Source organism: Trichoplusia ni, chromosome 7, assembly GCF_003590095.1.
Source record: "Trichoplusia ni isolate ovarian cell line Hi5 chromosome 7, tn1, whole genome shotgun sequence".
Lineage (NCBI taxonomy): Eukaryota > Metazoa > Arthropoda > Insecta > Lepidoptera > Noctuidae > Trichoplusia > Trichoplusia ni.
Window position 1 is genome coordinate 1124882 of NC_039484.1, and position 71254 is coordinate 1196135.

General features: G+C 36.8%; 7 protein-coding genes across 9 annotated transcripts; 5 read left to right on the forward strand and 2 right to left on the reverse strand.

Moving 5' to 3' along the window:
- Positions 1–787: 787 nt before the first annotated feature.
- Positions 788–13844, forward strand: LOC113496068 (diphthine--ammonia ligase). 2 transcript variants are annotated; one of them, XM_026875163.1, is made up of 14 exons: positions 788–1226; positions 1577–1761; positions 2817–2890; positions 4194–4299; positions 6208–6377; positions 7333–7856; positions 8172–8356; positions 10104–10238; positions 10648–10809; positions 11272–11437; positions 11719–11820; positions 12108–12289; positions 12731–12901; positions 13694–13844. In XM_026875163.1, the coding sequence occupies exons 1-13, from the start codon at positions 1112–1114 to the stop codon at positions 12884–12886; spliced, it is 2262 nt and encodes a 753-aa protein (XP_026730964.1). In that variant the 5' UTR covers positions 788–1111; the 3' UTR covers positions 12887–12901; positions 13694–13844. The 2 variants fall into 2 exon arrangements, with proteins under 2 accessions (XP_026730964.1, XP_026730965.1); XM_026875164.1 differs by lacking the exon at positions 13694–13844 and adding an exon at positions 13091–13662.
- Positions 13845–13899: 55 nt separating this feature from the next.
- LOC113496067 (serine-rich adhesin for platelets) lies at positions 13900–31908 on the reverse strand. Of its 2 annotated transcripts, none has more exons than XM_026875160.1 (15): positions 31563–31908; positions 25136–31411; positions 24429–24876; positions 24212–24315; positions 23918–24022; positions 23759–23834; positions 23500–23650; positions 23161–23393; positions 22490–22719; positions 22121–22259; positions 21396–21570; positions 20843–21031; positions 20339–20513; positions 17670–17779; positions 13900–16170 (listed from the first exon to the last, which is right to left on the reverse strand). In XM_026875160.1, the coding sequence occupies exons 2-15, from the start codon at positions 31381–31383 to the stop codon at positions 15857–15859; spliced, it is 8697 nt and encodes a 2898-aa protein (XP_026730961.1). In that variant the 5' UTR covers positions 31384–31411; positions 31563–31908; the 3' UTR covers positions 13900–15856. The 2 variants fall into 2 exon arrangements, with proteins under 2 accessions (XP_026730961.1, XP_026730962.1); XM_026875161.1 differs by having other exon boundaries at positions 31559–31908.
- Positions 31909–33122: 1214 nt separating this feature from the next.
- On the forward strand, positions 33123–35560 carry LOC113496070 (N-alpha-acetyltransferase 20). Its single transcript, XM_026875166.1, has 5 exons — positions 33123–33483; positions 33577–33692; positions 33775–33904; positions 34004–34140; positions 35449–35560. The coding sequence occupies exons 1-5, from the start codon at positions 33431–33433 to the stop codon at positions 35532–35534; spliced, it is 522 nt and encodes a 173-aa protein (XP_026730967.1). The 5' UTR covers positions 33123–33430; the 3' UTR covers positions 35535–35560.
- Positions 35532–38484, reverse strand: LOC113496069 (protein crooked neck). Its single transcript, XM_026875165.1, has 5 exons — positions 38299–38484; positions 38033–38218; positions 37716–37831; positions 37317–37473; positions 35532–37229 (listed from the first exon to the last, which is right to left on the reverse strand). Exons 1-5 carry the CDS (start codon positions 38335–38337, stop codon positions 35601–35603), a joined length of 2127 nt encoding a protein of 708 aa, XP_026730966.1. The 5' UTR covers positions 38338–38484; the 3' UTR covers positions 35532–35600.
- A 1842-nt stretch (positions 38485–40326) lies between these two features.
- LOC113495851 (mitochondrial ribonuclease P catalytic subunit) lies at positions 40327–43028 on the forward strand. Its single transcript, XM_026874845.1, has 5 exons — positions 40327–40922; positions 41070–41871; positions 41971–42357; positions 42592–42784; positions 42869–43028. Exons 1-5 carry the CDS (start codon positions 40808–40810, stop codon positions 43010–43012), a joined length of 1641 nt encoding a protein of 546 aa, XP_026730646.1. The 5' UTR covers positions 40327–40807; the 3' UTR covers positions 43013–43028.
- Positions 43029–43405: 377 nt separating this feature from the next.
- Positions 43406–48891, forward strand: LOC113495852. The gene is made up of 7 exons (XM_026874846.1): positions 43406–43631; positions 44070–44244; positions 44825–44969; positions 45307–45418; positions 45843–46052; positions 48212–48307; positions 48707–48891. Exons 1-5 carry the CDS (start codon positions 43514–43516, stop codon positions 46022–46024), a joined length of 732 nt encoding a protein of 243 aa, XP_026730647.1. The 5' UTR covers positions 43406–43513; the 3' UTR covers positions 46025–46052; positions 48212–48307; positions 48707–48891.
- A 15272-nt stretch (positions 48892–64163) lies between these two features.
- LOC113496141 (keratin, type I cytoskeletal 9-like) lies at positions 64164–67286 on the forward strand. Its single transcript, XM_026875266.1, has 2 exons — positions 64164–64579; positions 65207–67286. Exons 1-2 carry the CDS (start codon positions 64568–64570, stop codon positions 66785–66787), a joined length of 1593 nt encoding a protein of 530 aa, XP_026731067.1. The 5' UTR covers positions 64164–64567; the 3' UTR covers positions 66788–67286.
- Positions 67287–71254: the final 3968 nt, after the last annotated feature.

Here is a 71254-nt window from a genome sequence, read left to right on the forward strand (position 1 = left end):
GTAGGCATCTAAAAAAAAAAGCTCGATAAATTTTTTACTGAATGAAAACACTTGAACTACAACACTTTAACTTGAACCAGGGGGCCCCCACTCCCTTGTTGCCTCGGGGCCCCTGGGCCCCTAGATCCGGCCCTGCTATCAGCGCCTATTCCTCAATTATACAAGAAGGCGAATGCTTAGATGAGGGACCCCAAATAACAATAACAAAAGATAGATCTATCGTGAAAATGATTCATTATTAAATGATGAAACGCGTATTTATCGGGGTAGCCCGACTAGTAGTCTGCTCATGATTAAGGACTCCGGTTGGGTCCAAAACTAGTCGGGCAACCCCGATAATAATAATAGATCTGTCAGAACGGATTGTATTTTAGTGTTTATCTCACTGTACTAATTAATGGTTTACTCACGCGTATTTATCGGGATTGCCCAACCGGAGTCCTTAATCATGAGCGGAACCCCGACTCGTGACCCCGCCGCTATAAACTGTTATATCTTTTAATAATGACTCATTCTCGCGCTATACTTACACAGCAAGATTTAGAAAAGCTATCAAAGAAAAGAAATGCGATGAGACTACATGAAAATTATTAAAAATATTTTAATAATTCATCTAAGTGATAGTAATTTACTAATTTCATACAATGTATACAGATTTACAAAAAAAATACTTTTTGTTTACTGTGTTATTTATAAATATTTTAGAGGTGATACAAAATGATCCATTGCTGCAAGAAAAGGAAACGTTGACCGCCTCACGCCATTCTATTGTATGTGCGACATCGTGTTTTTGACGTATTTCAGAACGAAACGCAATTTGACAGATGCTGTTGCTGAGGTTTTTGGGAACATTTTAATTTTGCTTTACGTTTCAAGAATGTTATCAAAATAGATAACGTTATGCTGCGTTGTAATTCCTTCGTGAACAGGTGTTAAAGTCGCGTCAGCGTTAGTGAGAAGCACACTATAACGAGGTGTCGATAGATATGCCACTGTCGTGATCGAGACCGCGTTTTGTTCTTTATTTTGCCAAAAAAGGGCGCACAATTATTGTGAACGTTATGTAATGTGAATTGTAGTGTTTTCGAGTGTTTATAATATTGTGGGGACGATGAGGACGGTGGCGTTGATCAGCGGGGGTAAGGACAGCTGCTACAACATGATGCAGTGTGTCGGCGCCGGGCACACGATCGTAGCGCTGGCCAACCTCCAACCAATACATAAAGGTTAATTTCGTCTCAATAACTGATTTAGAGACGTATATTTACTATATGGGACGTTAAACGACGGTCGTTAAATGCCCTGATACTTATTGTTCACAATGCATACAAAGTTAAATGATCATGTATGAAATGTCAATGAAATTTTGAAACATATGTCTTAAAATAAAAACAGATGCTATTTTAAGCCTACCTGTAATTTGGCATCAATTGTTATTGTAATCAACTTACCTGTTCAAAGCTATTAAAAATGCTGTTGTCTTGCAGAAAAAAGTCAAGAATATTATTTGTATGAACATGAACATTTGATTGTTTCCATAAAATATTTTAGCTTATATTTTAATTGTTTATCTCAGATGAAATGGACAGCTACATGTATCAGACTGTTGGGCACCAAGGTATAGACCTGTATGCTGAGGCTATGGGTCTGCCTTTATACAGGGAAACTATAACTGGCAATGCTATAAGCCAGGGCAGGACCTATGACCCCACAGACAATGATGAGGTTGAAGACCTGTACAGACTCCTTTCTAAAATTAAGGTAAGTAATTTTTTTATATGACTTGTGAGTACCAATATATTTCCAAAAAAAATTGGGTATTGAAGACAAAGAATATTATAGTAAAATTATTTTTAAAATTTACCAAAAAACATCATTTTATTTTATTTGTAGGTAGGTATAAATATTAAATAATTAATGCAGAAAATATACACAATCTAACAAGAACCTTAATGCAAACAAATTCATTGTAATAGACACAATGTGACTTTGAAATGGGTTCAATTGACATTGTAAATATGTGTTTATTATATTAATATATTTATGTACTAGCAAGAAAGTTGTGCCAGTAATCTCAATGTAAACAATTTGCTATGATAAGGAATTTCTTGGTGTTGATTTTGTTACTAACTAATATGGGCTTTCCTTGTAGTATTAAAGGCATATTCTTTCTTCTGTTCTACTCATTCGGACTTTTTAATTTGTTTCTGAATTTTCAATTTATCTGGGTTCTTTCAAAATTACACTAAAAAAAAAGTATTTCAATTAGAATTATGTAATTAAAATTTGATAAAATTACATGTAAAGGGTGCTAAAATGAAAATATGAATCTATACTAATATATAAAGCTGAAGAGTTTGTTTGTTTGTTTGTTTGTTTGAAAGTGCTAATCTCAGGAACTACTGGTCCAAATTGAAAAATTATTTTTGTATTGAATAGACCATTCATTGAGGAAGGCTTTAGGCTATAAACCATCACGCTGCGACTAATAGGAGCGAAGATACAATTAAAATGTGAGAAAAAACAGGGCAGGTATAAATCATAATTTATATCTTCTACCCGCGGGGACGAAGTCGCGGGCAACAGCTAGTTTATTATACTTTCATATTGCATTAAGAAAGTTTCTTAATTAGGTGTCTTAATTTTTTTGTAAGATACTCATATTTATCTTAGGAGATGTAGTTCATAAGCAGCATTTTTTCTTTTAGTTATATTTTTGTCATTTTCATAAAGTAGTCTGTTACTATTGTTATTGTAATGAATGGTCCCGGTTTTCTAGTTTTTGAGTGAATAAATATGTCGTCTTATTGTTTCAGAATGAATTAGATATAGAGGCAGTCGCCGTTGGTGCCATATTATCAGATTACCAAAGAATTAGAGTTGAAAATGTGTAAGTATTTAAGATAATCTATTGTAAGTTTTATATTTACTAAACTACAGATTCACAGTGATGTTATTCTGGGGAAGAAAAGAATGTATAATTATTCACAGTTTAGGTGGTACTGAAAAAGCATTGCCTAAATACAAGTGTTTTTTAGACAAACAAAATTTACCCAGGATCAATAAAGTACAATATATGACAAAATATAACTTTTGGATAATAGAGAGTTTACTTAATCGTATTAACTACAAGATTTCTTGTTTGCTGGACTTTGGTTTGGGCCTTTATGCTGTGACCATACTTTCATATCTAATTAACAGAAATGATTTCATAATTATGTTAATAATTTTTCTCAAGACCATATGTTTCATAGGTATTTTAAATTCAGGTTTATTAATTATATTATTTGTTTATAACTGTTACTGGATTTGCTCGTCAATGTGTCAGTGTAAGACTGTTTTGCGATTTTAAGTAGGTTTCACACTAAACATTCAAATTACACATTTCTTGTAAATATTCATTGGATTAAATCTATACATCTGTTTAAAGTCACTATATTCTCATAGTAGTTTTTAAATGAGCACCAGTTCACATAATAATACTGTTTATTAGCATTTTCTCGGTTTGGAACAAAATGTTACACATCTGTTTTATCTGCTAGACTGTCTTTGACATAAGTTATGTATAATCTTATGCCAAAATTCTATTTCTTGATAATAACTAGATGAATAAGCTAGCCATTGCTATTATTCTTTAAAATACTAAGCCCAGCTCTAAACAGTCTTGTTCATTACTGGGCGTGGGCGCCTGTCAAACGAAGCGCAGCGGAATGCGGCAGCGGCCTAGCAATGCACAATAAGCGCGTTTGTTGCGCGTACCGCTGTGACTAAGACCTTAGCAATAAATTCCATTTAGACACTACATACACTTAGACAATCTTAGCGTGTAAATAAACAAGTAGAATTAAAAATAGATTATTGTTTTTGTTAAGGGCTCGTCTAGCGTCTCGTGTGTCTAGCTGTAATCTAGGATTTTGAATCTATGATTTTAAATGACTATATAGCACCTAAGTCATTTGACATAATTTATTGATGCCTAAAACTATTTTTAACATATCTATCTTCATTAATTGATAACCTCATATGCGTGCGTGTGAGTTTTGCTGGGGGTTATTTTTTAGTGACGCTCTGTGTACACTCTACGACATTTATAATCACCAAGAATCTCACTAAAAAGTACAACGCATAGTTCATCAACCTTTCCTAAAATATGAATTAGTAAGTTGTTTATAATTAATCATATTTTCTTTTAGATGTCACCGGTTAGGTCTAGTCTCGCTTGCGTACCTATGGAGGCGGAATCAAAAGGAATTGTTACAGGAGATGATAGCAAGCGGCGTCGAAGCTATTATTATTAAGGTCAGTCAATACTCAATTACTATTTAACGACACGTAATAGAAATCACTTAGTTACGTATCGTCACGGACTTAAATCATTTAATGTAGTGTGCAAACAGTAGATTCTTAGGAGAATGAAAAAGTAAATTGAAGAAAATTGGTATCGCTATCAGTAATTCATTACTCTGCTGCTAATCTCGGGTAACTTGTAGACCTCGTTGCTTTATAGGTATGTAGTTACACACGAATTAAAAAGTGAGATCAATATGTATCGTATGTATGTAGCTACTGATTTCTATCACCGACTATTTATATCTACGGCAGACGCTGGTCTTGCCGGCCTGTAGTCAGATACTTTCAAAAGAAAGTGAAAGGAGTTGTAAAATGTTACTTTTTACGAGCGCAAGTTCGCTTAGATTCCGAATCTTCTGAATCACTGGTAATAAAAGCAAAGAAACAGTTCGCAATGTGCACTCATACACACGAAAACATGAGTATATGTTAGAGGGATTCCTAAATAGGATCATTCTTCAAAACTTAGGAATTAGGCATTTGTACATTCACAGCATAATGAAAAAGAAACTACACCGTCTTCCCTTTTTCTTATGGCTGGTTACCATGCTGTCATGGTGCATCAGACTTGCCTACAAGCAGATCGATTGCTCGTTGATCTTTACCGTGACACAGTTAAATGTCAATGCCCTTAACGATATCAGTCGCAAGGAAATATGATTGCAAAAATGTCGCATCACGACGCCGACATAAATATTGGTACCTAAGTATAAGCTCAATTCTATTAAGCCCAGACAACCTCCAATACTTACAAATAGGGCAATAGTGTAATAAAAATGTTTATTCTTATGTTTTATTAGCCTGTATACCAGCTTCGTCCGCTTAAGTATCTATTAGTCTTCTAAATCTGACAGTTTCCATCGAAAAAACAGAAGGTTCCTGCTTATTGCTGAGTTATAAGGCCGTAGTTTATTTATAAGGCCGGTAGATAACTGTTCCTAGGACCATCAAAATACAGTGATCGTTTTGGATTACTTGAAGTGAGTGACGTCAAATGTGCTTTAAGTAGGTATTATTGCAGATAAAGAAGATAAAAATTATATCGCAATCTTTTACAAGTCATCTTCATCATATTTTGAGATGTTTTGACTTCACCCAGAGGCATTTTATTTCGGATTTCCTAAAATACGAGGAGCTTGTTATTTCTACCTAAATTCTTCCTCTCTCCTCTCTCTCTCTTCCTTTCTCTCTCCGAGAAACTTGTCGAACTGACTGTACAACTGAATATACCAACATCAGCACTGTTATTCAATTCACAGGAGTAGTTTTCCCCATACATATTCGGTCGGCAAAAATAACTCCACAGTTCACATACATGTGGTGCGTCACTTGTCAGTTGTCACAGATTATTAAATGCAATTTATTTGACGTTCATCAATCAGTAAATTCAAGTGTTCAAAAGCGCTCTTCTCATTGTTATTACGTTGTCTAATTGACTTGGGTTATTAAAACTGACAAATTGCTCCTAGATTTATGTCATGCTATGCAAAATTAATTTAGCACTACTAATTAATAATGTGTGCTCATGTTTTTTTGTAATAATAGAATTGAGTCCCTGCTCTAGAGTTCATTCTCGTGAATTAAGTGATCTATAGTGAATAATTTTTGGACTTTCATTGTTCTTGTTATTGAAATGAGGGTTCAAATAAATGTTATCAATACTTTGTATTGTACCGGCTAATTATAACTCCTTTTCCCGGTTTATTTTGGAATTCTGTCCAAAATGACTGAAATAAAAAAAAACTACTTTTCTTTGGCGGAGATAGCCTCTTCTGTAGTTACAAGATCTTACTCGACATAATATAAATCTTTATTTATCCTTTACACAAAATATAGAGTTAAATGTCATTGGTCCAGGTGGCCGCACTAGGGCTGGACCCGCGGGTGCACCTGGGCTTGACGCTGCGCGACATCCAGCCGCACCTGCTGCTCATGCAGGACAAGTATGGGCTCAACGTGTGCGGCGAGGGCGGCGAGTACGAGACCTTCACCTTAGACTGCCCTTTGTTTAAGAAGAAATTAGTTGTGTGAGTATTTGTTTTTAATTCTTAGCCTTAGTCCGGTGAAGATGTCAGGGCTCAGGATATGTTAAAGAAATAAATTAATATAAAGCTAAGGAATAATATAAAAGGAATTTTCGTTAAATTTTCGAGTCTCGTATATAATACCTGTGTTTTCTGTGGTTTATAAATGTAAAGTTTCAGTTATTATAGCCGCTTGATGAAAAGTTATTTTCTCGACTAGAACCTACAAGTTACCTAGATACACAGTAAAAAAATACTTCTTGCAATTAGTGCAATGCATTTACTTTATTTACGTAGATGACCATTGACGTACATGTGCGTAATGTACACATCTTATCGTATCGTTACTCTGTGTGATTAGCTCGGACAGCAATCAACAAGTGGTCGTACGGACATTTATCGATCTAACTTAGCGTGTGTAAATAAAGCTAGAAGCTAACTTATCCTATTTAGAAAACTAATTAAAAACCTTGCAGTAGAATGTAGCTATGCCTTAAGTCTTTTTTGTTATGTTTGAAGTTAAATACAAATAATCATTAAATAAAATAAAAACATTGTGACCCCTGGCAGCAGTCAAGGCCAAGAGTTTGAATTTCTACATTGTTTCATGGCATATCCTATAGCAAACGATTTAGAGACTGATATTTATATTGATCCTGTTTAGATATTTTTGCACATTTACTCTGTATGTTAGACATCGCCACCGGTACTAATGTTGCTAAGGGGTTGATTAAACTTATGGTCGATCATTCACATGAGATCTAAAACTATGAGTAGACTACACGTGTAATCTGTCTTATAAGTCTTCTACATGCTGATTATAGTATGTACGGAATTTATCAGATAAGGCATTTTTAGTAGCTCATATTTTGGAATTTGAAATGTCGAGCAAACAAACAGACACACTTTTTATGAGACTTTTCACTTTAATGAGACAATTATTTCTTTTTTCTCACAGAAATGATAAAGAGCTGGTGATACACTCGGACGACGCTGTCGCCCCTGTCGGATACTTAAACTTAAAACTGCATCTGTCGCCGAAAGAGAACTTCGATGAACCTATCAAACTACCTCCGACTGTCAAAAACCCGTTAGATTTTGTAAACGATTTAAGCGACTCTGTGTTTAGCGATATAAGCGATATTGAATTGAGCGAGACAGAGCTAGAGTCTATAGAGAAGTTGGAGAAGGAGGAGAAGAAGAAGAAGCAGCAAAAAGAACTGAATCCATTGCTCACATATTCTGGTGATAAGGAAACTAGTATAGAATTGGATTATAGGAATGATATCGAGACGGATAGTATACCGGTGGTGGAGGGGGGGTATACGTACGAGCAGGCTCACAGCAAGCACGAGGCTCAGCCGATACAGGACCACAGGAGTATATACGGGAACAAGCACGGCTGGTACTTCATAGGAGGGATCGTCGGCGAGGGGCACGATACCAGGCTCGCTACGGAGGAAGCTATGAAAAAACTCATTAGTAGGTAAACTTGTTCACGAGATTTACTTATGTATTATATTCTAAATTACGTATACTTTGCGAGTACACGTACTAGCAAGTACATTGGTATTGAGAAGACTGCGAAATGTTATTTATTTAATTGGCCAACTTTAATAATTGAAACTGTAGGTAGTCGGATATGAACACTACAAATCCATCAATCAGTCTACCGACAGACAGTCTCATTTCATGTAACGATAAAATGTATTGCAAAACCTAGACCCAACAACTGCCTATTAAGTTATCTATAAATAATCAGTTGACAGTCCATTACACCCAACCCGCCCTTTCCAGATTTATTGGAGTCTGAATCACTACGTCTCCAAGACGTATGCTCTGTGAACATCTACATGCGAGATATGCAGGAGTATGCGGCTTTGAACGAGGTCTATGCTAGCACATTTCACTTCCCTAACCCACCGACGCGCGTCTGCGTGCAAGTCCCACTGCCTGACGACGTCGGCTTAATATTAGATGCTGTAAGTAAAAACAACCTTAACTGCTTAAGTATAAAATTCAAATTTCATCACGCATTTCTAAAAGCTTTGCTGATTTCGACTGGATATAGATGCGAAAAGTACTTAAAATAATCTTTTTAATAAATTTGTTTTTCATTCGCTTGTGATGTTGTTATGTGAGCGCACGTGTGTGAGCAATGCCCACTGACTGATTAAGACGTTTAAACAGTGATAACGCTTTTTAAAAGCGACCGTATCTCAAGTGGCATAAAGCCTATATTTAAGTAGTTTTACTTGTATTAGCCAGCCCGCGTGCTCGCTGCTCAATGATGTCGACGTGATATCTATTGCCAGTTGATTTATTAAACAATAGATACTGCACTGATACTCATAAAGCTGTTTTATTATTTATTCTTGTGATTACACATATTATATTATGAACCTTGAAATGGCCTGTACAATATTATATTGAGTATTTGTACACCGGTTTAGTTTTGTACGGTTAAGAACTTATAAGCACAAGTCGTTTGGGAATTATCTCTGTTATAATTACTAATTTACATCCTATTAAAGATAAAGCCTGGACAATGATGGCCATTACGAAAACGATAACCTCGCCAGGTTATGAAAACAACACAACAACATAGTTTTCTGTTGATTATTTTTTAATCTCTTCGGGAATAAACATGCAACATGAATGGTTTACTTCGTCAGTTAGTATTTTTGAGTTCAAGCTTAATAATTTATAGAAATTTGCTTTCTTTTTCAAGAGAATTAATTCATCAAACTATATGGAGTTTTAGGATTAAATGATGCAACGGTTTAGTCATTATTTTACATCATAATTGTCCGACTAGCTTCGCGCCTAACCGGAGTCCTTAACCATGAGCTGGTTTGCCGGCGGAGTCGCCGAAACTATGAATTATCTTCGCAAGCTGTAAAAATGTTAATGCAATTTTGTTAGTATTCCGGTACCCGTAAATAAGTTCGTTGTTAATAGGTATTTAAAAATAATCTTGCACCCTGATTATAACCAAGTTATGTAACAGATGGCGCTGATAAGTATATGATAATTTAGTGCACGATAAGAAAGTTTGTGCGATAATAACCTTGAGTACATGTGCGATCAAGTTCAAATTGTTTTATCATTTAATTCATTGTTTGTTTACCTTAAAACTTTACGTAACTTACTCTTATACCATTTCCCTGATAATGTGTAAATACTTGAAGGGATCTTGCTCATTGCAGAAAATAGTAGCTTAGCTTTAGTCCTTTCTTGGAAAATATCCCTTCGAACGTAAAAGTTCCCTATCTCCGTCTCTGCCACCTCTCTCTATATTTCTATCTTACTTGTCCAACAAAAGATCAAATTGCGTCTGGAAATCTTTGTGTATTTCTATGGCGTACAATAAAAAATATTCCCCCTAACACTTAAAATTTTTGAGTAATTTGTGCCTTTTTATAGTTATAGTATAGTTATTAGTTGTCAATCTATAAACAGTCGTTTATTAAAGACGGGACTAGAGCTTTTATTGAATCCTTGATGCCAAACATTATGTTAAATAGATTCATATCCATGTAATTAATAATAATGTCAGCCTGGATTACACAAAATACCAAAATTCTAATGCTATTTGGAACTGATATTTAGAAATATTTCATAAACTTCACTTCACATAAATACCTACTGCATAGATAAGTCGATGTTTCAAGGAAGTAGGTACATACATTTATTGTTTATTAATACATGCCTTATTTCTGTTCCCAGGTTGCTCATAAGTCAAACACAAACAATCAGAATGAGAACGACGGCAATTGTTCGAAGGAGCGCGTCACGATGCACGTGCAGGGTATATCGCATTGGGCGCCAGCTAATATTGGACCGTACAGCCAGGCGATTAAGGTGCAGTTTGTAATACTCATGTTTTTGACATATGCAGTTATTGTCGTTGCTGGTGAACCTTTATGACACGTTATTTATCATTTAAACAGAGATATTATAAAACAGTACTTAGCTGAAAAGCCGTACTAGAATAAATGTATTAAATTGGTTTGTGATATTTAAAACATCTAATACAGTCGAGGGATTCAATATTACCGAATAAATAAGTTGTAAAGGAGTGGATAAAGATTGTTGCTCTATGCAAATCTTTGCAGTGCTGGAACACTAAGCCTAAGCAAAAGAAATACATGTTTTGTTAATATTAGACATCTAGTTGAAATTAAGATAGAACCGCACTGGGTAGCTGAATATTATTCCTAGCTTTAATGAAGTAAGTGAAGAAAGAGTATAATGTAAGTGCATGGTGTAGGTGGGCGAGGTGATGGGCACGTGCGGCCAGATCGCGCTGGTGCCGGGCACGCTGCGGCTGGCGGGCGGCGGGCCGCGCGCGCAGTCCACGCTGTCGCTGCGGCACCTCACGCGCGTGCTGCGGGCGCTGCACCCGCGCGCGCACATCCGCAGCGTCGTGCAGGTTCCTATACCACCTCTTTATACCCTATTTTCACCTTTACATACTTCGATAAAAAAAAGACTGCGTGTAACCGCCACACGCGATTGAATTAAAACTTATTTCAACATTTTTTGGTTGATTTGTTTTTAAACTGTATTTAAAAAGCGGATGGTACAAAAACGTGACGCTATATTGCCGTAACGGACGTGTGTTGTATAGTCGTCCAGCTGTTATCTCCTAGTCGCGCTTAAAGCAGTTTTACTCCAAAAACTTACAAAAGTTCTTTGCAACTAGCTTTTGTCCGGGTACAAAAAAAGATAATTTCAAAGTAGGTTTTCTTATGTGATCAAGGTCGATGCAGTGCAAAACCGCAATTAATGGCATTCGTATTTTATTAATTAAATCTTCAACAGTGACTGTTTTTGCACTGTTAATATTTACAAATAAAAAAAACATTACGCGACCATCTACTGCACTGCACAGAGCGTGTGCTACGTGACGGCGGGCAGCGCGGTGGGCGAGGCGCGGCGCCAGCTGGAGCGGCGCACGGCGGGCGCCATCGTGCAGTACGCGGTCGTGCAGGCCCTGCCGCGCGCCGCCAGCGTCGAGTGGCACGCCTGGGCGCACTCCGACAACAACCGCTTCGAGTGTAACTATTACCATCTTACTATCCATCAATAGCTCAATGTTCACTATGATGATATAATTAAATTCAGCCAAGATAAAGAATTTGTTTAATCGCTAGTTATAAAGCAATTTAACCTTTCTGGAGTTCTTACTAAACATCTTCAATTTTTTTTTAGTTTTCAAATTAAATTTGTCCACAAAACTGTCTCATTTGCGTCAAAATATACGCACCTATTTAGGAACGTAGTATTTATAGGCTAGTTGGCAAAATATTGATTGTTTAAAGACTTATATTAATTGCAGATGAGGAAACAGGATGCAACGTAGGTGATTTCAAAGTCGCCATCACGAGGAGGTGGAACTACGAAAACACAGTTGCTGCTTTTGTTTGCTATGTTGCCACAGGTATGTGTCATATTTTCATGAAGTATACCTATCATTTATCTATTTATATGTTGTATTTTTTACACACCTTGAGATGGTAACAGACAAGTTCCCAGTTTATTCCTGTCCACCGATTTAACAATTTATCACAAGTCTTGCAAATTACGGTGGAATATGTACATCATTTCAAAATTATTTTGCGTCTGGTCAGTGGTCACTTTAGTATTTTTATTAATGATGATTTGTTTGAGTTGTTTTACTCTGTGTGCCGAAGACGCAAGGCTAAGACTAATTTCCGTGTGCGTCAGGTTCTTCCCCATCGACGTGCCAGCTGTCGTTCCCGAGCGAGGAGTCGTGCCAGTCGCACGTGTCGCGCGCGCGCAGCATGACGCGCGCGCAGCTCGAGCACGTGCTGGAGTACGCGCTGCGCAAGCTCACGCAGCAGCGGCAGGACACCGGACACGCCGTCAAGATGCGGATACTCTACCAGGTACACTAACGCCTTCTCAATTGTGATGTTTGACATCTTTCTCAAATTCCTTGATGCTTATTGTAAACCAAACTTTATAAGGAATTAGCTGTCCCGGCGAACTACGTACCGCCTAAAAGTCGATGATAAGATGCATACAAAAACTTCTTTCTTTTGCAACTTTTCCATCTTTTACCACTGTTTAAACCTTCCCTGGACTTTCACGAATATTTCAAGACTCTAATTATTGAGTCTTACGAAAAGCAGTTCATTTTTATATATAAGATTATCTTAACGGTGTAAATATAAGCAAGAAGACAAGAGGGTTTTATTTCCTGTTTAGGATAAGTTACACTTTCGTGCAAATTGTGATTACATACATACATATATACTAGATACAGACCACACGACTTATGTACTATGTAAGCGAAATTAGTGTTAACCTAATTCCTCGTCCGCTAGGTGTGGAGTGCGCCGGGCGTGTCCCTGATAACGGAGGCGGTGGAAGCGGTCCGCGCGCGCACGGGGCTGCGCGCCGCCGCCACGGCCGTGCCCGTACTGGCGCTGCACAACGCCTTCACCTTCCTGTCCATCAGCGGACTGCGCCTCGACGAGTGACGGGCCCCGCCACAGGTAATACACCGTGCCTTCACACATAATACTTACCGGCACGGAACTTGAGTGCTGACCTTAAACTGCGCAGAAGTGATTTTTTGGGTCTCTTTTGCGGTATGAAGTGCGGCGCGGGCGGACTTAAACGCAGTGATTGGCCCACAGCGCATCATGTCATAGTCGTCATGAGTGATACGTTCTTTGATGCAGTTGCATGCACCTCAAGACGGCTCAAGATTGGCGTTACATTCGATCATGAGTCCGCGATGCACAAAGCGATCCCCTCTCTTCCTGCCGAGCGCTCAAGATCCTTGCCGGTAACTATAATGCTGCATTGTAATTGTAAATGTAAATATAAACATGGTTCGACACTAATGAGTTACGTCTCTTGTCAAGCCTTTGGTAAGATATGTCGCTCTCGTATCGGTCTGTTCAGTCATGAAAGGCTTTGTATCACAGACATCGCCCCATATATCGTCTGCAATAGACAAAAAGGCCGTTGAAATGTAAATATCTGCCAGCTACAGTATGTGCTTAATGTGCGTTGAATTTCAAAGCAAGTTAAAAAGAACAGAATTTTCTTAACATTTCAATACATTATTATTGCAATACTAACATTATATAATCAAAAAGAAATCATTGCCCATTTATGACGTTAAAACTAAACAGTGCACTGCCTGTAATAAAAGACTCATCACGACTTTGTTACTTACGTATAATGGTGGGAATAAAAAATATAATTATCAAATCTTCATTTAGGATATAATCTCCACTTATTGAAAATAATAACGCAATCTTTTTCATTGTCTTCAGGTTTCATCGAAATATAAGGATACAGATGCTTTATTGCCAGTTTATAAAATATATTTGCTGAATATTTTCAGTGTTTATAAAATTTTGTTAATTATGCTACCGAGTTTACCATACTGTAAGTCAAATTATATATACATTATTTTTTATTGCACATCTGTGTTTTAATTTCCTCATTGCCCTCTGTAAGAAGCAATAAAAAAACAAAGTTCAAATTAAAATTTAATTTATCTTTTTTTACAAAATTGACCGAACAGTGCGAGATTTCTAGAACGTTTACACTTGGCTTAAGTAGACATAAAGTTATCATTATTCTCTTACAAGTAAGTCTTACAAATTCACCTGTGTCGATAAAGCAATGCGAATTACGGTGTCACTCACACCAGGATCAGTTGTGTATATTGTATAAAAGGTTTTATATCATGATTTCGAGGACATCAATTTAATCTTAAAAGTCATCACTAATAAGTAAATTATGATTAATATTAACCAAAGCATAATTATAAACTAAAACATTGATACATTAGTGTCAGTATTCAATGAAGTTACTAAGGTCGTCACCTGCACTTACACAATATAATTCTAATACAAGTTATAATACACAACATTATGGGGATAATTGCACACAGCAGTGGTTAAGAGACGATAGCGCGCAGAGATTATATCGTAAGTACAGCAAATGCATACACTTGTTGAATCGAATGTTACGTATACCGAAAACGAATACGATGCCTGCGTGTAGGCACGTCCAACCAATCATTTCCGGCGTCGCCCTGGAAATGAATACCACCCAATTCAGCTATATTTAATACTATCTTTGTAACACCATAGTAATAAATAAATAATTTTCTCATAATGAAAAATAAACATACTATACTCTGAGTTAAATAATTTATTTGATCTTTGTATAAATCTATATTTATTCATTGGGTTCATATTGCCTTCCAGAACGAGTGCAAGTAAATAAAACATAAAGGTAGCCTATGTGTTTTGTACTTTGAAATTAAGTAAGGAAAACTATCAATTGTCACTTGAAAGAAGAGCTGCTGAATTTCATTCGTACAAATAAAACTACAGAAACGATAAAATCTTATAAAATAATCTAAATAGTGTATTAATCAACAACTTTCATAAAGTGCGTATAGGGGGAAACATTTCTTAAATCATATCCAATCGATTCATAAATAAAATTCATTTAAGGCAACAGTCTATCATAATCTGAACCTAATGAATTAATAATTCCCTTCGTTCATGTAACAATCCTCCTCGAATATTATCTGGGACATAAGATTGTATACAGCTGTATCCATATAAAAGTACGACTAAAATAAATACCTTATAAAGCGAAATTAACGATAATCTAAAAATTATACTATATCCAAAAATAAAACAAAATGCAATCTGTCTTCTTGTCGTATGCACGATTAGTAAACAGTGTGACAAAAATAATAATTTTGAAACAAAACTTTAAAATGCATTAAAAGGCAGATTTCTATTGTATGCATTTATTATTATTTTTATTGTTGAAAACTAATTAATTCGTAAATGACAAAAGATACCATGTCTGCTCAATTCTAATATAGAGTTCACACACAGAAATGAACATGTGTACACACAATAAAAAAAACATCATTCTCTCATAAAGTATAACAGCACAACTACACAATCTCTCATATTCTAATCACTTTTAACATAACCAATTGTGGACGAATACACAATACAATACATGATTTGTCTTGGATACTTTAAATCAAATCTATGATATTAAAAATAGTATGATTGCCCAGCTACCCATATAGTGAAGTTAGTATTAAATTACTGTACAGTTTATATGTTAGTGTCCTGCGATCTACAGCTATCTATCTAACCACTTTTATGATCTTTATCGTCTGTTAAATCAAACCGTCTAACTCCCTCTAGGGATATGATAATAATATACATAATATTTCGTCTGCGCCGATTCTTCTCCGTCGATCATATTCGCAAACATCCCAGCGCACAGAAAACAAAACGCAGCGATAACACAAAGAGACATACACTAGTATCTCTTCACTATCCGACAACTTACACGTACATAGCCTACCGGTTAATCGTTATATTAATCAGATTTATGTAACAGTTTACCTTACAACCGTAGTACCGAAGCGAATAAGAGTAACATATGAACTAAGAACAGCTAGACGTATGTTCGGGCGGGCCGTCGGCGTCGAGCGGGTCGGAGGCGGCGTCGGGGTCGTCGCGCTCGTCGTCCGAGGGCTGCGGCGCCAGCAGCAGCAGCGGCGGCTCGGCCTCGCGCAGGCGCGACTCCATGTACTGGCGGTGCGCGTACTTGTTGAAGCGGCGCTTGGCCATGAACAGCGTGGCGATGGTGCGCGGCGCCAGGCGCACGGCCGCCGCGCGCGACGTGATGCCGCCGCGCCGGCACTCCGCGCACGTGTAGTCCAGCACCGACAGCGAGCGCCCCGACTGCCTAACGCACTCTGCGGGACAAGCGCACTTCACCCACTGCTCCGCTACGGGCGAGCCGCAGCCCACAGGGGCTGCTGCTTGCCCATTTATTACAATCATGACAAATATTCACTAGGAATCTTTATCTTGAAGTTTACTTGCAGTTAGTTTTTTTTTTAACACAACTGCCTTCCTTATTATTATTATACGGCTATTAAAATGATAGTTATTCATGTAATTCAAGTTAATACAAACAATTAATTTGAATGAAATTCTGAAAGAAGTCCTTGATCTTCTTAGCTTTATTGTCATAAATAGGGGCGTAGGGTGCGATTTGGGCACAAAAACATCGTTAACTTAGCAATAGTACTTACACACCTAAGCAACATTATATCTCCCTTATGGCCCCATGCCGCTGACTCGTAACCGAGCGTAACCTACACCTAATACACGACAATGCATGGCACACACAAATTTGAAAGTTCGATAACCTTCGTGTTTTGCGACCCATTATATTTTTAGCTATATTCTAGTTTAGGCAGATCATTGCTTACTGTGTATTATACATCATGCTTTCACCTATATGTTGTCATCTAATCACATCTAACAAAAACAAAAGCTTCCTATCGGTTTACATGTCGTATGTTTATGTCTGGACGGCGAACCGTTTTACGTATATATTTGGATAGTTTGTAGGTATATGTTGTTATGTACGCAATCATAACAGGTTGCACAGATACTGGACTGTTATAGGATGTAGCGATATAAATGGAAAATAAGCATACAATATACATATAAGGCTAAATAATGTCTATGGAAATGTATCTATGTAAGATGACAGTAATGAAGGATCGAGTAAAGCTAAAAAAGAGAATAACATTTCTTATGTAAATACAACAGAACATGCACAGCGCATTCTCAAATAGCATCTAGGAACATGCTCAACACTAAAAGCGGTTTCGGACAATTATTATAAAAAATGTATTCTCAGTTTCGGAAAACCGCAACTGGCTAGACATGATTACCATTTAGATACAGTACATAATATTTTTTAACCTCGGTAGTTTTTCAGCCAGAAATTATATCACTGCACGATGTTTATGGCAGGTTTATACTCTCGTATGGCAAACCGCTAGATTTGAGACGAAACGAAGCTAATTCGCTGGTTTTTATTTATAACACATGACTCTGTTGACACAAACAAAGCAAAGTTTCGTTTTAACCCAAGCCCCTCTAGCAAGGTGAATTTTTTAACGTCAATAGAAAACACTCGAATGGGTGGATATGACAGTTCAAAAGTCACATGACTCATTGAAACAACAATAAATGTCATTTCTATACATTAAAGCATTATTTATTGACGTTAACGATTATAGTAAGACCACTTTTCGCTAGGAAGGATATTATCTGTTTCGCTAAGAGATAAATGTGTTACTAAAACATCATGCATTCTATGTCAGCTAATCATGTCTAACCGGTGTAGCGGGCGGGCAAGCGTATGCGTTCTACACGTTCGGTGGTTATGACGTACCTTGATGCAGTTGCCTATCGCAGAGCTTACATATGACGAGCTGCATGGTCCCCTTCGGACCGATGAAGGAGCGCTCGCAGAGCGGGCAGTAGCGACCGATGCGATACGCCCTACGCACGCACGCACACACACATACGGACCGTACGCGCACAAGCACCGGAACACAGAAACACGCCATTAGTATTAACACCGAAACCCCGCTGCCGAGTGGACGGTATCGCTTCATACATACGTTACGTTTGTTGCTTGTCTTCGACGCGGTATTAATATCCATTTACTTTTTACGCGCAATTGCAAATTAAGAAATATAAACGCGCGGCTGAAACATTACACATAATTAACACAACTGTAAGTTGAATTGACACAAGCTGATAGCTAAAGAAAATAAAATATATAAATGCAATAAGTTAAATCTAGCTAGAGTTACGCAAAAACAAAGCTGCATTTCAGAAAAAGAATGTTTCGGATGTTCGAGCTCGAAGACAAGTAACAAACATAAAGTGGAGTTAGTGAACGCACTGGGGAGACTGATGGTACTACGCCCTTGTTAGTTAACGGGATGGATGTGAGTTAGTCGCAGCCGACTGCAAGATGACTGATGAGATGTCGACACCCATTGTCATTGATGATTCAAGGGTAATTGACGCAGTACAACCATCAAACCAAAAACAATATACAAAAATACAAAAGTTTTTAGCTACCTAATGTGTATTGCATCAATTATCAACAAATGGAAGGATAAAAATTTAATATAAAAAAATAGGAGGAACAGTAAAGTTTCAGTGGCCATAGTACCAAATAATAATACACCCAGAATTTTGTTCAAACTGTCATTATTGTTTGCATTAGAGCATACTTTTGTATAGACAGTGCTTAAAATGTGATCCCCATACCAATAGGCTGTGCTTTGCGACAATGGTCCACTTTGCTGTTCTTTCTGTGAAGACTGTTTGCTCGCAAATCATTAGAGTTTTATACAACAAATATACAAAGTTAAAAAACTGATTAATAGATTATAACAATCAACAAACATTCTTCAAATATGCATAAATAATAAACTTATATCTATGGGAATGGCATGCAACTTATGTATTACTGGGATGTGCTGAGTAAGAACGCTGCATTGGGGCAAAAGTAAACATTCTGCGGGGGCCAAAATGCTACGATACCAGAGACAAAGCGGATGTCGACAGAGTGAAGGCGAACGTTGAGACGACACTATGATCAGCACGTGTTAGTCCACATCAAACACATGAGATGACGTGAGTACACATGAACTACCAAGACCAATTAATACGTAAACAATATACACATAAAAATCATTTAATGACTTTGTATTAAACTTGGTACTTTTTATCTGCATCCTCGACATATAATCTTCTTTGAGAAAGTGATTGCATTCACGTTTTGTTCGGGCCCCTCTTGGCATTACTTGAAAAATAATATTGAATCATTTTAATTTGATTATTCTTGTAGAAATATATCCTAGACGAACCTAGCTGTTTTTAACATGTTGTTTAATGCTGTAATTGTATATTCAACATTAAAAGGAGCAGTCAGACAAAGGCGAATCACAGATTTTGTTTCAATCGATTTAATAGACTCAATTGTTTGATTCACTCCAGTGCGACTAGTCCTTTTCTTTCTTGCGAAAGTTTTAATGGGATTTAAACTATATCATAAGTTAAGGTAGGAATGTATACCATGTTCTACTTGATACAGGAATATTTTATACATTATAACTAAATGAATTAGGGATTATTATAATAGGGGATGATAGCTTGATTAATGATTCATTATACTATTGAGTTTATAATTAAGATTAATGTAAATCAAATATTCTATATGGAAACAGTCATAAACTTTTAAGAACCATAAATAATATGTTACTTGTTGTTTATATACTCTGTTTCATTGATGTATTTACTAAATAAATATGTATTTTAAGCATTGGCAATGTTTATAACGGGATATTTGCAATAAATATTTTCCGTTCTGCAATAAATGCTGCAACTATCCTAAGCGACGTTCTACGAGTTTCACGATCTAGTAAGACCCACCCATTTTCATAAAAGGATACCAAATCATGTTAACATTTGTGATTGCTTTAAAACTTACATAAATTAAAATGTATATTTTGAGAAGTTTCGTTAAAATCACAGACAAGTCTGAGTATGAATAAAAAGCGATAGAGCTGATTGCAGTAATTCTTATTACATAATTAATAAGTCAAATAAATTTCAATTAAAAATGTGTTGTTTATAAAACATGTTTTTGTGATGCTTGTCTGATGAATATAGTTTTGTAGTTTTTTCATTACTTTTTGTATGACTTCTATTCTTTTTATGATCGGATAAGCGCGGAGTCGTATCTAAGCAAGCTAGTTGATGGAGAACCTAATAATGATTATTAATATTTATATCTTTTATGTAGTAATCAGAGGTAAGGTTTTTTATATTAGCGTTTAGTCAGCTCATAAACTTGATTTATTCATACAAGAAAGTCAGCCTGCGTTCAAACGCTAGACGATATATTTCATCTTAGGATATTCGAACAACAAAATGATCTAGGTAGGAGAGTCTATGTTCCGTTTCATATTGTTAGTGGTATGTTTGGCCGCGGTCGCTGTTTAGTGCGTGATGCCGGCGCGCGGCGGAGTGGGTACTGACCTGGCGCAGGGCGTGCAGAGCGAGTGCGAGTAGACCTTGTGTCCGCCCGGGCCGCGCCGCGTCTGGTGGTGCCAGTCGGCGGGCGCGGCGGCGGCGGCGGCGGCGCCCGGCGGCCCGCCCGGCGACCGCGCGCCGCACGACTTGCACACCGCGCACTCCACGCAGTGCCAGCGACCTGCGCGGACAACACCTGGCCTTGTACTTCATACCGAAGGTACTTTCATACACGGAAGCAATTTCTATAAGATGTACTATTAATAAATATCTCCGAAATTGATTTAAAACACACATTCGGACTGGGGATGTTGACTGATGAAGAAGAATATATGATCATTCACATTATATAAAATATTAAAGGTTTAAGAAAGACCTAAAATAATATTCTAAGTTAGCAACACTGAATTAAAAGTGTCAACTATCTAAAATTCTTTCTGTAATTTTTAATACCATACTTAACAGCAACAAAAAACAACATTCCTATTATGCAATATCCACGCTACTTACCGCTGGGCACAGTATCGAGGCCGACGCAGTAGATGTGGAAGCCGCGGTCGCAGAGGTCACAGAACAGCATCTTGTCGTCGTCGGCGGGCTGGCGACACGAGCAGCAGGTCTTGCACTCGGCGCACTGCCACGGGTACTCGCGGCACTTGCGGATCGTGTCCGCGCTCAGCTCCAGGCAGGACGGGTGCACTGATACATACAGAAATTAATATTTAACTTATACACTTTACAGTATGTTTGATTACTGACTTTACATGCCCGTGTAACGAATAACGAATACTGTCGCTTTTTGGCGTCTAAACATAATACTTTATTGTAGTAAATATTTCAGATATGAGTATACGGATGGCATACAAGTTCATCTTAACCTTTTTAGTTCGAAATCACTAATCGGTTTAGCATTGACTTTAAACAGTAAGTAGTCCTTAAACCCACCCAAATAATAAATCACCTCCTTAACTAAAATTGGCACGTCATACACGATCGACGAATTTGCCTAAGTAGGACAGAAACATTCTAGGAAAATAAATAGACATTACAAATGTAGACTCACGCTTAGCGTTGCAGTTCGCGCAGACTAGGAACCTCTCGTGCGTGTAGCGGCGGTTGGCTTCGAGCCGCAGCTTACACACGCGGCACAGGTCCACCTCCTCCACAACTGGCTCTTCCTTCACCCTGACAGACGCTTCCGCTTGACTGCTACGCTTCGTCTTGGTTAGCTTCTTGCGCTGAAATGTTAGTTAGTCACTTATAATTACAAATGTATGCAATTATATTTCTTTATTCTTAAATTTGATAGGGATTTTTATCCACATTTATAATTTTATACTGAAAAGTTATGACGTATTGGGCAAGTGAAAACCGTACAAATAGGTAGTGCAGACTGTTGTTTGTACAGAATTGGATAATACGCGTTTTCTGAAGATTGCGGATGGCAGCATCGCGTCGCACGCGACGTTCGTCACAAAGCGGAGTTGAAACCTCCAATATTCGCATTAGCGGGCACTGTTATCCGAGTTTTCACAATTAACATCTTACATTGCCATAATTTTGTTTTTGCGTGGGTGACGATTTTGGCCACCTTTCTGTAAACCTCCGAAAAAGCGAAACCTAACTCAACCGATTTTTGGTTAGGCACTTAAATTTCTTTTGTGTTATTGATCATCCTATTGTACGATTTTTATATGTGTTTTAGGAAATTATTACCTTATGGTGAGCAAGTGCTCAATGATAGTGAACAGTCAGACAGAGTAAGGAACAATCTTGTGCTGTGTATACCTTGGCGTTGTGATGCGTGGGCGCGTCGGAGTCGTCGGAGGAGGAGCAGCGCGAGCCCCAGTCGGGCTCCGACTCCGAGCTCCAGTCCTCGCTCGCCGGCGCCGGCGGGCCCGCCAACACCGTGTTCAGAGGGAAGTACCTGCAGCATACAAACATTGCTGACTATAGTTGCCTCCGTGAATTAAATTCGAACATTGTGAAGAAAAATCAACGGAAGATATGGATGCGTAGATGTCCGACCGAAACCCGACGAGCACAGTATATGCGCGAGCATAGTGGCGTGGCGTACCCTGGTCATGAAGCTGAAGTCATAAACTAAATGCCACTGTAAAGCGAGACAGCGCAGGCGTGTGGGCGTGCAGCGGTTACCTGAGCTGGTCGGGCGTGTAGACGCGGTAGGAGTGCTGGTACTGGCCGGGCAGCAGCGCGTGCGGGTAGAAGCCGGCGGGCGGGCGCAGGTGCGCGCGGCGCGGCGGCGGCGGCGGGGCGCGCGCGCGCTGCACCGTGAGCGACTGCAGGTCCGCGCACGCGCCGCGCCGCGCCGCGTTGGCGCGCGCGTTCCACTCGCTCGCTGACGCTATGGCCGCCGCCGCCATGTCCTGGTAACATACATACAACGCGACGTGAGGAGAAATTGATATCACGGTCAAATTAGTTTTCCGTGTGGCACTAAGTATATTTCTATTTATGGCCCAAAGGTTTTAAGACAACAAAGTTTGGCTTTCCCACACAAGGCGCACGTGAGAGTCGCGACAGCCCGCCATTAGCGCGCGATGTGTCCCCAGCGCTCGCTAGGTTCGCGTGGCTCTAACTCGGCGCTAATCGGATTATCTCGTCGCGTTTTTCGAGAGCGCACAGTTCTTCAGGAGGCGCCAGAGACGCGGCTAACCGAGCTTTCACAGATCGCAACCTTCCTAAACCTCATTTTATCAAAATTGTTTTAATTTGCAAACAATCTCGTCTATCGTAAGCACACAACTACATTATATAATGTCATTTAAACAGAGTATACAAAACAATAATTCTCAAAACCAACTAACCTGTCTCGTCTTTTCGGGATCAACTTTCGGTGGTTCAGGTTTTGTTTCGGCCGGTTTCTCCGGTTTCATCTCGACCTTGACCACCTTCTCTTCAACTTTGGTCTCCTCAACAGGTTCCTCTTCGGCTTCGGTCAGCTGTCTCTGACGCTGATGCGACCGAAACTCTTCGTACTTGTGAGGATAGTCTGATAACATGATGTCTAGTACATCACTGGCATCAACCGCGGTGATACCTGTTCAAAGGCAGAAATGTTTAGATACTGTTTATCTCTTTCTACCTAGTAACCACTGTGTACAAGTTTTGCAAGTGTATTATTACGGTATCTGTAAATAACTTACCGAGATCACATAGTGCTTCGGTCACTAGACCTTTGCTGAGTACATAATCTCTTTCATCACCAGAGATTGTCCGTCGATTTAATTCAGGGTAACGTCGTTTAAAACTTTTTACGCCTAAAAACATCGCAACTTGCTCCTGTATCATCATCACCTGTAAAAATAACATAATCGATATTAAAACCTTTTTAGTGACTTAAGCTACATGCTTTGTACAAAATATAGATGAAAGTATATAAATAATTTAAGTAAGAGTTTGTACCTTATGTTCAACATCAGCCTTATCGGGTGGCGGCCACGTATATTCTTTCACATCCGCAGCCGTCCATACTTTATTACTGAAAATTATGTTATAAAGGTATAAAACAGTCTTATTAAAATACATGGCAAGAACACTTATACAAATGAAATCCAAGCATACCTGTCAAACAAATCGGCGAATTTTGATTTTTTCAGTTTGTTGCTACTCTCGTTTGTCGAACTCTTGACGGAACTTTGCGAGTCTTCGTCAAGAAGGTGCGACGGTCTAAAATTATAAAAGAACGAATTAGTCACATAAGAATAACTAGAACATGGATTAGGAATAATTTTAACTCGAAGTAGTATAACAATTTATACCATTGTGTTTATGCAAGACCAACTAATTTGATCTGACTTTGTTACAGCGGGAGTTTTTTATCGATTTTACAATATCTATCAGAATAATCATACTCACTTAGCAGGCGTTGCATTGTCGTCCATCATGCATGTCTCCTCTTCGAAGAGCTGCACTGTCGTTGTAGCCGGCCCGCATACTCGACCGTAGATACCCATAGTTTCCTGAAAGGTATAAAAAAAATCTTAAGTTACACATAAAGAAAACACAGGGTTATATTGACTCAATGGTGTTTTTAAGGAAAAGGTGACTTGAATAATTTCTAGCTGCAACATACCTTCATGTACATAGCGCCACGCCCGCCGCCCCGCCCCCGGCCGCGGCCGCGTGGTGTTCGTCCTCTGCCCCCGCGCCCGCCGCGACTCCCTCGACCTCTTCCCGATCCAGGTGGCTCTGGCGATTTGCCAAATTCATCTAATTTTGAGTTATCAAGCACCGCTTTTTCCGGCGTGTCTCCTGCCGAGAAATTTCCCGAAGAATTTCTTCTCCTACTCGACAAAGGCGTGTTGCACGTAGAAGGCATTTTGTCGAGAGCTTCCGTCATACGAGGTAGCTTGATTCTCGAACTAGTGGGGTCGATCTCGCCAGAAACTGGCCGCTCTTCTGGTTCCGCGGGTTCAATAACTACGACAGTTTCGAGCTCCGCAGATGGCGTTGCTTCTGAGCGTCGCCCTCCTCGGCCCCGTCCTCGTCCTCGTGGTTTTGATAGTATTGTTGGTCTGTCCCTGAAAAGGCGAAGAAAAACGATTATCACACAGGCTAGGTTTAATTCAATATCCACATAGGTTTATGCGAATGTTAGACATTAAAATGAAACTACTTTTACGGATTTTTTCGCGGTTTAATTTTAGATTTTAGTTCCCGACGTCTCAGTCTGCCCGTGACCATGATACCTGCAAAGGTTTCGAAACGTCGGGAACTAAAATCTGTAAATAGTTTAGTGTAAGTAGTTTCATTTCAACACATAAATACACTAAAAATTACCTCATAAGCCGAAGCGACCGCTGCGGTCGCTCCTCCAGGGCTGGCACGGGTAACGTGACGGCAGCTGGCTTCGCTCCTTCTGATACGGGCAATTTTCGCGGTCGTCCACGTTTCTTAGGCTGAGGCGTTAATTCAACTGGTTTAGGAATGTCTACAATTTCGGGAGGTTCTTCCGTGGATTTTAAACTATCTACCTCCAGTGGATCTTGAGACACTTCTTCCGGAGTTGCACCAAATTCCCGAAAATCTGTATTTTCTGCAATAATCATCTCCTGAACTTCCGGGCGCGAGTTTTCTACATGAGTATTTTCACCAGTGTCTGAACTACTCATTGAGGCATTTAAGTCTATGTCACTAGCCACAGTTTGAGCTTTTTCAGAACAGTTTGTGTTATTGAACTGCATTTGTTTGGCTTGTAAATTAGATAAAATATTATGTAATTTAGAGTTACCATTTTTAGAACAATTTTCATTGTTAAGGAGAGTATGGTTGACGGATTTTACTCCTTGTTTCATTTCTAAAGTAGTTTTAGTTGGTGAGGGTGGTGAAGTTTTTGTAACAGGAGTTATAGTTAAAGATTTATTGGACAACAGTTGTCCCAATTTTAATCTTTTAGTTTGTAATAATGAAAGTTCAGATTCCTTATTTTGAGGGGGGCTAGTATCAGTAGTTGACCTCTTGGCGATATTTCGCTTTCCCGGGGGGGACTTTTCTGTATTTTCAACTATCCGTGAGCTTCGTAGTCTTTTTCCTGTTGATAAATTTAAAGATGTGTCAGTTACTTGCTTTCTTCTGCTATTAGCTAGATGCTTTCTTGGACTTTGCTTATCATTTACAATATCTTGAGTATTTTCAGTATAATTCTGTTGTGTTTCTGGCCTCTTCACTTCTTCTGTGATAATTTTTGCAGATGGACCATGATCAGTCTTGTTTATTTTTAATATTATTCTTGGGGAATCTTGGCCAGAGCTCTGATTACTTATCTTGTCAGATATAGTTATTTCTAAGGGTTTTGTCATATTTTCAATTGTTTTATCAGCAATCTGCTGTATGGTATGTGATTTACTATGCTCAAATTTGTTTGAATCATTTACTTTAGCCACACTGGGACTCCTTCTTTCGACTTTATCAATATTTCCGGAACTGAGCTTATCTTTACTTGTATTTTCGGATTCCTGCAGAGTATCCTTATTCCCAATACCTTTACTTATAGCATCATTTCTATCTAATGGCAGGCCACAATTTGTAATTGAAGAAACTTCAAATGATTTATCTAAGCTATCACTTTTATTTTCTAACAGTTTCTTCAATAAGGTACAATTTTGTACTGATGAATACTTTTGTCTACCAACAATTTGCATCATGGTTGACTCTGCTATATTCTTGTGTTCTAGGCTGGTATGACTTTCATTTACCTGCCTTTCTATTTTAGTGTCATTTGATAAAGATCCTGGCATCATAGAATCACACTCAGCTATACTTATAGACAATGGTTTATCCTTTACCAAAGTGTTCAAATTGGGTTTCTTAATAACAGATGATCTCTCTACACTTCCTTCTCTCTTTTGATTAGGTTCAGGTACACAGTTTTGTTTAGGCTTCTCAGAAGCAGAAGAATGTTCAATGACAGGATTTGAACTATCATTTGTTGACACTTCGCTTCTTTTAAGGTTCCTATCATCAGGAGTACTTTCACATTTTGTCTGCAATTCATTAGCTGCCTTCATAATTTTTGGAGCTATAGATAATAACCCTTCACTGACATTGTTACATACATGTTCATTATGTAAGTTCTCATTATTATAGTTTTCAGTAACTGCCTTCATATTAATTTTCATTACCAAAGGAGGATTTTTAACCAACTTTTCTTCAACTTCATTCTTTGATGTTGATAAATCAGTGTCATCTGGCCTGACAACAGGTTTAATGTTTAGCTTTGTGACAATTGGTATATTTGGACTGTGACTATCAGTTTTTAAATGGTCTTTTTTAGGTGATGAAGGTGATATACTTTCACCTGGCTTAATCAGTGGTTTAATATTTAATTTTGTCACAACAGGAATGCTCAGCTCACTTGATGAAACAGATTTAGATGACTCCTCTAAGTCATCTGGTTTAATGATGGGTTTGATGTTTATTTTGGTAACTACAGGTATGTGATCCCCATTATCATCACTTGAGTTTCCAGTTTCTGATGATTGATTTTCTGAATCTTTTAATGTTTCTTCCTCTTGAGGCTTAATAATAGGCTTAATATTAATTTTAGTAACAACAGGTATACAATTCTTATCAATGTCAGCATTCAATTCATCACAGTCTTTTTCTTCCGAAGTATTCTCTTCTGGATTTTTTATCGGTTTAATGTTTAATTTAGTAATTTTAGGTACATCATCTAAACTAGAATCTACATCATTATCTTTAGGCTTTATTACAGGCTTTATATTTAATTTTGAAACTACAGGAACTTTATCATCAAAGCCCTCAGAGGACTCTGATATCTCAGTAGGTTTCAAAATAGGTTTAATGTTTAATTTTGTTACTACAGGGATATGTTCCGGACTGTCACACATTGTGGACGATCTTGTTACAGGTTTGATAGTAATCTTAGGCACATGGTGGCCTTCTCTAGGATCTGTAGAAAAGGATTCAGTGGGTGTTTTCGTTTTGGAAACTTCATTTTCTTTACTGGATGTTTCTGGGGGTTTTATTGGTTTAATAGTCAACTTTGGACTAAGTGGTTGACTCTCTGATTTTGATACTGTTTTTATGGTAAGCTTAGGAATTTTCTCAGGTGGTGTATCTTCAGATTGACTAATTATTAATTTTAGTTTAGATTCTGGTTCATCCCTTTCATCTGGTTGGATGGCCTTTATGGTAAGTTTTGGGGCATTTTTTTCAGTGTAAAACTTACCCTCACAATCTGTGCCAGGTTTTCCAAGTTTTATAGTAACTTTGGGAACAATATCTGAAGATCCTTGATCTGACGCAGATGCTTGGTCTGAAGTACTAGTGCTTTCATCATTTTCAGAATATTCTGATTCTGATATCTCACTACTACTGGACTTCCTGTGAATATCATTAATTTTTTCTGGAGGTTTAGGAATTGGTTTTATATTCAACTTTGTGATGCATGGTAACTGTTCACTTGCATTTGATTTGACATTTCCATCTAGCCCTTGTGATCTTAAAGGTCTCTCATTCTCAGGTGGCTTCAGAATTGGTTTAATATTTATTTTAGTTACAGAAGGTATTTTATCATCTGCCTCATGGTCTGTGGGTGGCTTTATTGGTTTGATTGTGAGTTTGGGTACTGGAGACTTCATTTCATCCATCTGTTTTAATTTAATTGTTAGTTTTGGGACCTGCTTAGTGGCTTCAGATTCATCATTATTTACGTTTTTACTAATACTGCTTTGCTCTGCTTCCACTTTTGATTCAGGCAGATTTGATATTGACAAGTTTAATTTAATCGGTGGAACTATACCACTCTGCTCTGCTTCTACTTCTGGCATTCTATCAGGCAAATTTGATGTAGCTAGGTTTAGTTCACACGGCGTAATCACATTGCTTTGCTCCTCTATTTCTGCAGATTTAAGCAAATTTGTTGCAACATGTGTTTGTTCACAAAGTGAAACCACATTACTTTGCTCTCCTGCTTCTGTAGATTCAGGCAAATTTGATACAATCTGTATTTGTTTACATGGTGAAACTGCACTACTTTGCTCCACTATTTCTGGAGATTTAGGTAAACTTGATGCAACTTGTATTAGTTCACATGGTGCAACCACAGCACTTTGTTCAGCTACTTCTGTAGACTCAGTCAAATTAGATAAATCATGTGTTTCTGTACATGGCGAAACCACACTACTTTGCTCTAGCACTTCTGTAGATTCAGGCAAATTTGACACAGCCAGTGTTTGTTTACTTGGTAAAACAACATTGCTCTGCTCTGTTGTGTCTGAAGATTCAGACTCATGTTGTAGATTTATGGTACTCTCGTCTGTATCCGTTTTAGATTCAAGCAAGTTAGAAACAGATAAGTTTTCTTCAGGTAACAAAGCCACAGTGCTCTGTTCCGTCTCTTCCCCTTTTGATTGAGGCAAAGTTGTTGATGACAAGCTTGATTCAAATGGATCTGCCATAGTTTTAGGCAAATTAGTTGATGACAAGTTTTCTTCCATTTTACTCTGTTCTGCTTGTAAATTTGATTCCGGCAAATTTGACACATCCAAGTTTTGTCTACATGGTATATCTGCATGATCCTGTTCTGCTTCATTCGATTCTGGCAAACTTTTAAGGGAGTTTGGTTCAATTGGCAAAACCACACTGTCCTGTTCTACCTCTTTTTGAGATTCAGGCAGATTAGTCATAGGGTCTAGCTCAATTGCTGCAGCAATACTACTTGGCTCTACTACTTTAGATTCAGGGACATTTGTTGTAGACAAATTTGATTCAATTCGCAGAACATTATTTTGATCAGCACTTTCTGGTAAGTTACTGTTATCTTGCTTACAACTATCTGGTAAGGATATTTGTGAGCTCTCTGGACTTATTCTTGGTTCAGTTACAGTTACTTCAGAAGGTATCTGAACAGTTTTATTACTTTCAGGATCTTTGGTGACCTCTTGTTTATCATCAACAATATTACTTGCAGAATCTTGCTCTAAAACATTCAATTGTGTATCAATTGGTTCTGCTGTGCTTGGTGCAAGCAAATTACTAGTTTTTTGTGCTATAATACCACTACTTGCATTGGCTTCTGGTATTAACGAGGCTGGCTGACATGAGCTTGACTGTACAGGTAATTCTTGTTCATTGTTTAACTGCTTTTCACTGTTATCTATTTTGGGCAAGTGACATTGTTCTATACTAGGCTGGGAATGTTGATCAGAGCATACAGCTTGTTCAGGACTCTTTACTGGCTTTTCAGTTACACAGTTACTAACAGATATTGTTGATTCATTGTTTTCTTGAGATTTTGAATTACTATCAGTATTTGAAGATTCTGTCATAGTCTCAGGTAATGGTAATGAATGACTCTCAGATGAAGTTGATTGACACTGATCTTTTTCTGATGAAATGGCTATTTTATCAACAGAAGTATTTCTATTACTAGTACCAGTATTTACTTTTTGTCTAATAAGCTTAATTTTTTTAGGAGGACTCACTGATGTTTCTGCTTTGCAGAAGTTAATTTCACTTACATTTCTAATCTCTTCTGGTTTTACATTACCATGTATTGTGGGCACGGCATCAGACGAACTAGTCACATCCTTGGTGATACTTTCACTTCCTGTCTCTTCCACAACAGGTATATTAACAATTTGAGAATCAACGGTTGAGGACACGGTAGAGTCAGGTCGCCTGTCACTTGGAGCTGGCCGTACGAGCCTCCGTCTTAATGGTGACCGCACCTGTGGCTCCACAAGCACAGCTTTACCTTCACTAACACTACTATCACTAGATGTAGACTCTGCACTTTCAACAGTCACATTGTCCCTGCTATCACTGGACGTCACACACTTAACTGTTCGTTCCTGCGATTCACACTCACTGACAACTGAAATGTTTTGCACAGTCTGTTCTTCACTGCTGGAAGGAATGGGTAGAGGGCATATAGCAGGACTTTCAGGTACCACACTAGATAGTGCACTATCTTCTGGCTGTATAGACACCTCAGGTTCACCACCCTCAGCCAGAGAAGAGCTCTCAGGTGCTGAATCGACACTATCCGTATTTACATTGCCTGCTGAAATATCACTGGTAATTGAAGATTCTGCTTGTGAATCAATGCCTACAGGAAGTACTGGTTCACTTTTGACACTTTCTGCTGGCGATGCTTCCACAGGCAGCGGCGAGATGTTGTCACTATCACTCTTAGTAGATTCTTGTGTATTATTTGAGTGTGCACTAATGATTTCGAGCTCATCAAATTGCATATTAACATCATCGGCAGACAGTGGTAACCGCTTCGGAGCGCCTGGGCCATCGACGATTTCATCAATCATATCCAAAATCGCCTCGGTGCTCGTGTTGACATCCTGCGTCGACGGCGACGGAACGCTGTCGCCGTCGAAATTATCCTCCGACATCGCGGGAGTTTCACACGTCGGACGCGCTTCGGATGGTTCCTGGTGGAAACTACTAGTTGCATTGACGTCCTCGGCCAGTCCGACGTCCTTTTCCCGCGCCGATGCACGGCGGGAAGCGTTCGTCGCTGTGCCCGCATCATCTTCTGAACTCTCCATTATCTACTGTTTTTCGACGCTGACATATCTGAAATATAAAACGCTCGCTGGGTGATATTTACGTTACGAACGGGTAACCTGACGACGTGCGAGATTGACAAGCCACAGGCACCATTCTAATTCACCATAACGTTACAAAATTTCGTTCACGGGGTCCACAGCGTTGATTATATACCTACACATGTACTTTAATTTCATATTCACGACGTTTAGGTCTTGTCTGAGTACACGCGAGGTCTTGGAAAGTATTCAACAGCGTACACCGGCAAACAAAAAGCTTGTATACGCCATTTTTAAAACCAAAGACATGGCAGGTTGGGACGTACGGGCCAATAAAAAATATCCTATACGGACAATTCGGCCATTGTCGTGTTGGTAAACTGCAAGAAGCCCATAGATCGCTCTACTTGAGCTTTTAGCTTGTAAAAGAGTAATAAATATGTCTTTCGACATGTGTTAAAACGAGTCAGACAATAACTCTTTAGTACGAAGATAATTCTTTGATGTGGCAACAATAACATACATCTCTCGTTTTATTGAATCTAGTGCGTAGCGTTAGGCGCGTCATGTTGTTGTTATTCAAAATTACACTTTCAAAACTCATAAATCAATAAGTGTTACAGCATAATAAAAGGTCTAACTACTTTTTTTATTCTAAACAAAATAAGTGAAGCTTCTTTTGCTTTCTCATTCACACAATTTAAAGCCTATTTTTAGTGAAGCAGCATTTTTCTTAGTCGATTTGAAAAGAAATTCAGGACTTGGAGATTCATGTTCAATTAAGTATACATTTTAAGCATGATGATGAATGTTGAAGTAAAAATGTAAATATATAAAGAACGAAAAAAAATTAACTAAGAATTATCAAATTTTATTTAAGAAAACGCATGTGACCCCTGAAAACCACGTTTTTCCATTTACCACTTGATACTCTAATCAACCGTTTTACGGTATTACAACTTTAAAGTTTTAAACTATGAAATATTAAATTTATTACCAGTCATCGTAACCAAAGTTTACAATTGTTATTAACGAAAAATGTCTAATATGCATTTTCATTTAGACTGTTTTTCCAATGAGCCATTACTCTTTAATCCTTTAGTTTTTTTCGAACTACAGCTATGAATTACCAGCTGTAGCAAAAGTTTAATGCAGAGTTTGGATAAGACTCCAGAGAACTATAGTTTTAACCTAATTTGAAACTTATTATTAAAATTAAATATACATTTCAACCATATAATATTGTTACTAGAACTGTGCTAGGGATGTTTCGTCATCAAGTCATTGGTCCACTGCTAGACGTAAGCCTCCCCAAGTGCTCGCCATCGAGATCTGTCTTCGGCTGCTCGCATCCAGCTCTTGCCACCCATCTTGCGCAGATCATTACTCCACGGGGCCTGAAGATGTCCTAATAATGCTTACAATTAATCAATCTTCTAAGATAACCACTGCTTTTTAAACAAAGGCCGCACTCAAGTTGTAGAATAAGATCTCGGTTTGCTCAAATTATAATAGAATTTCTTATTTATAAATTATGAATTATTATACTTCGTTTCGAGTGAATTAATTCTTCTTTTTATGCAGAAGTCTCTTATTATGTTTCTTTTATTGAGAACAAGCTATACTAGCGCCAATTTTGTAGTTGCCAGCCTCAGTTGTAATAATGTTTGATGAAGTAGGTAGTAGGAATAAAGAGAACGACTACTGACTGCATTTTTGTAATAAGTAGTTATGATGCTGATGATCGAAATCGAATACTCTTAATTACGGTCAGCATCAGTTACTGACCCTTTTTTTTTGCTGGAAAGCCGGGGGAATCCTCATCTGCACCCGCCCCTTTGGGGGAGCATCAAAATAATAACCTGAGGGGCTGCCAGTTAGCAGTTTTTATTTTTACGGCATGCATTGTCTGTCACAACTGTAATTGTAATCTGACAAGTCTGTCAGTCGACCACCGCAAGTGTCCGCAATTTGACTGAACCGCAAGAGGTTACCATCGACACAAAACTTGATACAAAAATTACGATAACAATAAAAATATACCACAATGACTACTATTAGGCCATTTATGTGTGAAGATATGTTAAAATTTAACAACGTGTACGTCTAAACCTTTATTATAAAATAGTGAAATGTTTGAAGTGACAACTGAAATTTCAGAAAGGTTAAAATTACTTTTTATTTTTGTTTTAGAAACTTAGACCCTCTGACTGAGACTTACGGGCTATCATTTTATACCCAGTACTTGGCACATTGGCCTGAATACTTTCAAGTTGTGGAATCACCTAGTGGAGAAATAATGGGATACAGTACGTATTTGTTATTGTTTATGCTATGAGTTCATTTAAACATGGACAATATTTTTATTGACAAACAATTATTTCATTTCAGTTATGGGCAAAGCAGAGGGCCACGGTGACAATTGGCATGGACATGTTACAGCATTAACTGTGGGTCCTGAATATAGAAGGCTAGGACTTGCCGCAACACTTATGAATATTCTAGAAGATGTATCAGAGAAGTGGGTCTATTCATATAAGGGGAAAAAACCTTTTTAATTCTGTATAACTGACTACTACTACTTACTGAAATGTAAAACATGTTTTTTTTTTGTTTACAGGAAAAAGGCTTACTTTGTTGATTTGTTTGTCAGAGTGAGCAACAAGGTGGCAATAAATATGTACAAAAATCTGGGTTACATAGTGTATAGAACAGTATTAGAATATTACTCTGGTGATCCTGATGAAGATGCTTATGGTAAATATAATTATATCAATATATGAATGGGTTTTTAAACTAAATTCTGTATCAATTTTTGAGTTACAAAACTGATTTGATTTGCAGATAAAGGATTTATTTGTTTTAATCTAGTCCAAACTAATATTATAAATGCGAAAGTAACTCTGTCTGTCTGTCTGTCTGTCTTTCTGTCTGTCTGTCTGTCTTTTCTTCACGCCTAAACTACTGAACCGATTTGTGTGAAATTTGGTACAGACATAGTTTGAAACTTGAGAAAGGACATAGGATAGTTTTTATTACAAAAAATAAAAATAAAAAATAAAATTTATTACGGACATACTATATAATAGTGCCATCTATTGGTCAAATGTCGAGCTGTTCCTATGCTCCGTAGATAGATGGCGTTAATCGCGCAATGGTGTCATTACACGTGTTCGGTTCAGGTTATTGTTTTAATTCATCGGAAAATCCATCAGAAAAATGTAAATAAACAGTAAAAAGGTGTAAAAAAAATAATATTAATATAATAAAAGTTTTACTACAAAGAAAATGCTCTAACGGAGTATAGATAATTCTATTAGTACTACGCGCAATGGTGTCGATCGTTACACGAGTTCGGTTCATGTTGTTTTAATTCATCGGAAAAAAGTAAATAAATAGTAAAAAGGTATGAAAAAAATAATAAAATAACATATAAAAAATATAATACTACTTTTAGTACAAAGAAAATGCCCGAACGGAGTATAGATAAATAATCCGAGTTGTCACTATGGTCGATAGATGGCGTTGGGATCGAAATAGATCGCGCTATGGTTTCGTTACACGCATTTGGTTGGGTATCGGCCGAGCGCTTCGGTACCGTCGTGGTAAAATTGTATTGTCGGTTGTATGGTCGTTTATGTGGATTGGTCCTGTTTCGTAAATTCTAAATTGAGAACCTCCTCCTTTTTTTGCAGTGGGTTAAAAACTTTCTGCTCAAAGTAAATTTACGGACGAAGTCGCGGGCAAAACTACCCAAGCTAAAAATGCGATAATAACTCTGTCTATCTGTCTTTCCGTCACGCCTAAACTACTGAACCGATTTGGATGAAATTTGGTTCAGACATAGTTTGGAACTCGAGAAAGGACATAGGATAGTTTTTATCCCAAAAATCCTGCGGGAGCGGGAACTTCTCAAAAATCCCGCGAGATCGGGAACTATGTGAGTAAAAGCAAAAATCTGCCGGAAGTCACTGTTCCACGCGAACGAAGTCGCGGGCAAAAGCTAGTCTAATAAATAAAACAGTGTATGTTAGTTATGCATTACAAACCTTTGTTTCTTTCCAGATATGAGAAAAGCCTGTTCAAGAGATGTGAATAAAAAGAGTGTAGTACCCCTTACACATCCTGTTAGACCAGAAGATGTTGACTAAGAATAAAAAGTATTTATTATAAGAAATGGTTTTTTATTTTGTAATATGTGATTGATGAACTTTACACTAATTATTTTCTTTGTCATTATTTTTATCTGGTGGAGTTTGGCTTTCTTGTTCTGGCTCTTCATTCTGTTCCTGCTCTTGTTCTTCATCTTCAGGTTTCTCTTCTGACTCTGAAGGTTGTGTGACTTCTTTCTGTTTGCGCCATTGTTTCGCCGCAGCAAGCAACTTAAGATTAGGCCTAACCATTTCATCTTCAGGGAATATGTAATCAAATACCTCTTCCCAGCCTTCTTCGACACCCCCTTCACTAATAATCTTCTGTCTCTTTTTGACTCTTCTGGGCATTTTAGCCATTACCTTTTCTAGTTTTTCTTCTTCTCCAATTTCTGTTTCGAAATCTTTCCAAGCTTCTAGAAGAAGTACTCTGGCTTCTTTTTCTCCAGCACTTCTGAGGCTGTCGTTAGCACGTTCATACACACGCCTTGCTAACTCAACATTAATATTATCAGCATTTTCGGCATTCAATTCAAACTTGGCATAAGATAACCATACTTTGACATGAACAGTCCTTTCTAACAATCTTTCATACAGCTGTCTAGCTTTCTCAGTCTCTCCTTGCTGTACTTCAAAATCTATATAGCTCTTCCATAATAGTTCAGGCATGTCCAGTCTTGGCTGCCCAACAGCAATTTCATATATTGATCTTGCTCTGTCAATGTCTCCCAGTAATGTTTCTAATTCAGCAAATTTGATCCATGTTATACAGTTTTCAGGACCATATTCCAAAAACTTCTGATATAAAATTCTACACCTATCAAATTCTCGCAATTGGATTTCTAAATCAATGTAACCCCTGTAAAGTTTGTCTCTGGGACAAATACCTAAAGCCATACCCAAGGTTTTTCTTGCTTGTTTCAAGTCTTTACATCTGACTTCAAATTGGGCATACATGAGCCATATTTTTGAGAAAGTGAATATTTTATGAGGGATTAATTCTAAACATGTCCTGTAGACTTGTCTTGTTCTCTCAGCATCTTCAGATTCCAACTCCTCATACAGTGCATAGTTAATCCACAAATAGATGTAGCGTCTCCAAAACTGTTTATCTTTGGATGGTGGTACATTGGCAATGGCTCTTTCATAAGTATCACGAATATCATCTACATTGCCTTCATTTTCAACAAGTCTTATATAGTCAAACCAGGCATCATAGTTAGTAGGATTTTCAATTACTTCTTGTTCATACATGTACTTTCTTTTGTTTACAATGACATCTTCAATGCCTGATCTGTCACCATATTTCTTTTCATGGATTGTGTAGGCTTTGTACAATTCCTTGTTTCTATCTTTTGGAATATGATCTAAAGCATATTTATAAATAACTCTTGCCCTGTCATGTTCCTTTTGATTTTCTTCAAACCTTGCAAATGCAATGAACATTCTTTCATCAAGATCTTCATCTCCAAAGAATTCAACAGCTCTTTCAAAGACTTTTCTGGCTCCATTAATGAAGCCATGATTTTCTTCAAACTTTGCATATTTAATCCAGTTTTTCACATCGGGGTGCACCATGACAAATCTTTCGTAAATCTGTCGAGCCCTATCTAATTCTTTGTATCGTAATTCAAAATTGATGTAGGTTTGCCATGCCTGTTCATCTGGTTGCCATTCCATCCATCGCTCGAAGACCTGAAATTCAAAATTGTGAATATTGAATTACATATTTCACTTGTTTCTTTCTTCCTGAAGTAAAATTTCACTATAACTATTACATACCTGTCTGGCACCTGCAACATTTTCTAACATTTCCTCCATATAGGTGTACTTGTACCAGAATTGTGACACCCTGGGTAATATAGTGACTGCTCTGTCCCACAAATTACGAGCATGATTAACTTGTCTGTTTCTCATTTCCATTTCAGTATATTTCAACCTGAAAATAATTAAATACATTAGAATTAATATAAGGTTTCTTAACTCAGTTCTTGCTTCATCATTCCCCTGCTCTATCTCAATTATTATTTGGGCTCATGTCTTCTCCTTCCATACCTTTCTATCTGACGTCATTTCACAAGAAACATTCTTTGCAGCCATATCATCTTTCACACAATCCATCCATCTTTTACTCAGTTCTTGCTTCTGTTGCTAAATACAAAAATATAAAGAAAACCTTACCATAAGGTAACATTTCTGTGGTCCACATCAAGAGCTCGCTCATATATAGATCTAGCTCTCTGGACTTGCTTTTGTGATTCCTCCCACTGAGCATATTTAAGCCAATTTCCAATAACCTGTAATAAAAATATTATGCATTATTCAGAGAGGTGAACCTAGCTTGGTTTGGTTAATAGTTTGTGTAAGCTTCATCAACATAGCCATTCAATAATCAACATTAATACAAAAAAGAATGCTACTAGAACCAAAAATGAAATAATGTTGACAAGTTAAAGGTTGGTTCTTGACCCTCATTACAGGGTACATGTTATACTCACAAGTCTATTTTTACGAATATTATCCTCAAATGCTTTTCTTTTACGATGTTGATAGTCTCTTAGTTCTTCTGGATCAGAGATTTTTTGCTTTGGTGGTGGTGGTAAAATTTCCAAATCCCTCTCTTTGGCTTCTCTCAGAAGCTGTTCAGCCGTAATTTGTATTTCAGCAGGCGCTTTGTTTTTTACCTGTAATTACATGCGTAAAACGTTATTAAGTAAATATTAATATAGGTTAATTTCAGATAGAGCAACAAAACAATGTTTACCTTAGCCACTTTCGGCATTTTAGTAGTTTTGCCGTCCATGTTTATAATGAGACTGAAATAAGGTACTTATAAACAGATATTCTTTTAGAGCTCGATCGTATTTTAATATAAATAATCAACAGTAAATGCAACAGTTCATCACCACTACACCAAACTTTTATCATAGACTAAAGACGTTTTAAGTCATGAATGTCAAACGAGTTTACCACGGAGCACGGTGGGCTGAAAATCGGCTTTCATGGACATAGGGACTTAAATTTGAAAGTGCTTGTTTTTATGCCGGATATCGCTTCTATTAGTGATTACTATGTACGAAAATGAACCCCAGCTAATTCTGCCCAAAATCGAAGGAAATATTAATAATTTACGAAAAATTTGTATGAAGCTTGTATGAAAAATCGAATTATTTCCAAAACGGCATGTTTAACCGTAATATCCTTGGAGGTGGTCATAGTGCTAATTATTTATGATTTTTTGGTTGCCGATTTAACGAAAAATTTAATGCCGTTTTTTTTTAAAAAATCGTCAAAATATTTTTATTTATTTTTACATGTGAAACGACCCCTTTTAGTATCAAAGATGAAAATTTCGATATTATATTAACCCATCTATTAACAACAAACATAACAAGAACAATAAAATAAAAAATGCTGTTTTTAACACATGTTTACTAATTTAAAAAATAAAAAAACCACATTATCAAACTCTTCTTTAGGTAAGTTATATTATATACAAAATAATTTAATTTTAGGAATTATTACTAAGCATTTGTAAAAAAAGAAAAAAAGACAATATATAATTAAATATTACAAAAAAACCCGACCACATTCAAATAAAAATTTACTTATATGTACATATATAATTTTTCTACATATTTTCCCTGTCACTCTCGTTGTCAGACTCCAATTCTGAGTCAGCATCCAGATTGGATATATCCAAAAATCGAACTCAGTTTCCTGACATTGAATTAAGTCGAGAGTTTCAGCAAAAAAGCTCTGCTTTTTCTTGGCATTTAACTTAGGCCTTTGTGCACTTAGCAAAGGATCCGAAGAAACAACAAGCATATTTAAAATGTCCTGATTGGAATCCTGCCTGCTTCTTTTTCGCGAATGATGTTCTCGAAACCTCCCAAAATCTTTGTTTCGAGACTCTGAGGCTTCTTCCGAGAGAGTCCCAATCGGCACAATATTATTTTTTTCGATTATGTCAGCCCCATGGATTAATAATTTATGAACCGTTGACGACATGTAGTACCAGTCGTACAATAATACGTACTTTTCTGCTGTTTTGTGGGCATAATCTCTAAATTTTATTATATCGACCTGCTCTCCAGATGTAATTGCTTGTAAAATTACAGCAAATCTTTTGATGAGGTCTTCATCCAAACCGGTTATAACTGCGGTTTTGTTAGGACACTCAAAGAATTTTCTTGCAGTATTCCTGTCATTGGTGGTTCCCGAGCCTTGTTTTAATATTTCAATTAAAAGATAGAGCTCATCTTTGAATTTATTTTGTATTACTTTCTTCCTTGTCTGTAGCCATGGGTTCGTCCATAAAATGTTGTCTCCATCTGTCAGTTTTAGTGGCACCAAGGATGTCATGAAAATGCTCGAGCCGTCTTCCTCACCCTCTATTTTCTGCTTGTATCGGCTTTGGTTAGAAGCACCATCAAATCCCCACTTGGATATCAGCTTCAACTGCTTGCTGTGCTCTTCGTTAGAAAGGCTTTGAAGAATTCTTCTAACTGTGAACGTGTGGGTGTACTATAAACATCTGGCAACTTCTTCGGAGATATAGGACGGATTGTATTTTATGTTACGTGTACTTAAAAGGCTGTGTTTTTCAACATACACAATAAAAGAAATCGTTTCTTATGTAAAAACAAATAAAAATATTTTGACGATTTTTAAAAAAAAAACGGCATTAAATTTTTCGTTAAATCGGCAACCAAAAAATCATAAATAATTAGCACTATGACCACCTCCAAGGATATTACGGTTAAACATGCCGTTTTGGAAATAATTCGATTTTTCATACAAGCTTCATACAAATTTTTCGTAAATTATTAATATTTCCTTCGATTTTGGGCAGAATTAGCTGGGGTTCATTTTCGTACATAGTAATCACTAATAGAAGCGATATCCGGCATAAAAACAAGCACTTTCAAATTTAAATCCCTATGTCTATGAAAGCCGATTTTCAGCCCACCGTGCGGAGGCGAGGTTCATTTTTTGTTATCTCAGCTCGACACCTATGATTTTGAGATAATCCTTTTATTGCCAGACAAAATGCTAGGCTGAGAAATAAAAAAATGATTCAGAATTCAGCATTCATCAGTAAAGCACTGTTTTTACTCCTATAAATCAGTTTTAATAAATACACTCTAAAAACTAAAACTAAATAAATAACACTCACATAACCTCAAATTGTCATTCCGCCTTTAACTTTGAGCTCTAAAATTTTGGAGGGCTATTTTAAATAATTGACAATATAATAATGTTATAATTTTATGAATAAGAAAGAACTGAAAGAAGTATTGTTATTACCAATTAAGTGCTACAGCCCGTTACTATCTTTAATAATGTTTTCTTCCTTGACTCGTACGTTTTCTTCACGTAGCTCATGTAAGTTTTAACTCTTATATTTATTTTATTTAGTATTTACTACTTTAGGTGATTATGTATATTTATGAAACAGAAACATTTCCTTATAAACCCATATTGATAAAGGTATTATTTGTACGTCTATTTGTTTATTTCATACTGTTCCAGATGCTAAGTTGGCTACAAGATTGTATAATCAAAAGGTTCTACATGTAAGAGAGAAACAGCCTGACGAACAAATAGAATACATAAGGACAATAGAGAAAAATACACAAAATTGGGTTTCAGTTAAAAATGAAATTCTATCAAAACGAGGCAATGTTAACCAGAAGAACATTGATTCAGTAATGTTAAAATCCATGACCACCGCAAGGAACTTTGATGCTGCATTGTCATTTACGAAACATTTACAAAGTTCAAGTGAAGAATTGCCTTTAGGGACCATTAATAGCATCTTAGGCCTCTACTATGAAATTGAAAAGACAACAAAGCTTTCAAAAGACCAGAAAAAGTTCATTTTAGATTCATACAAGAATTTGTATGATAAATATAAAGTGTTGGACTATACAACTTGTGAAAAGCTACTCCATGCACTTTGTATTATAAATGAATGGGAAAAGGCATTAAAAGTTTTAAATGACATTCATTTAAGCACTGTACCCTCACATTCAGCCTATAGTACTTTAATAGCAACCTTCTTTAAACTAAATAAAAAGAAAAATGCTTTTCTCTTAATTGAGGAGAGTCTTCAACATAAGAGGCCTCTCCAAGAGAATGCATATGAGGAGTGGATGAATTACATTTTAAGGAAATTTAAAGATAAAAAAGTAATAGCAAAGCATATGGATGACCTTTTCTCTCATGTAGCAAAGTATTGTGCAATTGTGCCTTTGCAAACTGCCAACAAGTTAAAAGAATTTTACAGCTCTATGAATTGGGATGCACAATTTTCAAGGATAAAAAAGGTTGAGTAAGTGATTCTTTGTAGTGTTAATAAATAAACATTTCAGACTAATAAATTCTCATTAACATGGTATAGTGGGTATCTAATTTTTAATATTTCTTTTAGTGGGGAGTGCTCGAGCTGCAAAGTAAAGTTGGAACACCTATCATTATCAGATGAAGAATTTAACACACTTCAGAAAAATGTGAAGGAAAAGCTAATAATGGGATCAGATTTATTTTTAAAAACTTCACCTCAAGAGTTAAAACGGTTTTTGGATTTTATAGAGGCAACGGCACCCTATGATCTTGTTTTAGATGGTCTAAATATAGCATACAGTGCTGGCATGACGCCCCATAGAGAAAAGCTGTTTTTATTAAATAATGTAATTGACCATTTTCTTAAACACAAGAAGAGAATATTACTTTTAGGCAGGCAGCACATGTTGGGGTGGCATAAAAAAAGTTTAGACCAAATCATGAGGAAAACATGTTCTTTCTTCACTGAAGATATGTGAGTATTAATGTTCATTATCAGTTGGAAACAATAACTGTTAAGTAAAATTTAATTGAAGCTGTGTCTAGTCCCAAACATTACACATCCAAAAATGGTTATAGTAAATTCATCCCTATGTCAATAGTGTAAGGTTCATGTTTCTTTGAATCCTCTCATTTTTATTTTCAGTGTAAGTAATGTGATACCTTGCATTTGATGTTGTATTGACTTTATTTTTCTATACCTTTGCAGATCTCAAGATGACCCTTATTTCATAACAGCTGCAATATTAAGTGGTCCACATACAGACTTGGTATCTAAAGACTTGTTAAGAGGTCACTCATTTCAGTTACAAAATGAGAGCTTAAGACTGGTTTTCAAAAGATGGCAGTGGCAGCATCAATGGATGGTGTTTCTCAATGTCCATAAGGGGTTTGTTGTACAGGTAAAATAATATATCAACTTTAAAGCTTATCTTCAGTGTAATATAGACCATAGTTACTTTACCTAAGATCTGTTTTCATTTCAGCCACCTCTAACATTCACACCATGTCCTCAAAAGAAGGACGATACTTGGCATCTACCGTTCAATAACGAAGTTATATCATCAACAGCCCAGGTCAATGACGGGACTCCAGATTTATACAGCTGGATATGTTTACGGCGTAAATAAATTGTGAATAGAATAATTTAGTGTTTTATTTTTTTGTGAAAGTTGTCTGTGCCACCTACACTTAATCTATACTTACTACTATTATGCTGAAGTAATTGTTAATTTGTTTGTCTGAACGGGTTAATGTCTGGTCCAATTTGAAAGACTGTCAGTTTTTGATAGATTTTAGTAGGAGTAACTGAGAAGCAGTAACTACATCTGTTACAAAAACGCGGAGATGATGCGTGTATCGATTCTTAAATTATTTATACGATTTTAAAAATCATAACTTATTTTCATAACCACGAGGACGAAGTCGTCTGTACTTCGGATGCAATTTGCCTTTTCATTATCCAGTGGACACTGGACTATGTAAAACGAAAAAGGTTTTAGCCAAGTTTTCGTTTTAAACGTCAACAAATAAAGTTATTCACTTGTCACAAAAGCGTCGCACAAGACACCTCGATGCATTTCTGGTTCACAATCTATTAAATTTCTAGTGATATATAATCTAATGCAACCATGCCCACAGCCTCTAAAAAACTTGACCCGAATGCCTCTAAGGAGAAGGGGAAGGGCTCTAAGGCCGACCTCACGTCTCGGTCCGAGCAAAATGTTAAGATCATGAGGTTGGATTCAGGTAATTCAAGTTTTGTACGCGGTTACAAGCAGAGTTCTTTAAAACCGGTAGATAATAGTAAAATGTATACAACCGTTAGGTATCTAGGAACACGCTTATCGTTAGATTTTAAAGAAATTCCATTCTGCTCAGTTTGTCCTTTTACGGAAGACTGACATTAACGCCTGGGTTTAAAAATGTGTAGTGTTATGGAGACGGAGTATGCATAAATGCGTAATTTATGCATACTCCGTCTCCATAACACTAGGAAGGTGGTTGAAGTAAAAGTATCTATCAGGATTTACTTGGCCCAAAAAATCGATAAAGACTAGATTGCATTCGTATTCGCCTCAAACAGTCCTTTCATTGTGCATTACTGTTAACTTATGACCACAGATTTGGATAAGTCTTGACAAAATAGGTACTATAGTCAACTAATTCGATCCATCGTTTTGCCAGAGGGTGGAAAGATGTCATCACGTCTTCGACGAAATATGGAAAGAGTAGAGATGTTGGCGAGGCCCAACTCTCGACGGCTCCGATCGCTGTGGGATGAGAAATGTGCCATACTGCCGCGCGAACGAAGAGATAAAATCAAGAGCGCTTTGGAAGAAGACTATTTTCTTAGTCCTGAGTATGAATGTTTATACAATTTGAAGTTATTTACGTTTTTACAAGATTTTGAATATTTTTTTAATAACTAGGTACAGTAGGCACTACTCCCGCAAAATAATTTACCTATAACCAATTTTGAAATAGTAACTTTCCTAACCGGTGGATTTAGAGGCTTTCAATGGTAACAAAGCCCATTTTATGTAAAGGTCTTTTGACAATTGTCCCCGCTATAGCGTAATCAGTGTCCTAATGGAAAAAGGTACCGTTTGTGAATGCTCATTCATGTGTGGTCTGAGTTTATGGTGAAATCTGGTAGGTATAGAACATGAAATTCGTTTTATTGACTGCAACACGATGTAGAGCTTGATATGCCTACTGATTGTATTAATACATGTCCAGAAATGGGTTCTGAATGTAAGGTTCGTGATTTTGCCCGCTGAACCCAAATATTTTATTTTGACTGGATTTTTTTTGACATAGTTATGGCTTAGTTATACATACATAATAATATTACAATAACTATAATGCCATACTCGAGAATTCGGCATTCTCATTTTTTTTTTATATTTATAAATAAATACACCTACTCTTCAACACAGACAGACCGAACAATACTTCCAAGCTTTGAACGAGTCTGCGAGACGTTGGTCCGGCCCTGGAGGAATGGTGAGCCGCAAGGAGCACGCCGATCGCAACAAGGAGCTTCGCCTGAGACAGAAGTGGCTGGTCAACTTCAGTGCTCAGGTTTGATGCCATATCCAACGATCTTGAACTAGCTGCGGGAATCTGTATTTAGCTATGACAGAGTAAGACGTAGTTTTCCAGAATGCTTAGCGAGAGACCAATAAGTTCACTACTTTCATTTACCCATATTTCTATTGATGAAGCAACTATATTGGTTCTTAAAAAATCATCCGTGGTTGAACAAAACAGGTTTAATGCTGAAAGAGGACTAATTAGGTGGATATAGCTTATAAGTCCTTGTATCTAGTTATTAAAGTGGATTTATTGAAAATTTTCAACTGTTAAAACAAGGCATGTTTTGGTTACAATTCCCTCTAGCGGTGCATTTTGTGTTTAGGTTGCGTACCGTCTATGTGATTACATTGCTAAAGGACAAAAGGAAATGTTGGTCTCCAACCGTTTGAGAAGTATTGCCGATGTTGTGCTGGAAAGAGTTGCGGAAATCCTAGGTCAGTAAACGAATACTAAAACATGAGTACCTAATTATAATCCCACTTCCTGATCAATTATCGGTTTTAATGTTTATGAGCTAAACGCCACTATAACAGTAAAACAGTACCTAGTAGATGCAATGAGTGTCTCGACTACTTTCTTCTTTCACCTCTTTGTTTTTTCCTTTTATGATTAATCTACACCATCTTTTTATGGTCGCAGGGGACAGGTACTCAGGGTAGTTACATACCTACACGTACGTAGCTCGTAGGTATAATAACAAGAAAGTTACAAAACAATCCTTTCTTAAGCGTGTATTAAAATCTCCTACTTATAGTTTCCCTTTAATTGAGAAAGAGACGCTACTTTCCGGTAATGCGCCGTCTCTTTCACAACTAAAAGAGTCTTAAAAAGCAGATGTTGAAATTAATGACTGTATAGGTGAGCCAAAACCTTCCCGTACGAACCCGGGTCGCCTTCCCCGCTTCATGGTGGCGATCTCCGACCGTATCGCGGTCTGGATAGAGAACGCCGTCTACCGAGCTGATGCACTGGAACCTAATGATGGCAAGGGCCCAGATGAACACATGCGGCTTGATGCTGAAAAACCGCTCATATGCTGAACACACAAGTTTCAAGTTGGAGTGAGGGGTGAGTGTGTAGGACCTATATGTTGGATGTATGATCTAATTAATGTTTTATTTAATTTTGAATTTTAATACTTTGATTGAAAGTTGCTTTTTAAAAGTTTTAGGTATCATTTGATCTTGGTAGCATACCATTAGAACTAGTTTCTTCCGGTAATTATGTAGTGCTTTGTTTTTTTTATCGTGCGATCGAAGTCCAACATGAATGAGATTACTTCGACAAAACGATAAAAAAGAATCAACAGACAGATGCTTTCATATTTTGTGGTCAACATAAATTAAGTAAGTTACGTAATTAAGGGTATAAGAAAAGTAATTCAGACAACATTTCTAGAATTATCTGTGTTGTGACCCTCTATCTGCAGCAATAAGTGTTATTAGGTACTGCTTTAGAAGACTATTCTTTCCAACAATCTTATATAAGTGTCTAGTCCAAGTGTCTAACTGTCCAACACGGTAATTTATACAACAATTTATGTGAAAGACAGTAGCCTAGTTTCGTTAAACGGCATAATATCAAAGTTACGGATTTTATATCAACAGTAAAGTTTTCTTTGATTATAATTTTATCTCAATAAGGATGCAAGTATATTATATGTAATTTGGACAGGAATGGATTTCCTAATACGCTGAAATAACCAATATTATAGTTCGAGCCTTGCTCCTTCTGAGACAGTTTCCTGGAAAAGGGAACTTATTTATTTATTTATTTGAAGAAGAAATAAAACTAAAAATGAACCACAAGCAAAGCAAAGCAAAGATTTGGAAAGCAAAGATCGATAAACTTCTCCTGATTTCCCACGACCGAGAAAAGTCTCCCAAATTTCTTAAAATGTAAGATAAATATCGGTTAGTACAATCAATTACGTACCCACATACCTACCTATTCATAAGTTTATATATCGCATAACTTCATACAATTACGAGTACATATTCAATTAAGAGACTTCACAAGTTCTATATTGAATTATGGATTGCTGATCACATAAACAAAGAGTCCTTAATGAAATGCACCTTCATACCTTTGTGTTACATTACTGTGAGCTCGGCGAATGACTAAATTATGAGGAACGCCTACATTTCGATCCAGTTATGTATAATTATATGGTCAACCTCGGGCATATACCTGTCTTTACCGACGTTAATGATTTTAATTGACACTTTTATGTATTTTGCACTTGTTTTAACTGTATATTATGAGATTAGTAAAATAATGAACTCAAGCTTTTGATATGTACTGCAAATGTAAGCTTACTTACTACCTATACAATTTATTTTTGGATGACTGCAACGTAATTGTAATTATTCGGAAAAGTCAGTTATCGTAAAAACTACCGGACTAAAGCCAGATAGGGTCAGACAAGTGTCTTTAAATGTTAAAGGAATTCAAAATAAAGATTAATTTTTTAGTAGAGCGCCCTCTGCTAAAAGCTTTCGCATTTTCCAGAATGAAAGGACGGCAAAATTGACTCGATGAAGAATGACAAGCAACAAATACGAAACCTTTCATAAAAAATGACGAGAAAAGGTTCTCACCTTCTTCTTTTTGAAGTCGATTGAAAAGGAAGCAGCCTTTTTAAAATTTTGTTCCATCGGGATCAAATAAGTTGTCAGAGAGAATGTGCCCTACAATCTTTACTCACCACCTCATGTAAAATTCATTAAAATAATAAAAGGGTACCTAATACATAAAGTGTCAACTTTTATCTATTCATAAAGCTCGGAGATAAACATTTCTTGATGGCCTTCAAGGGCCCTATATAATGCTAGTGCCTTCCTTCAGTCAGTATAGTTGCACTTAGAAGGTTTGTCAGTTCTAGTGAGATCTACTCCATCCATCAAAATGAAATACTTCGTGAGTATATAATATGTGGACAGTAAACAATCAGAGAAATCATCGTTCTCTCTCAGCCATCAGCTATTTACGGTTTGATGCGGTCTGATTTTCTCAATTGAAAATCCTATTTCTATAAATCCACGGAGAAGAGCCTTTAAATCTGAGACACATAAAGATTTAAACCAGCCTCCTTTAAATAATTTTTCATCTTTTAAGCTGGTACATTTGCTGGTACATATTTTAGCTGCCTGTCAAAAACTATCATGAATATCGAAGGCAATCAAAAAATATACAGCAATTAGTAAATATTTTTCTTATGGTTCCAGCTGGTTTTCCTGGTCGTCTGCGTGGCGCTGGCTGCTGCATCGCCCCAGTTCATCGCCGCTTGGCCAGGATATGCTGGCGTTGTTCCTGCTACTAGGGTCAGTACATCATCTGGAACCGAAAATCATTTCTGAGACCCTCTTTATGATAAGAACTCTGCTTATCCGCTCTTAAAAACTTTGGTCGTTACCATCCCAGAGGTCACGACGGACCTTGAGCTACCTCTTAAAGAACACATTTGAGCAGTCTCCAAAAAAAAATCAGTTTATTAATTAATTAAATCTTGGTTTGGTATGCTTTCGTTGATATTAGACTTCGTATTTAACTTCCTATCATTCCTCACACAGCGCTTCCTCTTTACATAATATTATGTCCGCACAAGTAATACCGATATCATATGTTACCTACAGTGTATGAAGGTGGAGCTTCCTACCATCACTCATTGCGTCATATTAAGTATAACTTTTTCTTTATTAACGACCTTTTTTGTTTGACAGACTGTCGTTGCCGGTCCTACTGTTGTGAACGATGTTGGCGCCCGCTTCTTCGCTCCTGGTTATGCCTTTGTCTAAACCGTCCCGTCCCTCGAATCTTACGCAATTCGCACTTTGTCCATTGGCCCGCACTTGAGTATAGTATGTAATACAGTATATTAACCTTTAAATTAAAAGTATCGTCTGTATTCTTTTGTTTTATTACCCTGAACACATTCCGATTTTTCACGAAAGTTCACAGCTACCTAACTAGTGAAAATCGTAATGTTCTTTTACGATGTCTACAGCTCAGAATATATGCAAAATAAAAAGTTAATAAAACAAAAAAAAAAGGAGTACAAAAATGTAAAGATAAACCTTTTGATTTGCTTTCGTAATTGCTAATTTTTGCCCAGAAAGGGTATGACGAATTGGTACATGTAATCTGGTTTTTAACACGTCATTTGTGGCTGTCTCTTATGTGACAAATCATTATGACATAATCTCAAAATCTGCTTTACACAGCCACAATCTGTCACACAACCAGTCCGTTGTTGGGCAGATTCTTAATCACGTCTCTGGAAAACTGGTTTCAATTTTGTATGCGAAAACCCATTTGTCAATTTAGTTAGTAGGTAATCAATAAAATAAATAAAAACATCTCACAGCAGTGCACTCATGATCTCCCCGTTCTTGTAAAATATTTCATTACCGCTCTGCTCCAATTAATTATAATACCTTGTTTAATAAATGGGCTATTAAGTATTCAAATATTTTTTCTAATCGGACCCGTAGTGCCTCAGCTTAGAGAGCTCAAACAAACAAACTCTTCATCTTTATAATAAAAGTAAAGATTTATTCTTATAAACGGAGAGCATAATTACTTAAAAGTATAATCTTTGAATTTAGTCCTTACTTAATTGATATTTATATATTTTAACAAAAACATTTATGAATTCAAATCAAAACATTGTCCTAAAAACATTGAACAGTGGACACTGTTACCAACGACATAGTTTTTCAGGTTTTTTGTTAATTCAATTAAATCACGTTCGTTTAGAATAACGTGTTGGTTATGATTGATTGATTAGAAGGGCCCATTGATTATGTAAATCAATAACGTAACTCGAAAGAAGCAATGGACTATGATATCAATCAGAATAAGCTTAATTTATTATGCACATGTAATTGTATTATGACGAATAACAGCAATGAACAAAGCTTTATTATAGCTATTCGTGGTATGCTAGATCTTAGAGATTAGGTATGTTAAAGTTACAGAAATAATAGAGTTTGAGAGATTACAAATCTGTCGTTTGTTTTTACTCAAACATGTACTTATTATGTTATTAGTACAAAGAATGAAGCTTGTATGTTTTTGCTTGAAAGTCCTTTGTGAATCCTGCTTATTTTTCCGTATATGCCTATTTGTATGTGTTAAACGTAAGTAATGTAAACTTCCAATAACTACAGTAGGAGTGGAGGGCTACCCCTCGGATTTGTATGTGGAGTATTTTTTTGGTAAGGCTCAGAAATCACCACCAGATTGAAAATCACCCAATTCTCGTTTTCGGAAGTGGGAAGGGTCAATATCTTACTACCCATAGCCCTGGACTGGCGAAGTATGCGCCCAAATGAGCTTGATCACACGCATTTAATGTTTACCGTCATCCCCTGTACCATCCGCGATTGCGGCTATAATATGGTATCTACGAGTATACTTGAGCTGAGCACTTGAACGAAAGTTTTGAGCGAACTCTTTAGCCAGAGTCTCGTATCTTGCCAGTAACTCTGTTAAAACAATTGAAGCCTGTGTTCAGGCTTACTTCAGCTGCACGGATAGTCGAGTGGTTAAGTTCACGCCAAACCTAACGGCGACGTTTCGCTGGTTCGATCCCCACGTAGGATTTAAGACGTTTGTGTAATCCACGAATGCTTGTCCTGAGCGGAGGTGTATTTGTGCATGGACGTTACTTTTTAATGATAACTGAATATGCTGTAGACAGCTTTTCTAATTTTCTAATTGGCAGGCTTCCAGACTGGGCATTATGTTAACATGTTTGGTGAATCTTATCGAGGACAGGAAATAAATATTTAACGAAGTAAGTTTCAAAATAAAACGCAACGTTTATTTATTTAACTGAGTGAGTGAATTATGCAAGAAGCAATGCACAAATGCAGGACAAAAAAATACAATGAAGAAACTTGCACACAATGTAAAAAATATACAATCAAGTAAAGGGCATATGTTCCAATACACCTTATCAGATAACGTCCACAAGCTAACTGAAACCAGTAACTAAGTCTCTAAGGAGCTTGATGACAGACTTGTCCTAATAAATTATTATGCGCACCATATCTGGAGCGAATAATTAATCTCCGCGCATTTTTCCGGACTGAGGGCGTACCAGCATCTCTTAAAGTAATATATTTCAAGATGTGGAAGCGAGAGGCCGCTCTACGTCTTGTAGCGTTCCATCTCACTTCCACTAACGAATACTTTAAGAAGTTGCAGTTACCAGGTATTTACCTATTATATTTTCATTAGGTATTCAGATAGGCTAGTCTGACCTTGGGAGGGTCTAGGGCCGTGTGTCTTGGCTTGACGACCTTCTAGGGTGGTATATATGCGTCTGCCTTCCGTCAAACGGTATAGTTTGCACTTAGAAGGCTCAAGAGCAGTTCTAGTGATATCTACAAACACTTCAATCAAAATGAAATACTTCGTGAGTATTGTTTTATTGTATCAAATAACGTGAAATAAAAAATCTATCAAATTTCCTTTTTCGCTCAACTCAATGTTCTCATTTCAATTCAAGAAGCCTAGAATATACCTTATGATTAAAATTAATATGCTTGCCAACATCATTGTTTTAAAGAGTTGTAAAAGCTTTCTTTTTTATTTAAATGATTACAAACGGACTTCGGAAATCTAATACTACCTACGTGGGATCAAGTAACTAACTAACAAGTAGCCAAAAAAATATTTAGCCCATCCAACCTCTTACAATTTGTATGTTTTTTTCCAGCTGGTATTCTTGGTCGTGTGCGTGGCTCTGGCCTCCGCTGCCCCGCAGTTCTTTGCCTGGCCAGGATACGCCGGCTTTGCTCCCGCTACCAGGGTGAGTTACCTCGCCTCATATTACTGATTTGGTATTATTTTTATATTTAAACTTTTTATGTCTGCTATCCTGAGCTATTTATTGACATTCTCATGTTACAGCTGATGAATATTGTCGATAATAACGGAAAAGTTAGAAATGAAGACTTTTTATTATCCATTTGTTGCCATTTGACATGATGCAACCTTCTTGCGACATTAAACTAAATAGCGTTGTAGCTAGTTCTAGCTAGCTAGTTCTATTCACTGAATAAATAGTAGGCCGTCTTTCTACCACAACAACTTAGCCAAAGGGTGCTAGGTCCCCAGTACCAAGAACTCCATAACTCTTCAAAAATTCCAAGTTAATCCTCATGTCTTCTGTTTTCAGACTCTGGTGGCTGGTCCTACTGTGGTGAACGGAGTCGGTGCTCGCTACGTCGCCCCCGGCTACGTCGGCCCCGCCTTCATTTAAATACTCATTCACTCCTCGCATACAAGCACCTTGCTCAACAATTGGTTTTTGAAATCTTTGTAAATAATGTTCTGTAAATAAATTGATGATATGTGTAGATATTTTTTAATTTCTTTCTATTGAAACTTATAAGATTATGCGTATTGAATCTGGTGAACTTTAAATCTGCAGTGAGATAGCAAGGCTGAAGAGTAATTTGTTTGGCTAAGCCCGGTAATTTGAGGAACAACTGGTTCGGCTTGTCATATTTTGTGAAGTATACTTCGTTTAGCTAGCAATATGGAAGAAAACGCGAACAGGTGCGCTAAGTGGTTATAAATCTCTACTAGTAGGACTTCTAAAAATTTGACTTTTGCACATTTTGATACAGAACCTGGATCTAATTAGCTCGTAAACCAACTATTGCCTATTGCTCGTCATCACTTGAGTGACCAAAATATCTAAGTCCCTTTAAAATAAAAATAAATAACCATTAAAAATTGCTTCCAATAATTTGAATATCGACCGTTACAGTTACTGCATTTTGTGTCCATGCACCGCGATTCGCGAGTCGAAGTTTGAGTTGTCAACCGAATACTCGAAACAACCAATAAGCGTACTGCCAACTGCAGTATAATCAGAAGGACAGAGTTGGATGAACTTTATCACGACCATGCAGGTAACATGAGAAAGTTATGTTTTATAGTAGAAATTGTCTCGTGTCGTGACGTCACTAACTCGAATACATTAACATAGTTTATGATACAAAAGTATTCGAGGAATTTCAACATTTTCTTCGGAGTTGTGTAATACATATTTTATCTAAGTTCAGCTATTTATTGCTGGTTGACTTTATTCTGATATTCAGTTTCTAAGTATAGGTTTGACTGGCCAGTCTGAGAATCAGTTGTAAATGCTAAGTTGATGGTTAAACACAAACATTTCACATAGATATATGTTTATAGTTATACAGAGTGATTTATTAATGCTCACTCGTGGAATTTTAGTGTTTTTAAAAATAAACTGGTTTCAAGATTCCCGCGGCTCTGGATCAGGACCTGGAATCGTTGAAGAAGCCCTAGGTGTTTTAAGTCAGTGAGAAAAAAACTGGTATACTTTATACTGGTATTTGGAGACAATGATCAAGAGTGGTGGATATGATGATTAAAAATTCTAGACGGAGCTAATTAAAAAAGTAAATTACGTAAACATTTTTGCATTTTACGCTCATTAATAAGCGTAATTATATGAAACTCTACCAAACTGAATAATTACTACATGCAAAAACACTGTCATTTGTTGATCTTTTTACTTAATTTTAACAGTGGTTAGAGATTACAATGGATTAAAATATAACCAGGGTCTTACCGTAACGTCATAAAGTATAGGGTGTGGAAGAGATGCCGCTCTACGCCGTGTGTAGCGTTGTCTCGTTTCCATAACCATAATATTACCGTTAGACCATCAGGCTTTAGACGTGTAAGACAAACGCTCGCATCGTTAATAGACATTTTGCATACATTTAATCGATTTATACTATCGTAAAGAAGCAGTTATCTACGGAAGCAGGTACTCTTTTATTTGCCCAGACCGAGTAAAATCAATGCAAATCCAAACAAAAAGAAACTGGACGCAATAACCACGGCTAATCAAAAAGGTAAAAAACAATTTACAAGTAAACGTTATTTTACTTCACGCAATAAAGGTACTGTTTATTACGTATATTATATAACTGAATGTAATTTAGAATTAAAATGATGTAAATTTTACCACTCGTAACCGTGTCGTCGACTTAGTGATAGTAAAAGTGGTCTGTCTTGAAAAAAAAAGATTAAAACAGCCGGCGAACTGGCTGGCAGCGATTTGCGGACGTAACGATCTCATTCGATACAATCGCAACGAACTTTAGGTATAATTTTAACAATAGCTTTTAAAGAATTAATTTGTCAATTGTTTTTTTTATCTAGATAATTTAGTTTTTTCTTGTAAGTTTTTTTTTATTTAATGTGGCCTGTATCTTTATAATGCAGAGCTTTTTAATTTCGTTTTCAAATTGGTAAGTAACTGTTGGAGGGTTCAATCTATACATCTTTTATTACGTAGTATGGAGTTAACTCAAAACATACCATTCGTAAATGTACTTGAAATAATGAAGTTGTTATTACGGATTTTTAACTCTTGTAAAATTCATGAGTTCGAAATAGTTTTTTTCTCATGTTTCTCATGTGGCCTTAGTTTTTATTTGAGCGCAGACTATAATATTTATCAAAGAACATGCCTCTAAAAGATGGAAACAGCTTCTAGTAAGACCTTTCTCGCGCCACACTGTCTAGCAAAATTGTTACGTAGGTACACGAAACAACCATTTCTTTAAGATAAGTAAGTATTTATTTAGATCCAGTAACGTGTGACTAATATTAAGATTACATGGATTTACGTTTATAAAATGAAATATTTCAGCGTTATCTTCTTCTAATATATAAAATTCCCGTGTCACGATGTTAGTCCTCCGAAACGGCTCGAACGATTTTTATGAAATTTTGTATTCATATTGGGTAGGTCTGAGAATAGAACAACATCTATTTTTCATACCCCTAAGTATTAACGGTTGCTCACACAAAAAAAAAGTTACTTTTTGGACGATTTTTTTTTTTATAATGTGGCATTAAAAAATACATACAACTAGAAATAATTTATTAGGCAAAACAATGTTTGCTGGGTCAGCTAGTGGATCTATAAATGTTATATTTTAAAACAAACCTTCTTTGTTAACTTCGATCTATGATGCAAACGTCAACTTAAAGTGAAGTTCAAAATCGTGATTTATAAAAAGTCTATTCACATTATGACTAGTAACCTACCACACCTCTTACGACTTCGAATACCTCATAAAAGTATTTAACCATCCCGATTCAATAGTTTTGACACGGCCTACGATGCTATCCAATTAACAAGTAACAAAAAATCGAATGTACTCGGTACAGAAATAATAGATTCGTATCTATACGTAACGGTACTTATATCGATACTCGAGTATCAAACTTATACCGATATTAGTAATAGAAGATACGGGGAAGACGGGTTGTACAATGGTATATAGAGAGTTTTCGAAGACTTGTCAAACAAGTACAACTATTCCTTATTCCCACGTATCCAGTTATGCAATAATACGAGGATTTGGATGATTCAGCTTAGAAAGGCTTTTCGAAAGGCAACCTCTTTTATAACCTATTATATAAATTAGTGATGTATGTCAGAATCTATGTTGTTTTGTTGTGTTATAATTAGATAATCATTGTTTGAGTCATAGTTGTTCGAAATCGTAGAAAGCTCGCTTTTTAGTGAATTTTGTTAATTGATGATTCACTCATTTGAGTTGCTTTGTTATGTAGTAACTACATACAAAAAAACTTAAAGATAGCATAATGAACATATATTTTTCAATTCACTCTAGTTAGTGAGTATGCTTTTTAATCTTAATTTCTAATTGTATTAATCATAAGTTGAGTTTTTTAAAGTTCTTTTGGGAAATATTAATTGCGCAATATTTTATTCAGTCTTAATGTAAACCTACTTACATATATAACTTTAACTAGTTGAAAGTCATTGTTTGTAACAGAGTTCTCCTTGCTTAATTTTTGCGTGTTAACAATTCCGATATCACAGAAATGGTTGCTAATATCTGCGACACAGTTTTCCTTACTAATTTGGCTGTTAGTGCTAATTAATATAACTTGCTAATTTTTTCAATAAATTGTAACAATCTGTAATCATTCGGGTTTTGTGGAATGCGAAGTAAATAAATAAACCACTATTTTTGGATCCAATACATGATCCTGAATAAAAAAAAAAGATTTTATTATTAATTATATTTTTGAAACATACAATCGCAATTTCTTGTTATACAATATAAAGTAACGAGTAAGGCGTTACATTATTACTATAAATCTCTAATCGCATGTGAAAGTAACATTTTTCACGAATATAAATTCGACGTATAATAAATGATGATAATTTGCTATCTTTAATAAAAAGTTTAAATAAATCCATACACTTTTGAACCCCTACATAACACGTACGATGTTTCAAATCACTGTCGAGGGAAATATATATAAAATCTGAATTTAATTGCATCGCAGTCATTATAGAAAGCGGGTCGTATTATGTTGTAACAAAAATCTGCATGATCACGTGCGAGCTACATCGATCTATGCAAATAATTAGCTTAGATGTAGAACAGTGGTTAATTTCTTTTGAAATACATGATGCAGGTAGGTATGTGGAGTATAATAAAGGCTGTCACTAAAATAATGTTTGTGGTTGAATTAAAGAAAGATAACGTATTGTCATCTGGGAATCTGAAGTGAACTGAATATAAAAACGATGTAAAGTGGTCTCTTTGTTCCACAAAAAATAAAACCTGAGAAGCATCTGCTATCAGTTAAAACAAAGCTGATTGCAGAAAATCGTCTTCCCAGGCGAACTAAGTACGTTAACAAATGGGAATGGAGAACGTTGTTAATCACTATACTAAGTCAACTCATGGGAGATCAAGAAGACTCTCGACCACATCGGATAGGCCACGGCGTATGCCCAACGGTGGAACACTGTCGAACAAAAAGTACTGAATTATGAACAAATGTCAAATATACATACTGAACTCATTTTGAACTGTTTTGATAGTAGACGTTCGTGTTCAACTCTGTAGGGCTTATAATAATAAAATAACTAACTTACAGGTTTGGCGTCCACTCATAGGTATAAAATACTTGATAAGTGAAATAAATGTAAATAGATTCACATGAATTACCACTATTAATAAGGTTAAGTTAAATATATTCATTAGGAGTAAGTATTTAAATTTGCCCTAGATCTGAATAATACAATTTCCATACGGCAAAGGCCAGCCCTAACAACAGGTAAGATTGGTTTATTAATAAAGTAATGGATTCACTAGGCCTACATCGACAGTATAAATTATACAGGTTAGGTGACCACAGCTTCGTTAGGCCTAGGATATCAAGAGACTGACAGCTTCCTTCACAAACAACACTTCACTTATTGACAATGAAGATTTTTAAAATTCAATTTATCAGAGTCTACCTTTCCCCTTATCAGAGATGTAGACAATGGGGCACTTTTATGAGGAAGCCTTTATTTGCCTAATATTTGTAAATACGGTAGTAAGTACGTGTACATGTTTTACTAGACCTTTGGACTATTAAAAAATTAATAATTATTTAGACCTAAGCTTTCTATAATAATTGATGACTTCTCCTTTCGCGGGTCTGCTGGCAGAAATTTCTTAAGAAATAAGCAGTACCCTTGTACATTATTTATATATATTATTATGTTATATTACTTTTAAGACCTCTTGTGTATGTACATAAATTATTAAATAAATAAATAATAAATGTAAACAAAAACAGTAAAACAGGTTTATACTTATCAAAAGAAAAATACAATACCGATCTAGAAGTATTTAAGTACCTAGATCACTGAACCTAAAACAGTTTATCAAGCGGTATTATATACCGAAAAAGTGAACTAGTAAATGATTCTAAGAAATCTTAAATTTATTACAACCCACAAGAAAGTTTTAAAGATGCAACGCTACAAATATATAATGACCGTGAACTGTCCAGTAAATAAAACAAAAACTGGTGCAGATAAAAAATTGGGTCAAGCTTGCGGTGATTTTTCAAACGAAGCTCTGCAATGAACCGGTTTGCTACACGCAGGTCGATGCTAAGTCGTGCAAAACCTTAATGAATAATTGAATAAACAAAATTGCATTAAGAATCGGTGCATGACTAACAGGTATCCAGCAACCGCTTTCTAAGCAGTCGTAAAAATAGAAGGAGGTGACGTCATCCAGGCTGTTATGGTACTGGATATTACACCATTGTTACTATCTGATAAAAGGTATAATAGCTTAATAGACTTAATCTTTTTACTGGTATTCTTCTTGCATAACAAATTCTTCTTTTTAATCTGACATTTTTTTTGTCGAAGTTACATATCTATTCAGTTCGTGTACGATTTAGCAGCTTTTAAAATGTTAGCCAATACGATATTGTAATACTCGCCACATACATACATAGGTATCCTCTTATAGCAGTGTAAGAGCGTGACGGTGCACTACAAGGCATAGAGCGGCATCTCTTTTGCACAACGGCAAAACATTACTTTAACAAGTGGTAGTAGACCGTCTGAAGTAAATGCAACAGCTTTTCCTCAATTGGATCGGTGTATACATTTGTAAAACCGAATATATTACTTACTTGGATTTACGTATTGCGAAATTTCGACTTTCTTCGGGTATGTTCACTGTGGGAATGTCTTATAAAAGTGAAATTTTTCCATCCATATGATGGTTAGATGTCATAGCTATATCATAATGTTATGTAACTGTTCGGATATTTGTTGCCAGTTCGTATTGTGTCCTACTTATATCAAATGACTCAAAAATATACGAAAGTTTAATACAAGGAAAGCCAAAAATCAAAATGTGTTTCTTATTTCCCTTGTAAAAATAATTTATGATTGAATTTGTATTGTAATTTAATCAACCAATATAATACAAAATGTCGTTGAAAAGCTCAATGGTTTGCTTATTTATTTTAAACAATTTCTATAATTTCGTGGCAGAGAGATTGTTTATATGACTAATCTTAGAAAATGATTCGCTAAATATCGAAAATATTAACAATGCAGTTTTATAATGAATGGAATCCTCCTTTCATTAAAAAAACAGACATCCATCTGACGTAACATGCAAATATTAAAACATTTATTTAAATTTAGTCTAAAATAATAATTTGACAGTGTATTTTCATATCGCTATTGACTTTGTCACTTGAAGAAATGAATAGTTTCGCTGTGAAAAAACAAATAATCAAATAACTCAGTTGTCTGTCTTCTACTTTGCCTTTTTCCAAGTTCTGTAGATACGAGTAGGTATTAGGGCGGTAGCCCTGGAAACTAACTATTGGGTAACTATTGGGTAACACTTATCCTATAGTGAGGATGCTTGTCAGAGTCATAATGACTTAACCATAAGATACAATCAGTATAACGATAATATAATTAATTTAATATAAAGCCTTAATCCCAGGAAATACTCCAATTTGAAAAAATATTCCGGCGTTAAAAAGCTAAGCAATATTAAACATCACGCAATGATTAATAAGGAGCAAAGCAGTAATACAATTAATTACAAAAAAGGGAAAAAGTTGCAAGCACTCTCAAATATAAATATCATCAAACATAACATACAAAACAATGGTCGCAAAGGCACAGTAAAAAACAAAAACACATCGCTCATTATACTAGTAACAACAAAGAGAGCACATGCTATTTCCACATTACCATATGAAAGCCATTCCGTATGTACAACGTGTGAATTTGAGTGCGTGCCTTGCGTACGCGCAGGTTAATAAACACTCTTAATCTCGTTCTTCTTAGAAATGTTTGTAGTGATAGATTCCTGGGTTTAAAGTATGTAGGGAACATTAATACTAATTTTAGCAAAGTGAATAAGGGCGAAATATGTCCGAGAATAGTTATAAATCAAAATTTCATAAGTGTAGTTTTTAATCGAAAACTATTTTTTGCCTTTTTTTCGGAGTAAAGCTCTAATGACTTCAACCCACGCTGAGAGCATCTGATTTGAGGATACGTCAGACTCTCACCGAATAAAAACTCTTAAATCGTGAACATAAAGAAATAGCATTATATATTTGATAACTGTTTACCTACGCGCATTTATTAGGGTAGCTAACCACTATTTAATCATTCTCACGAATCCGCCTCACAATGTATAAAATAAAGTATTGTCCATCATATTACTTTCAATAACCATATTATAAGACCCGTATTTCTAGTTCAATCCATAAAACATCAACTTCCACATTCCACCTCCTAGCAACAAAGTATTGCACAATAATTAAAATAAAATCTCGCATTCTAATTTATGTGCCTTTGTCGTACCCGACTTCCACTTATTCATTATCATGTGCTAATGTTCCTACTCCGACATAATGTTTTTATTATATCTTGGAATACAACACGCACAATACCCGCGTAACCAACGTTTGCAACGCCTTCATACTCATCATTATCATAAAATACATATGATGTTTATTCAGAAGCTGTAAGCAACTTAAGTACCGGTTTCCTAAATTGTTTTTCGAGTTTTAGTGCAAAAACGCACAAAAATCCTCGTTTAAGTTTAATTAGATATCTTGGGAAGCTGATGTTCTTCCGCAATAATAACTTTCTTTGTTGTCATGTTATTAAATATTCTTGAATGTGATTGATAATTATTGTTTTTGTAAGGCCCCATTCAAAGTGTATTCAAAATATTATGAGGGTAATTCATTGAGGAAAAAGCATCCAATCACAAGTCTTGTAAGATGAGGTTTGACAGATAAACAAATCGTAAACGAGAAATCAAGGATCAAAATGCCTACTACTTTATTTTAGTATTAAGGTGCGAGAGAGACGGAATACTGCACTGAGTAGAGCAGCATCTCTCTTTAGAACACTACTTATAACAAGTTTTACTTTAAGACATAGTGGTAGTCTTAGATTAACTCTATGAGTGCGGAAATGTGGACACAAAAATAAAAAAGCATCAACTCTAAGTACTTTCTTCCGTCACTTACATTGTATTACGAGTATACATATGTCTTATGTAATACCCACTTCTCTAGTAATCCCTGCCTATCGGTCTTCGACTTAATTGCCCAGGTCGTTAAGCCTAGCAATCGGTACCGATCACTAGATCGGAGTTGGTACAGGATGCATCCGATTTAAGTATATACTGAACTCACGATTTTTCCCACACTACAATTATCTATTTATTTGCCTTACCTTTTATTTATTTCGCTTCCGTTGTACATAAACATTTCTCGTGACTGATCAGTGATCATGACGACAAATCCCGTGTGAATTCGTTACGGAGTTTACTTAAAATAGGTTTACCTGTAATGGTCTAGGCTATTCTATTTTATTCTCCATTTGTTTAATACCTAGTATGTGTGAAATATGAGATAGCAAGTTGCTAGGTCAACAGCATCAGGGCCTTCGCAAACAGAAAAGTTAGAAAATGAGTTTTAAATAAAGGAAATAAACAAATATTCTGAACTTGTGGACTATCATGCCTACAATTTACAAAATGACAAAATACCTCATCATCAATAACATGTTATACTAAACACAATGCAATCCAATCAATACTTTTAATAAAACAATTACAGCCAACGCTGGAGCGAGAACAATAATTTGCTATAATTCTCAGTTCCTGATTGTTTCTTGTACGTGAGGTATACGACGTGCAGGGACTGTCCATTAGTTATGTAAGCTAGGCCAGATAGGCGTCACCCAACACGATTATTAACGCAGGCAGCCGTGATCTGAGAGCTTGTTGTTCCTACACTTACATATGGTCGAGGTATGTTTCCTTTTCAAACAAAAAACTCTTTTTATATTATTTCACTTGATTTTAGAGACATTATGTCTCCTATAGGTGGAACCTATGTTGCAGTTGCAAAAAGAGGTGTGATCTGTTCTTAAGATCTAATAGCCGAGGTAATAGGTTGAGGTCACCACGTCAAATCTAATGTGCGCGTCATGTCTCCCGGTTTCGATCCCTGCCTTGGACAAGTATTTGCGTGGTCCACGAATCCTGAATGTGTGGATACTCCAAATGACTCTTTCCGCTCGACCCAAAGGAGTATTGATTTCTATAGTATATGCTCATTAATTAATATTTGTTTATTTGTAATAATGTGCGGGTGATATCGAACCACAGGACGTTGACCTGATCACCTGATCGGTCAACTAGTTCTTGTCACTGACGGACCATTACAGGTTTACAACTTTTAACTTCAACTACACCTGTCATGTTAAATCGTAATCGTTGACTTGGAAAATAAAAATTTAATTCAAGATAGATTTAAGGTAGAGCAGTCCGTAGTTATTTTGTCTTCCTTGCCTGCGAGTATCGTCTTGAGTCAACTTTAGCGGTAATTATTATACATAAAACAATGCTCCGAGGATCACACTCATCGGCTTGTATTATTCAATGACTATCAATGTTTATAATCTTTGAGCGTTATCATCTTAAACTAACATACAGTTACTTTCGATATTACAAAACATTACTGGGAATTTTGAATATGCGATCAATGTCAGATCGCCAGTACAATGGTTTTATGTAATTGTAATTATTTAGACTGGCTGGCGGGCTTGCCGCGCAAACATATGAAAGTGTTCAACAATAGTGCTATTAGTGTTCGTCGTAATATAACACAACAGGTGCAATAAGAAAAACACAATCATATCTATGTAACCACTTTCGAATTCAATACAATACTACTGCAAAACAAATAATATTTACGATTTAACTGGCTTAAATAATGGCTGTAAGCAAACCATGTTATGGGCAATATAATTGCATCCAAATTATATTAATTGAACCTTTTCTGATGATTGCTCGCCGATAAAAATTGTGTGGAGAAAGTCAATGATTGAATCGAAGGAAATGGCGGAGATTCCTCGCTATCCGAGTACCAAGATCTAAAGGTGAAAAGCAACACCGAGCTAACGCAGACGTGTAGGGAATCATATTGAATAAGATTTTCACTATTATCATATCTACGTAGGTTTAAAGACAAGCCTGCAGCGAGTTGTCGTTTACATTTCTGTGAGCGCAGCGGGCTTGTCTATAAATGGAACAGTTTTTATCAACATTTTAGAATCTCTTTATTGAGTTTTTTGGACCGGATAAGCGATTGACCTACTAGCTCTTTATTTCCTGAGGTTAATGTTCGATAGAACAGTAGTTAATGTCGTCTGCTTACCTAGTGATGTCAAAAAATATTTTTATTTATAAAAACAATTTTATTTTGTTCTTTACAGAAACCGTTTGAGAGGCAAGTGGGAAAAGTTTTGTTTCCTTTTCAAGTTTCAGTGAATCAAATAGTGGTGAATTCAAGGCTTGTATCACGACCGCGCTAAAAATGATAGTAGTAGGTTTTTCAGAGGGCTCTACAAAATTTCTAGTTATGAACACAATATTGAACATAAGAAAATTTAGCATAACCTACGCTTTAACATTTTACTTATCATTCAGCGACATTTCTTATCTACAATAATCTGCATCAATCATTAAGACCTCAAATGTATCTTTTCACTCAGTCTGGAATGCAATCTTTCTACTATACTAAAAACATAAAAGATGGCGTGTCAAACCGGGTCTTATCTCCAGATCAGCTGAGCTCCGCAATACGTGAGGTAATGAGCATATGTTGAGATCACGTCTCTGGTCATACAAATGACATCAATGAATGAAAGTGCTTGCTCTTGGTAACTCAGTAGCTCTCGGCAGCTAAGTGACATAAACTTGGCGGTAAACTTTATGGTCGTGTGTGTACGTGGTTGTACACTCAAATTCAAAATTATGTTAAAAAACTCAAGTTGAAAGTCTTTTGTTTTTAATTTGCAACAGATTTGCTGTTTCGTTAGAAATTAAGCATAGTCGTCTGTGGTTGTATGATGTCGTTTGCGAGTAATTGAATTTAATTGAAGAAGTAACAGCTACATACATTATTAAACGAGTAGAATTATGTAATTCATTTTTTCATTAAAATTTGGAGGTAAGTATCTTCAGTCACCGTAAATTAAATGAATTTCTATTTGGTGCTCTATTTATTTTTTCAAAATAATTTGATAATTTAAAAACTTACGCGTCATTTGAACCTTCAAAAACCATTGATGTCTTGGCGATTCATTCAAGGCTTAAATCACAATGATACCTTATTTGTATAAACTTTCTGGAGGAAATGTACTCCAAATAATTTGATTCGAACAATACGAGTTACATTTGGAGACTTCGCTGATTGCTAAATGCAGCCGTGTATTGTTGTAGTAATGAGGTCGCGCAGGCTCCGGGCTCACGTCCGTATGACATCTGTGTCGATAAGTGCATCAAAGCGTGATCGAGTATGACGCAACGCTTCCGGTTTCTATTACCTCATTGTTGGGTTCGGAAGCTCTGTGGCTCGCTGGCTCGCTCCCATTCTTTCAGCCGCTGCAGTGAAAGGGTCCTCCGATACACTTTTACCCTTCCGACAACAGCGGGTGCGCGCCACCGATCGCTCTCTTATAAATTGGGTGAAAACACAGCGACATCACATTACGAATTCGGCGGCTGTGCAGGCAAGCCGACCGATACACACGGAGATATTTGTTTGTGTTGTGCTCCAAACATTGTGAAGTGATTTAGTTTCATCTACGCGACGAGTTTTACAAATAAGAATCCAAAATGAAATTCACGGTGAGTTCGCGTTTTGTGATGGAAAATGCCAGTGCGACATTATTAGTGTTTGTGATGCAGATGATTGAGAAAACAAAAGGATTTGTTTTGGAATTTGAGGAGTTATTGATTCCTTTAATTGATCTTCGATGATTTAGATATTAAAGAAATAATTTTTTGATAAAATTAAATTCAGTGAAAATATAAAATTAAAATGATCTTATCAAAACAATAGTTATTAAAACTTTTTTCAATTTTACTAAGGCTTATGATACTGATCGTTTCTTAAATTACATTCATTAAACGAGCTTTGCAGTGAAATTTTAACTTTTGTTATAATGGACTTCACGAGATTAGCTTCATGATTGATAGACTATCATTATTTATTACAAGAAAACATACATTTAGTTATTTCTGTATAAAGTAAAAGTGGAAAAGTGAAATTTATATAATGTGGGCGTAAATATTAACATTGCCATGCGGGTCGTCGTTAAACTTGGCACTTGTACGACCGCAGTATTTGGAAACCAGTTTCTGAATTACTTTTGCATTAAATATAATGTTTACTGTTATCGTTTGCATCCATTCACGACCGCCCGTCGATTGCTATCTGGAGGAAAGTGAGTAATTAATCATTATCTGTTACAGATCGTTTTCACCACATTGTTGTGTATATCGACGTCATGGGGCGTGCTATCGAAGAAGGTGGAAGATCCGAAAGATAAGCGGGAGACGGCGGTGGGATACGGATCCTCGGGCATCTCGGCACACAGCTACCAGGCGCCGTCTCTCGGCCAGGGAGACGCCAGCGCCATCAGCGTCGGAGCCGGCTACAGCATCGGCGGGGCCAAGCCCAGCTACAGCTTCGGTGGACAAGGTTCTAGCGGAGCCCTCCAGTATTCCGCCGAAGGCTTGTCACAGTTATCTCCTAACAGTCACGGCACCATCCAACTGGCGCCTATTACCTTACAACCATCGCATGGCGCTTTTGCAACAGGAGATCTTTCTCAGTTCATGAGCCAGCTTTCTCACAGTCTTGGCGCAGGTGGTCTTTCGCTGCAGCCTTCCACCGCTGTTGCAGAATTCCATCAAGGAGGTGAAGGTATACAAGCTGCTCAGGCTGGCCAAGGTCAGGAGTACGCTTATCCTCAGTTGTCATATGGCGCTCCTAAACAACAACACTTTGTTTTATCCGATGAGCTGCAACAGCAACTGTCATCATCCTCTGCTTACTCATCTGGCGGCGCTGGCGGCAAAGGCTTAGGAAACTATGCCACTGGTCCAGTACTATTCACTCCTTCCGAGGCCCATTCTAATGCTCCCGCTGGCAATTACGGTGCTCCTAGCTCTGGTCAATTACTGGGTGATGCTGGTTCTCTTTCCCTGGGAGGAGGTCATTCCCTAGGTGGTACTGGTCATTCTCTTGGCGGATCTAGCCATTCCTTTGGCGGAGCTGGTCATTCGTTTGGCGGCGCTGGCCATTCCTTCGGCAATGCTGGACATTCTCTAGGTGGGGCCGGTTTATCCTTTGGCGGGGCTGGTCATTCCTTGGCTGGACTTAACCTTGGTGGCCATTCCTTCGGCGGCTCTTACAAGCAATTAGGTAGTGGATACGCTGGTCCTGGCAAAACTTCTTTCAAACCATCAGCATACCTTGGATCATCCGTTCAAGGAGAATCTGGCCACGGCCTTTCTGGCCTATCGGGATCCTACGGTAGTCCATCTTTTGGTAGCTACCGCGGTTCCAGTCACGGTGGGTTATCTCTTAGCTCTGGCGGTCACGGTGCTAGTTTCGGTGGATCGCAAGGAGGTTTCGGTAGTGGATCATCAAAGTACATTGCCCCCGTTTACCACTCTGCTAAAGCTGAAGGTTTAGAGAGCGCTAGTGCCTTCTCTTCAGGTCACGCTGCTTCTCCTCCTGGCACTACCTACGGTTTCCCTACTTCTTCTTACTCATCAAACAACGCTCATGCTGCCTCATCAAACAGGCCTTACTACATTAGCAAGCATCATCACCACAGCTCTCCCAGTGGTTTCGGAGAGAGCAGTTCATCCTTCAAGGCTCCAGCATCCAGCCATAGTTCCCTCACCTCTTATTCTTCTGGCCCCAAGTACAGTTTCGGTAGCTCGAGCTCTCACTACGCACCAAAAGACGCTCACGGCTCGGCCAGTGAGACCACATACAACACTATTAAATACAGCGAAGAATTGAAACCACGTGGTCATTAAAATATGTTAATTTTGCAATAAAAGCTTTGTGTAAATAGTTGTTCACAGTAAATTGTAGGGGTGTGTAGGCGTGATAAGAGTGATCGCATAGTGTGTCCGGCGAAAGTATTTTGGTATTATTATTTATTTGAGTACCTACGTTCCGCTAATTAACTGCGCAGGCGGCCACTTTGTTACTCGCCGTGAGCGTCAGCGCGTACGTGTCGTGTTTTGGATATCTTGTCGGTGTGCTTTCTTTTCGGTAACACGTGTGTAATCTGTATAATCATGTAGATTGATATCTTTCATCGCAGTTCGCTTAGAATTTTGTTTCGACAAATTAACAATATTGAATAATAATGTGCATCTAATCTTACACAACCTCCTAAACCACCGCTTAATCTCTTGTGTGTTGCGACGTGAATTCCTGTAAATATAGTAAATAGTTAAGGTTGTCTATTTATTATTTTATAATTTTAGTATTAAGATTGTTATTGTTACAATAAAATTCTTATAAAAAGGTTGACTTTCATTTTCCTCGGTTGGTCGTGTGTGTTGATAGACGCTTAGGAATGGAAAAATCATTCAGAGAGCGTAACATCCTCAGGAAACATAATACTGCTTGAGTAATCGGCACTTGGCGCGCATCGACAGTTTCACTCGTATGAAAGTACTTTAGGAAATTGAAATAAGACTAATACGCACTCACGCCGGCCGCCGGTGTTGTCGTCCGCACTTCCGCGTGCAGACTCACCGGACTAGTAATCCATATTCAGAGCGAGCAAACAAACCGACAAGTAATATGACTCGTCTTAATTAATCAACATTTTTGACCGGATCTTAAATTTGCTTCAAAGAAACTAATGTGAAAGTAGAGCATAAGTAATTAGATGGTAACAGCGAATTAGAAAAGGAGAATAACATGACCTAAAAATGGTCTAATGTGTTTATTTTGAACAAAAGACGGCATTGTGTAATTTGCAGAAAACAATGAATCAGGTTTTAATAAAAATATTCAACAGATTACATAAACAACACGGCATTTGTTTTCATTGTACCATGCGGTGATGAAAATTGTTCTTGCTGAATTCATCCGAGAGTTTATATTGGGGATATGTTAAAACAAACCAGATCATAAATGTTATTACGTGTAGTATGACACTAAACGCTTCAGATGATAGTTGTTATTGTACGCTTTGTGTAAACAGTTACTTAATACCTTCACGGTCCAAGGAACATGCACAGACAGAATGGAAGCCCGCCACTTCCGAATTCTTAAAACTCCTTACGCAATCGCTCACGTTTTTAATCGCCACCTAGGTATTATGCATTCAGGGTACCGTTGTTGCAATCTGAATTTCTTTTGTGCCGAGAATTGATGTTGTTTGTCATAACATTGTCATTCTTATGTCTGCATTCGTTTGGTGTTGTCTACTTGTTTATGCAAATATCAAATAGGCGAACCTTTTAAATGACGTGTTAATTGCTTGTTATCAATATTTTAAAAGGAGTAATCGATACATGGAGGTTCCTTACGAAAACCTGCCAGTTTATACCACGCGGAAGAAAAATAAAATCCGACTATGCTCCAAAGAGGTTTTGTAACACGAACGTCATTTGTTTTCATTGTCAAAGTTACACACAATTATTTGACTCTGCTTTATTATATTGCAGGTGCAATTACGTATGCGAAAACAAAAAACAAGCGTTTACATTATTAGAATACGTATCGGAACGTACTACAATATTAGACGTCAATGTTTGTTCCTGTCTTCGTTCAGATTGATATCATAGTAATTTATGTCTAATAGGCTACTGTCTGGGTTCCGACAACTTAATGTTTCCTGCCTCACATTCGCATGTAAAGGGGTTACTTTAACATAAACGAGCAGTTGTCTTGGGATACAAATGTATGACGCTGAGAGTAGATTATGCATTGTTTTTGTCCTTCCTCAATGTCCAGGTACTGTTAAAACGGTACCGTCCCAATTTATGGCCTTCTTGGAGAGTTATGGTGTTTCCTGAAGAGATTTGTATGTAAGGAGTCGTTTTGCGGATTTTCTAGAAACTAGACCAGATCGGCGGTTATCTGTGCGGAGTTCGTGACGCGTCATTTCATGATTAAGTTGTCCGTTTTATCCAGAAACTTTTTTAACACCTTTGCTTTTCTGTCGTGGTTTCATGGGTTTTAAATGTTGACATGCTATACAAGCATTAAGACCTTCACTAATAATATATAAAAAATATTAGTAACACTAAATCAATAAACGATTATAATTGCAAAACGAAAACAATACAATTTTCCGACTGAACTAGCAACCTATTAATAAAATGTGTGGATTGTTAATAGGTTATAAACTAGGATTGCGTTCATTCTACCCGTTAATAAATCACGATCAATTTTGATGTTTGATCACACGGAACGCGTAGCCGGCATTCGATAGAAAAAAGTGTAAACTTGCTTTGCGTAAAACGTGATACAACTAGACACGGTTATATACGATATTTACGGTTGAAGTTCAATGCAACATACTTAACACTCTATATGTAGGTACAATAAATTTAGTATGCGTTACGTTGCCGACATATAATAAGTAATAGGCAAAAGTAAGTCCTCTAAACTATTTCTCGTCTGTGATGGTAGTTTTTATGTTACGATCTAACTTTCTGGACCCATAACTTGAGTATCAGATGAATATAATACCAGCCTAACTACCGCCTCACTGCTGAGCGCAGGCGTCTTCCGTAAGTTAAGTATTTTTGTCAAAATATTAGAAGAATGATTGGCTTGGAATTCATGGGATTGGTTTGAAGCTTTCAACACGATTTGGAACAGCATATCCTTGGTTAGAGAGAGATGAAAGGAGAGCAGAAAGGTCTTTGCCTTACAGTAAGTAAAGAATCTGGCTTTTTCGACTATAAGGTCGAAACATGAAAACAAAAGTTGTAGAATAGTATTCGATTTGAATTCCAAAATCAAGTGAGCACTAAAACATATTACATAAATGGTTTTACCAACAATAAAGTAATGCAATCATCATCAAATAAAAGTTAATGAGGCGTAGTCCATTCCGCGTTTAGTGTATACCGACTTATACATTTATGGACGTTTAAATCAAATCATTTTTAATTGTTAATGTTATTTATACAGAATAAAGTACTTCTGAATATTTATATGTTATTAATGGCATTTGCTTCAATGTTTTGACTTATACCACAATGTTATTATACTGCTATGAATCGATTGGTATTGCAAAAAAAAAATTTTTGGTTAAAAATACATTTTTAAATATGATTTCTTTACTCTAATGGAAATTAAATTTATTTTCAAGAACCACTAATAGATGTTACTCAATTGGATTGCTTTGTTTTATGATCGTGTCCGTATGTTTAGCTCCATCAGTGGACCAACTTGAGGCCTTAAAACAGTACCGTAACACAACATTGCATTTCTGAAAAAAAAAAAAACACAGTGTTTACATGTTAAGTGGTTTATTTAAACTTACTTAAAAGCTGCTTAAATGTAAATAGTTTAAAGATTAAAGATGTTGTCTTTCTCAGCTGATTCTCGGGGTGAAGGCAATACCTCTAAAAGCTGGTTTGATGTCGTTGTGAAAAAGAGGCGCTTTTCTTTGGTACATTTGTATGGTGATGACGTCTCATTTTACAAACCCAACAGCACTATTAGAGATGTTGGTAGGGTCGAACTTTTTAATGATTGTGTTATGCTCAATGCGAATACTCAATGTTTTTTTTTTAGAACAACGTCTTAAAGTTAGTTAAAATGTAAACACTGATAAAAAATACTTACTTTGATTTTTTCAGTCATAAAAATTCTGATAATCCGCGTTAATTAAGTAAGAATATACCAAAAATTAGAAAACGCATATGACATTCACAAAGACACCCCAACTCAGAACAAACATTCGGTGATCATACAAATGTTCGTAATGCGCGGGCATCAAACGCGCACACGTTGCGTCGTTTTGTCGTTTTAACCCTTACCTTACACTATAAATCAAATGCGTGATGTCACGCCTGTATGCGAGAGTTGAGAACGCAAATTGTACACGCAGAGCCCATTCCAAAAACGTACCGTTTATTCAAAGTATCTCGTCATCTGATCGGAAAATCACATTTTACTGGAAATCTCTTTTATACAAAGGCGAAAGTCACCATTCATTTTACGGCCTCTGCTTATATCATACAACTAGCAATTGTACTGGGTTTTTTTTTTCAAATAAAATTTACAAAGAAATACGTAAAATATTAAAAAAATGAAAGTAAGTAAGTATCGTTACCTTTCACACTGCAATTATATATTTACATGTTATTGTTATCATTATCTTTTTCTATGATACTTGCACAAACCAACATCCATACTATGCCCAAAGATTTTTTTTATTAAGGCTGTGGAATCCTCATGAGCACACCTACTCCCTCGGGGGAGGAAATGGGTAGTGTCAGACTCTTACTGACTAAACCTGA

Coding starts and splice junctions, on each gene's coding strand:
- LOC113496068 (XM_026875163.1), top strand. CDS start 1,112: ATGAGGACGGTGGCGTTGATCAGCGGGGGTAAGGACAGCTGCTACAAC. Junction 4,300..6,207: donor TCGAAGCTATTATTATTAAG/GTCAGTCAATAC, acceptor TCATTGGTCCAG/GTGGCCGCACTAGGGCTGGA. Junction 11,821..12,107: donor TGTTTGCTATGTTGCCACAG/GTATGTGTCATA, acceptor CGTGTGCGTCAG/GTTCTTCCCCATCGACGTGC.
- LOC113496067 (XM_026875160.1), bottom strand. CDS start 31,383: ATGGAGAGTTCAGAAGATGATGCGGGCACAGCGACGAACGCTTCCCGC. Junction 23,651..23,758: donor AGGCTGATGTTGAACATAAG/GTACAAACTCTT, acceptor TTATTTTTACAG/GTGATGATGATACAGGAGCA. Junction 22,720..23,160: donor ATCCCGAAAAGACGAGACAG/GTTAGTTGGTTT, acceptor GTATGTTACCAG/GACATGGCGGCGGCGGCCAT.
- LOC113496070 (XM_026875166.1), top strand. CDS start 33,431: ATGACTACTATTAGGCCATTTATGTGTGAAGATATGTTAAAATTTAAC. Junction 33,484..33,576: donor ATGTTAAAATTTAACAACGT/GTACGTCTAAAC, acceptor TTTTTGTTTTAG/AAACTTAGACCCTCTGACTG. Junction 34,141..35,448: donor TCCTGATGAAGATGCTTATG/GTAAATATAATT, acceptor GTTTCTTTCCAG/ATATGAGAAAAGCCTGTTCA.
- LOC113496069 (XM_026875165.1), bottom strand. CDS start 38,337: ATGGACGGCAAAACTACTAAAATGCCGAAAGTGGCTAAG. Junction 37,832..38,032: donor ATATTCGTAAAAATAGACTT/GTGAGTATAACA, acceptor TTTTTATTACAG/GTTATTGGAAATTGGCTTAA. Junction 37,230..37,316: donor ATGTTGCAGGTGCCAGACAG/GTATGTAATAGT, acceptor TTTGAATTTCAG/GTCTTCGAGCGATGGATGGA.
- LOC113495851 (XM_026874845.1), top strand. CDS start 40,808: ATGAATAAGAAAGAACTGAAAGAAGTATTGTTATTACCAATTAAGTGC. Junction 40,923..41,069: donor GTTTTCTTCACGTAGCTCAT/GTAAGTTTTAAC, acceptor ATACTGTTCCAG/ATGCTAAGTTGGCTACAAGA. Junction 42,785..42,868: donor ATAAGGGGTTTGTTGTACAG/GTAAAATAATAT, acceptor TTTTCATTTCAG/CCACCTCTAACATTCACACC.
- LOC113495852 (XM_026874846.1), top strand. CDS start 43,514: ATGCCCACAGCCTCTAAAAAACTTGACCCGAATGCCTCTAAGGAGAAG. Junction 43,632..44,069: donor GATCATGAGGTTGGATTCAG/GTAATTCAAGTT, acceptor TCGTTTTGCCAG/AGGGTGGAAAGATGTCATCA. Junction 44,970..45,306: donor TGGTCAACTTCAGTGCTCAG/GTTTGATGCCAT, acceptor TTTTGTGTTTAG/GTTGCGTACCGTCTATGTGA.